The following is a 72089-nucleotide window of genomic DNA, read 5'->3' on the forward strand; positions in this document are numbered from 1 at the left end:
GGTAAGAAGTAATGGTGAAGCTGGATGCACAGTTAAAAAGCAAGAAGAAGAAGTGTTATTGGTCTCACAAATGAAACAAAAAGGTGAATCAACACAATTCTGATTATTGTACAGTTTCTGTAGCAAGATAAAACTATAAAATTCTGCATCAAAATGAAATTAAAATATTCTGGATATCTACAAAATAACATGGATACTAGGAATAAACTTGTTGCTGTGCACAATATGTGAAACATTGTTATATTCAATATTTTTTTGTATAACGTTTGAATTAAAATCAAAATGAATAAAATAAAAATATGAATTTCAATATATAGTCATATAGTTTTATTTTTATTTAACATGACACATTTCTACTCTTAAGCATAGAAAATCCCTTAAAAACTAATTTTGATCTAAGGTGCTAAACTGTGACTAGCCATTTTGTCACAGGAGGATGGGAGCCTTAACTCCTTCCTGTTGGAATTAGCTAGAAGAGTTCCAGCTATGGGGCATATTTGCTTCAGGCCTCACATCCAGCTACTCCCTCTTCTTCTTTCCTGTTTTAAGAAACTTTCGGTAACAAAATAGGTAACATTTTGTGATGACAAATGCAGCAGTTGCCACACATGCTAGCAGGAACCCAATCACATCCAGAGAGTGGTACTGGTACCAGGTGAGATCGTGGGCGGCTGGCCGAAGGTGCTTAGCTCCTTTGTGGCGCATGACAAACTCAATCCAGAAGACTGCTCGGTCAAGGGGCTTCATAGGCTGATCACGTTGAATGCTTGATAACCACATCACATTCTTTTTATATCTGAGGAAAAATCAAATAGACATCAGTTTATAGAATGAACTAGAAAAGATAAGTATGTAACAGTTTCATACAGATGGTAAAATTGAATGCTTCATAGAGTGGAAGAAATACAGATTATTTCCCTCAGAGTTGATTAGACATCACAGCTTATGTAATACAATTTATTAAATGCATAGGATTTCAAGCTATGAAAAAAGAGAAAATTGGAAAGAGAAGCATTTGTAATTTAAAGAATGAATGAATTAAATCCCAAAGGCCAGAAGAGAGAAAGGAAATACATATTTTGAGTGTTCAAAGTTCAAGCTATCCAGGAAGGAGTTGGTAATAGATTCTGGTGGATAGATTTTAAAATACTATTATAATCCAGAAATAGGAGACCTATCCATGATGAGATTCAGGGACATGTCCAGGCAGTGCTGGTCAGGAGTTAATGTTGACATCATATTAGTGGAGTAATATTTAGAAGTGTGGACGTGAAGTGCCTTGGTTTGAATCTTAACTCTGATTGCCTGCTTTTTTCATTGTCAAATGGAATGTTAGGAATAGCATCTTTTCTGATTATCTGGAGGAATAATACATTTATTCTTAGGGGTATTCTTGGGCTTCCCTCATAGCTCAGTTGGTAAAGAGTCTGCCCTGGTTCGATTCCTGGGTCAAGAAGATCCTCTGGAGAAAGGATAGGCTACCCACTCCAGTATTCTACCCACTCCAGTATTCTTGGGCTTCCCATGTGGCTCAGCTGGTAAAGAATCTGCCTGCAAAGTGGGAGACCTGGATTCGATCCCTGGGTTGAGAAGATCCCCTGAATAAGGGAAAGGCTATAGGGAGCCTGGAGTGTGAAATCAAATGGGCCTTAGGAAGCATTACTATGAACAAAGTTAGTGGAGGTAATAGAATTTCAGCTGAACTATTTCAAATCCTAAAAGATGATGCTGTTAAAGTGCTGCACTCAATATGTCAACAGATTTTGGAAACTCAGCAGTGGCCACAGGACAGAAAAAGTCAGTTTTCATTCCAATTCCAAAGAAGAGCAATGCCAAAGAATGTTCAAGCTACCATACAGGTGTGCTTATTTCATATATTAGCAAGGTTATAACCAAAATCTTTCAAGCTGGACTTCAGCAATGTGAACCAAAACTTCAGGATGTACAATCTGGGTTTAGAAAAGATAGAGGAAACAGAGATCAAATTGCCAACATTTGCTTGATCATGGAGAAAGCAAGTGAATTCCACCAAAACATCTAGTTCTACTTAATTGACTACGCTAAAGCCTTTGACTGTGTGGATCACAAGAAAATATGCAAAATTCTTAAAGAGATGGGAGTACCAGACTACCTTACCTATCTCCTAAGAAACCTGTATGCAGGTCAAGAAGAAATAGTTAGAACCAGACATGGAAAAATGGACTACTTCAAAATTGGGAAAGGAGTATCTCAAGGCTCTATATTGTCACCCTGCTTTCTTAACTTCTATGCTGAGAACATCACGTGAATTAACAGACTAGATGAATCACAAGCTGGAATCAAGATTGTCAGGAGAAACATCAACAACTTCATATATGCAGATGAGGTTACCACTCTAAGGGCAGAAAGAGAAGAGGAACTAAAGAGCCTCTTGATGAGGGTAAAAGAGGAGAATGAAAAAGCTGATTTAAAACTCAGCATTCAAGAAACTAAGATCCATCACTTCAAGTCAAATAGAAGGGGAGAAATTGAAAGCAGTGACTTTAAAAAAGCAGATTTTATTTCCTTGGGCTCCAAATTCACTGTGGATGGTGACTGCAACCACAGAATTAAAAGATGTTTGCTCCTTGGAAGAGAAGCTATGACAAACTTAGACAGCATTTTAAAAAGCAGAGATATCACTTTGCCAACAAAGGTCTGTGTAGTCAAAGCTATGGTTTTCCCAGTAGTCATGTACAAATGTGAGAGTTGGACCATAAAGAAGACTGAAGGCCAAAAAAATTTATGTTTTTGAATTGTGGTGCTTGAGGAGTGGTGCTTGAGAGTGGTGCTTGAGAGTCCCTTGGACTGCAAGGAGATCAAGCCAGCCAATCTTAAAGGACATCAACCCTGAATATTCACTGGAAGGACTGATGCTGAAGTTGAAGCTTCAATACTTTGATCACCTGATGTGAAGGGCAGACTCATTAAAGACCCTGATGCTGGGAAAGATTGAAGGCCTGTTCTGTAAAAAAGCACAGTGGAAACACTGTATTTTTGAGAAGAGGGCAGGGATTCAGAAATATTTTTGTAATACAATAGGGAAAGACTATACAGAAGTGCAAAGTGCAAGTGTTAGTTGTTCAGTCATGTCTGACTCTGTGTGACCCCACCAACTGTAGCCCACCAGGCTCCTCTGTCCATGGAATTCTCCAGGCAAGAATATTGGAGTGGGCTGCTATTTACTTCTTCAGGGGATCTTCCTGACTCAGGGATTGAACCCAGGTCTCATATAAACCTTGCATTGCAAGCAGATTCTTTACTTTCTGAGCTACCTGGAAAGTCCTAATGTAATGGGAATTTGAGACGAATTATGTCACTGTGATTTACTAAAATTAAACCATCTTAGAAGAATTTAAAACATTTGTGGATTTTACATGCTGAAAGAAAGTATGCAGATGAGTCCTCATAGCATTCATGGTTCCCTACTTTAGCTTTGTTCTCAATTCTTCCTCTTCATCCTTGTTACCTTTGAGGGATTCTTCACAATCTAATAAGTTCTTTCAAAATTTATCCACCATCCTTGAGCCTTTGACAAACCTTTTCCCTACAACCATGGAAAAAACTTAAGGTGACACAATAGGCTATTGTTGACTGTTTTCAAAACATTGAGCAAGTCTTACTCCTCTGTTTTTATGTGACAACCCCTTCCTGCCTCCCATGTCTTCCCAAGAGAACACCTCTAGAAATAGTATATAGTAATATGTATACACATGTACATATACATATATATATATATATACTCACGAAGGATTATTAATGACTTCATTCAATGCATTAAGCAAATCTCTTGTTGACATTGTTTCCAAGTCCAAACTGACAGCTGCTCCCTTGGCCTTCATATGAGCGATGTTATCAGGTTGATCAGCAAACAAAGGAATGCCCACCATAGGGATCCCATGGTAGATGGCCTCGTAAATGCCATTGGTTCCACCATGAGTTAAAAAGGCTTTGGTTTTTGGATGACCTAGGATTGAATGAATTTTAGTAAAATTATTAATTGAGTCTTAGAAATAAAATGAGTACTAGAAGGCACTGAAAGAAACAGTGTATTTTAGATAGATGATTATACACAGGAAACTTCATTTAAATTGCTATCGGAACTCTTAGCAAGAATCCACTAATTCTGCTGGAGAGGTTAAGTGAAGGCTTCTTAAAAGAAGAGCTTTGTCACTTGAACTTCATAAATTCAAGATTGGCAGGTAAACAAATTGAAAGAACATTCTGGGTAAAAGAAACCACATGAACACCAATCACATCAAAACAAACAAACAGGGAGGGCATGTCAGAAATATAGTCTATAAAGAAATTCTGAAGACATTTAGTTTGATAGAAAGGGTGTCAAGTGCAAAGGAAGGGTAATACTAGTGGTACTGGAATCCAAGGAAGGAAAATCTGTATTTTATCATAAAATGTGTAATTTTTCAAGAAAAATATTGTGATACAAATTAAGTTATTTGTTTAACAGGAACAGACTCACAGATTTAGAGAATGAATTCATTCTTATCAGGGATGGGGTGGGGAGGGCCAGACGGGGTTTTGGATTGACAGGTACACACTTCTATATTTAAAATAGGTAACCAAAAAGACTCTACTATAAAACAAGATTATATATAAGAGAACTACTGGTAATAAAAGATGAACTGTTATGTTTTCAGTTCAATTCAGTCCCTCAATTGTGTCCAACTCTGTGACCCCATGAATCACAGCAAGCCAGACCTCCCTGTCCATCACCAACTCCCGGAGTTCACTCAAACTCGTCCATCGAGTTGGTGATGTCATCCAGCCATCTTATCCTCTGTCGTTCCCTTCTCCTCCTGCTTCCAATCCCTCCCAACATCAGAGTCTTTTCCAATGAGTCAACTCTTCGCATGAGGTGACCAAGGTATTGGAGTTTCAGCTTCAGCATCAGTCCTTCCAACGAACACCCAGGACTGATCTCCTTTAGGATGGACTGGTTGGATCTCCTTGCAGTCCAAGGGATGCTCAAGAGTCTTCTCCAACACCACAGTTCAAAAGCATCAATTCTTTGGGGCTCAGCTTTCTTCACAGTCCAACTCTCATATCCATACATGACCACTGGAAAAACCATAGCCTTGACTAGACGGACTGTTGTTGACAAAGTAATATCTCTGCTTTTCGATGTGTTATCTAGGTTGGTCGTAACTTTCCTTCCAAGGAGTAAGCATCTTTTAATTTCATGGCTGCAATCACCATCTGCAGTGATTTCGGAGCCCAAAAAAATAGTCTGACACTGTTTCCACTGTTTCCCCATCTATTTCCCATGAAGTGATGGGACCAGATGCCATGATCTCGTTTTCTGCATGTTGAGCTTTAAGACAACTTTTTCACTCTCCTCTTTCACTTTCATCAAGAGGCTTTTTAGTCCTTCTTCACTTTCTGCCATAAGGGTGGTGTCATCTGCATATCTGAGGTTATTGATATTTCTCCCAGCAATCTTGTTTCCAGCTTGTGCTTCTTCCAGCCCAGCATTTCTCATGATGTACTCTGCATATAAGTTAAATAAGCAGGGTGACAATATACAGCCTTGACGTATGCCTTTTCCTATTTGGAACCAGTCTGTTGTTCCATGTCCAGTTCTAACTGTTGCTTCCTGACCTGCATATAGGTTTCTCAAGAGGCAGGTCAGTTGGTCTGGTATTCCCATCTCTTTCAGAATTTTCCACAGTTTATTGTGATCCACACAGTCAAAGGCTTTGGTATAGTCAATAAAGAAGAAATAGATGTTTTTTTATGGAACTCTCTTGCTTTTTCCATGATCCAGTGGATGTTGGCAATTTGATCTCTTGTTCCTCTGCCTTTTCTAAAACCAGCTTGAACATCAGGAAGTTCACGGTTCACGTATTGCTGAAGCCTGGCTTGGAGAATTTTAAGCATTACTTTACTAGCATGTGAGATGGTAGGTGTTGTGAGAGGGCTTCAGAGGGCAGACACACTGAAACCATAATCACAGAAAACTAGCCAATCTGATCACACAGAAAACAGCCTTGTCTAACTCAATGAAATTAAGCCATTCTGTGTGGGGCCACCCAAGACGGGAGGGTCATGGTGGAGAGGTCTGACAGAATGTGGTCCACTGGAAAAGGGAATGGCAAACCACTTCAGTATTCTTGCCTTGGGAACCCCATGAATGGTATGAAAAGGCAAAATGGTAGGATACTGAAAGGGGAACTCCCCAGGTCGGTAGGTGCCCAATATGCTACTGGAGATCAGTAGAGAAATAACTCCAGAAAGAATGAAGGGATGGAGCCAAAGCAAAAACAATACCCAGTTGTGGATGTGACTGGTGATAGAAGCAAGGTCCGATGCTATAAAGAGCAATATTGCAGAGGAACCTGGAATGTCAGGTCCATGAATCAAGGCAAATTGGAAGTGGTTAAACAGGAGATGGCAAGAGTGAATGTTGACATTCTAGGAATCAGCGAAATAAAATGGACTGGAATGGGTGAATTTAACTCAGATGACCATTATATCTACTACTGTGGGCAAGAATCCCTTAGAAGAAATGGAGTAGCCATCATGGTCAACAAAAGAGTCCAAAATGCAGTACTTTGATGCAATCTCAAAAATGACAGAATGGTCTCTGTTCGTTTCCAAGGCAAACCATTCAATATCACAGTAATCCAAGTCTATGCCCCAACCAGTAACACTGAAGAAGCTGAAGTTGAACGGTTCTATGAAGACCTACAAGACCTTTTAGAACTAACACCCCAAAAGATGTCCTTTTCATTATAGGGGACTGGAATGTAAAAGTAGCAAGTCAAGAAACACCTGGAGTAACAGGCAAATTTGGCTTTGGAGTACAGAATGAAGCAGGGCAAAGGCTAATAGATTTCTGCCAAGAGAATGCACTGGTCATAGCACACACCCTCTTCCAACAACACAAGAGAAGACTCTACACATGGACATCACCAGATGGTCAACATCGAAATCAGATTGATTATATTCTTTGCAGCCAAAGATGGAGAAGCTCTATACAGTCAGGAAAAACAAGAGTGGGAGCTGACTGTGGCTCAGATCATGAACTCCTTATTGCCAAATTCAGACTTAAATTGAAGAAAGTAGGGAAAACCACTAGACCATTCAGGTATGACCTAAATCAATTCCCTTGTGATTATGCAGTGGAAGTGAGAAATAGATTTAAGGGACTAGATCTGATAGAGTGCCTGATGAACTATGGATGAAGGTTTGTGACATTGTACAGGAGACAGGGATCAAGACCATCCCCATGGAAAAGTAAGCAAAATAGCAAAATGGCTGTCTGAGGTGGCCTTACAAATAGCTGTGAAAAGAAGAGAAGTGAAAAGCAAAGGAGAAAAGGAAAGATATAAGCATCTGAATGCAAGTTCCAAAGAATAGCCAGGAGAGATAAGAAAGCCATCCTCAGCGATCAGTGCAAAGAAATGAGGAAAACAACAGAATGGGAAAGACTAGGGATCTCTTCAAGAAAATTAGAGATACCAAGGGAGCATTTAATACAAAGATGGGCTCAATAAAGGTCAGAAATGGTATGGACCTAACAGAAGCAGAAGATATTAAGAAGAGATGGCAAGAATACACAGAAGAACTGCACAAAAAAGAGCTTCATGACCCAGATAATCACAATGGTGTGATCACTGACCTAGAACCAGACATCCTGGAATGTGAAGTCAAGTGGGCCTTAAAAAGCATCACTACGAAGAAAGCTAGTGGAGGTGATGGAATTCCAGTTGAGCTATTTCAAATCCTGAAAGATGATGTTGTGAAAGTGCTGCACTCAATATGCCAGCAAATTTGGAAAAGTCAGCAGTGGCCACAGGACTGGAAAAGGTCAGTTTTCATTCCAATCCCAAAGACAGGCAATGCCAAAGAATATTATGTTTTAGTAACATTTAAAATATCCTAATAGAGCAGACAAGTGTAAAGAAAGAGTTCAGAGACAGAACAACAGTCCACAAAGTTATTTACAAGTTCACTGTCAGAAGCAATTACAGTTAAAATAAAGGTTTTTCATTTGGGCCCTAAAAAATGTATTGTGTATAATGACATGAGAATTTTTTCATTTTCTTTTTTTTTTTTTTTCACCTAAGGCTGGAAATAACAATGAGGAAGTAACTTTTTCTTTTTGAGTTTTTCAATAATAAATACTCAACAAGTTTGTTTTGTGTTGAAGTACTATCAGTCTGCTCCACTGTTATTCTTGTTTTCAATACTTGTTCTATCAAGTCTCACCAAGAAGGTCGTTCTGGGGGATCCAGTCATACAGCCGAGTATTGGGTCCTAAGGTGTCTGGTTTTTTGCCACTGTATCTCCATAACACCTGTTAGAGTAAAGTAAATACCTTATTCCATAACTTAAATTTCACAGTTTTAGCATTAGAATTTTGTACAGGTTTAAAGATATCTAGATAAATGTCTTGTGTATGACAATAAGGAAATAAGGATCAGAGATTTTAAGTAAAAACTACTAATGCATTGGCCTGAACAGGAACACACACATTTTACATACTTAATTGTTATGTTAAATAAGTATGGCTGGCATTCAGATTTCACACATGATGCCACAGACAAATAAGATTTTCCTTGACAAATTTAACTAAGAAATTTTTAGGTGGTCTTGATTCTATGGTGAAAATATTAGTGGCAAATTACTAATAATCTACATGTTTATTTTGAGATAAGTTGGAGCTATCATAATAGTTTATTTTTCTTGCAGGATATATTTGTAATCAGATCTTTTACATTATTTAAGAGACCCATTAAATAGTTGACACTTTTAAATTACTATATGTACCTTTTGTGGAATCTGGGCAAGGGCTGATGCAATTGTATTGGCTCTTTCTTCTGTCATGTTAGTGATCATTGACCCCAAAGTAAACACCACGATACCATTTTCTCCAGAGCTCTGGACAAACTCTTCTATTTCCTATAAAAAATAATTAGCTCCATCACAAAAGAGCAACAACATAGCAAACATTACTTAAAGGATGCCTACAAACAGCTAAAGAGAGAAATCTAATTTTTCAAAGAATTATAAGAGTAGTGGCTTTATAAAAAGTGTAGTAAAATACACGTAAGATAAATTTGCCATCTTAATCACTCCTAAATGATTCAGTCAAGTCAAGTCAAGTGTTAGTCAAGTGTTAATCACTCAGTCATGTCTGACTGTGACCCCATGGGCTGTATCCCACCAGGTTCCTCTGTCCATGGAATTCTCCAGGCAAGAATATTGAAGTGGGTTGCCATTTCATTCTCCAGGGGCATCTTCCTGACCCAGGGATTGAACCCAGGTCTCCTTCATTGCAGGCAGATTCTTTATCAGATGAGCTACCAGGGAATCCCTTATGGTTCAGTAGTGTTAAGTATATTCATGTTGTGCAACCAGTCTCCAGAAGTCTTCATCTTGAAAGACTGGAAATCTGATCCCACTAAGAAACTCCATTTTCCTCTTTCTCCAGCCTCTGGCAAACTTCAGTCCTCTCTATGTTTCTACAAATTTTTTTAGTCTAGATACCTCATATAAGTTGAATTATTTAGTATTTGACTTTTTGGACTGTCTTATTTCATTTAAAGTTCACCCATGGTGTGCCATGTGTCATATTTCCTTTTAGTGGCTGAATAATGTTTTATTGTTTGTGAATACCACATTTTTTTTATGGATTTATCTGCTGATGGACACGAGTTGCTTCAGTCCTTTGGCTCTAGTGGATAGTGCTTTCATGCGCATGGTGTGCAAATATCTCATTGGGATCCTCATTTCAATTCTTTTTGGATATATGCCCAGAAGAGGAATTGCTGGATCGTTCGGTCATTTATTTTTTGAGGAAACTCCGTAATGTTTTAAGTAATGGGTTTTTTTTTTTTTTTTTTTTTTTCACCAGACCTAATTTTCGAGGTCCTTTGGAAGGAGATGTGTCATATGAGGTCAGTTATTTCTATTGTGTGTATTTGTGCACTTGTGTGTATGTACAAGTGAGAAATGAGATAGAGCCAGTACACAGTAGTGATGAGGTGTGCTTAGTCACTTCAGTTGTGTCTGACTCTTTGCAATTCTATGGACTGTAGCCCACCAGGCTCCTCTGTCCATGGGGATTCCCCAGGCCAGAATACTGGAGTGGTTTGCCATACCCTCCTCCAAAGGATATTCCCAACCCAGGGATTGAACTCAGGTCTCCAGCATTGCAGGTGGATTTTTTACCATCTTAGCCACCAGTGATGAGGAGATACTGTTAAACAATTGCTGTTTAGACTAAGACTACTGTTGGACTCAAACTCTTCATCTATAATGTTGTTAATTACTAACATAAATTCTTGGAAGAAAGCTACACTCCAGGATTTTTCTCACTCTTATTTTTTATTATAGTTCTACTAAATTGTCTTTTTCCAGGCAGAATTATTTTAGCATAGTCATTCATATTTCATTTCCATGGCTATTAGCACTGAAAAAAAATTATGATTAGATTCATTTTATGTCTGTCATTCTATACCTCTATAATCCTTGTTCCTTATCTTAAACTTTGTCACAATTTTCCTGACTCTCTCTATATATTACTTATCAGTGACAGTGAGGAGTCTGGTATTGTAGTTTGAAGTTTCTGTGAAACAGTCTGATGAGGACTATTTATAATCCAACAGTTTCATACTATGAGATCTTTTATAACCCAGATGTGTACTTGTGTACTCACATATTTGAATAACCTTATCGCTGGTTTTGTTTACATATGACATCCTTTGCCATGAACTCATTTTGTGTAATTGATGTCATAGTAGGATGTGCTATGTGCAACAGCTTTGAGGGACCATCATCATCATCACCTTACTGAGTTTCCCAATGAGCACCTTTCCCACAGTGCGAGAAGTGCCTCAGGGCTTTCTGCAGCAGAGATGTGGTCACTTTTTGAGTAGTCCACATCAAACTAAACACAGCTCCTGGAGAAGCTGTATTTACTTAGAATTGTTTCCTAATTATTTTGTCACTTTTTCCTTCATACTTTTCCAAGTAAAAAATCATTACTCTGTACACTAAAATAATTCCACATCATTCGGTGCACTTTATTATAAAAAAAAAAAAATGTAGAGGCAAAATTTTCCAGGATATTTGGTCAAAATCATATATTCATTTTTTAAATTTCTCTTTTCTGTTTCAAACTCATTATTCTTTTCTTTCTGGAAAACAATGACCCAACTCTTTCACCATAAAATATTTATTGTCTGAGTATAACTATTGTCATTAGACTTCTTTTAAAAAGTATTTTTTACAAAAAGAATAAGATTTTTTTCAAGCTTTAACCTTGCTGACTATATTGTGTAGTACATTCTTTGAAAGTATAATGTCATCCTGATATCAGTTTCAATATTAAGTTTACTGAACTTTCCTATGATTTAACATGGTCCATTCAGGTATTGTGTGTATTTCCAGGGACCTGTATTCAGGTCCTGTTACCTGTATTCATTGTTTTGTCTCATTCTCTTACTACCCAAAGCTGCTTATCTTTTCCATGGAAAATGGATCCCTATCATATTATTGGAGAAGTTCCTTTATTTAATGATCAATTACTGCTATGGACTGTTTATTCTCACTTTTTGACATCTTTATGAAAATAATATGACTTCATGGTGAAAAAGTATTAAAAATACAAAAAAATTATAAAAATAAAGATGTACTCACTTTCACTGTCAAGAAATAGTTTAAAATTCATATGCTCTCTTTAAAGACAAAAAAGATTTTTTACATTTTACATAAAACATATTAATGTGTATAATATATTGATTTGATGCATTTATATATTGTAATAGAATCATCATTTTCATGATATTTTGTGCCTCTATCATGCTGCATAATTATCATTTCTATGATTGGAATAATTAATTAAGATGTAGTCTCTTAGCAAATTTGATAATTATAATCTAATATTGTTGTCTATATTCACTGTTCTCTATCTTAGATCTTCAGGATTTATTTTTCTATGAGAGGCAAGTTTGCACTCTTGAAAGACATCTCTCCTATTCTCCTACCCCACAGATCCTGGAACCATTGTATTAATATTACTCTCTGTTTTTAAAAGTTTGAATTTTTTTAAATTTAAATTTATTTATTTTTAATTAGAGGCAAATTACTTTACAATATTGTATTGGTTTTGCCATACATCAACATGAATCTGCTACGGGTGTACACGTGTTCCCAATCCTGAACCCCCCTCCCACCTGCCTCCCCATACCATCCTTCTGGGTCATCCCAGTGCACCAGCCCCAAGCATCAAGATTCCACATATAAGGGATATCATATAGTATTTGGCTCTCTCTGTCTTTTCAAGAAATAAACAAAAATACCAAACTTTAGCTAGACTAACAAAAGAAAGAAAAAAACTCATATAAATAAAATTAGAAATGAAAGTGGAGACATTGCAGCTGTTATTACAACTACATAGGCTCTTAAGAAATTATTGTGTAGAATTATATACCAACAAATTACATTACCAAGAAGAATGAATAAATTTCTAGAAACACATAGTCTATCAAGACTGAATTAGGAAGAACTAGAAAATCTTGACAGCCATAATAGCTAAAGATATTCACTTAGTTTCAAAACCCTCCCAACGGAGAAAACCCCAGGACCTCAATAGCTTCACTGACAAATTAGATGAAATATTAAAAAAAAAAATTAATGCCAGTTCTTCAAAAACTCTTCCAAAAAATTAAAGAGAAGGAACACTTCTGAAACTCATTCTACAAGACCAGTATTACCTTTATACCAAATCAATAAGGATATGAATATAGATGTAAAAATTCTCATCCAAATATCTGCAAGTCAAATTCAAGAACACATCGAAAGGATTACATATGGTGACCAGATGAGATTTATTCCTGGGATGCAAAGGATGGCTCAATGTACCCAAATCAATTAATGTAATATATTCCATTAATAAAATGAAATTTAAAATAATTTGTCCATGCTAATTGATATAGAATAATATTTGACAAGATGCAACATTCTTTCCTGATAAAAACCCTCAACACTGTGACTATGGATGGAAGATATTTCAACATAAGTCATATATAACAAACTCAAAGTTAGCATCATGTTTAATAGTGAAAATTTGAAAGCTTTTCCTCTAATATCAGGAACAAGACAAGGATGCCCACTCTCACACTCATTACATATATTATAGTATTAGAAGTCCTAGCTAGAGTAACTAGGCAAGACAAAGAAATAAGACATCCAAGTCAGGAAGGAAGAATTAAAACCATTTCTTTTGCAAATAATATATATATATATATTTTTTTTTTGCAAATAATTTATTTGCAAATAATTTATATTTTGCAAATAATTTGCAAATAATATATATATATATATATATATATATATATATATATATATATATATTAATACAGAAAATCCCAGAGATTCAGCCAAAAATCTGAACTAATTGTCAACTTCAGTAAAGTTGTGGGATAGAAAATTAGCATAAGGAAATTAGGTGTATTAGAGTTCACATTATAAGGACTTCCCTGGAGGTCCAGTGATTAAGAATCCATCCACCAATGCAATGTACATGGATTTGATCCCTCATCTGGGAACTAAGACCCCATATGCCACAAGGCCTTTAAGTTCATGCACCAAAATGACTGAGCCTTCAAGCACAATGTACTTAAATACCACTGAATATTATATGCTTTTAGCAATTTTGTTAAATGTGATGTTTGAAACATATTTTAATTTGCATTTCCATGATTAACAGTGAGGTTGAAAAAATGTCAGTTGGATTTCTAATAATAATAATGAAACATCTGAAAAAAACCTATCCCATTCACAATTGGATCAAAAACTAGAAAATAACTAGAAATAAGTTTAACCAATGAGGTGAAAGATCTGTATAGTGATAACTATAAGACTTTGTAGAAAGAAATAGAATAAAGCACAAATAAATTGAAATTTATCTTGTGTTCATGATCTCAAGAGGTAATATTTTAAAAATATTGACACTACCCAAAGCCAAAGGCATCATACCTCACAATTTCAAATAGTACAAAACTATGATTTTTAAAATAATATGGCACAGGGATAAAAAAGACAAATAGATCAATGGAACAGAATACAGGTTCCAGAATTAAAACCCTGCATTTATAGGGAAAGCCTTGACAAAATTCAACATTCATTTATGATAAAAACACTCCAAAAAGCAGGCATAGAAGGAACATGCCTCAACATAATGAAAACCATATATTATAAACACACAGCAAACATTATCCTCAATGGTTAAAAATTTAAAGCATTTCCCCTAAAATAAGGAACAAGACAAGGGTGCCCAGTCTCACCACTACTATTCAACATAGTTTTGGAAGTCCTAGCCATAGCAATCAGAGAAGAAAAAGAAATGAATCCAGATTGAAAAAGAAGTAAAACTCTCACTGTTTACAGATGACATGATCCTCTACATAGAAAACCCTAAAGACTCCACCAGAAGATTACTAGAGCTAATTAATGAATATAGTAAAGTTGCAGGATATAAAATTAATATGCAGAAATCCCTTGCATTCCTATACACTAACAATGAGAGAACAGAAAGAAAATTAAGGAAACAATTCCATTCACCATTGCAATGAAAAGAATAAAATAGGAATAAATCTATCTAAAGAAACAAAAGACCTATATATAGGAGACTAAAAAACACTGATGAAAGAAGTCAAAGATGACAAAAATAGATGGAGAAATATACCATGTTCATGGATCAGAAGAATCAATATAGTGAAAATTAGTATACTATCTCAAAGCAGTTTATAGATTTAATGCAGTCCCTTTAAAGCTACCAAGAGTATTTTTCACAGAAATAGAACAAATAATTTCATAATTTGTATGCCCCAAATAGCCAAAGCAATCTTGAGAAAGAAGAATGGAACTGGAGGAATCAACCTGCCTGATTTCAAACTATACTACAAAGCTACAGTCATCAAGACAGTATGGTACTGGCACAAAGACAGAAATATAGACCAATGGAACAAAATAGAAAGCCCAGAGATAAATCCACATACCTATGGACACCATATCTTTGATAAAGGAGGCAAGAATATACAATGGAGAAAAGACAATCTCTTTAACAAGTGGTGCTCAGAAATGGGTCAACCACTTGTAAAAGAATGAAAGTAGAACATTTTCTAACACCATACACAAAAATAAATTCAAAATGGATTAAAGATCTAAACATAAGACTCGAAACTATAAAACTCCTAGAGGAAAACTTAGGCAAAACACTCTCTGACATAAATCACAGCAGGATCCTCTATGACCCACGTCCCAGAGTAATGGAAATAAAAGCAAAAATAAACAAATGGGACCTAATTAAACTTAAAAGCTTTTGCACAACAAAGGAAACTATAAGCAAGGTGAAAAGACAGCCTTCAGAATGGGAGAAAATTATAGCAAATAAAGCAACTGACAAAGAATTAACCTCAAAAATATACAAGCAGCTCCTACAGCTCAATTCCAGAAAAGGAAATGACCCAATCAATTAATGGGACAAAGAACTAAAGAGACATTTCTCCAAAGAAGACATACAGTTGGCTAACAAACACATGAAAAAATGCTCAACATTACTCATTATCAGAGAAATGCAAATCAAAACCACAGTGAGGTACCATCTCATGCTGGTCAGAATGGCTGCTATCAAAAAGTTTACAAACAATAAATGCTGGAGAGGGTGTGGAGAAAAGGGAACCCTCTTACTGTTGGTGGGAATGCATATTAGTACAGCTACTATAGAGAACAGTGTGGAGAGTCTTTAAAAAACTGGAAATAGAACTGCCATATGACCCAGCAATCCCACTGCTGGGCATACACATCAAAGAAACGAGAATTGAAAGAGACACATGTACCCCAATGTTCATCGCAGCACTGTTTACTATAGCTAGGACATGGAAGCAACCTAGATGTCCATCAGCAGGTGAATGGATAAGAAAGCTGTGGTACATATACACAATGGAATATTATTCAGCTATTGAAAAGAATGCATTTGAATCAGTTTTAATGAGGTGGATGAAACTGGAGCCTATTATACAGAGTGAAGTAAGTCAGAAAGAAAAACACCAGTACAGTATATTATCACATATATATGGAATTTAGAAAGATGGTAACTATGTGCGAGACAGCAAAAGAGACACAGATGACACAGCAAAAGAGAACAGACTTTTAGACTTTGTGGGAGAAGGTGAGGGTGGGATGATTTGAGAGAATAGCATTGATTCATGTATATTACCATATGTGAGATAGACCACCAGTCCAAGTTTGATGCATGAAACAGGGCACTCAAAGCTGGTGCACTGGGACAACCCTGAGGGATGGGATGGGGAGGTAGGTAGAAGGGGGATTCAGAATGGGGGACACATGTACATCCATGGCTGATTCATGTCAATGTATGGCAAAACCCACTACAATATTGTAAAGTAATTAGTCTCCAATTACAATAAATAAATTAATTAATTAATTAAAAAACCCCTGCATTTATAGTCAACTAATATTCAACAGAGGAGGTAAGAGCATTCAATGAGGAAACTGGATAAATACATGTGAAAAAGTGAAATGAGACCCCTTTATTACACCTGTCACAAAAATCAACTCCAAATGAATCAGACTTAAAATAAGGCCAAACACTATAACACTCCTAAAAGTAAACATAGAGAGAAAGCTCCTTGACATTGGTTTTGAAAATATTTTCTTTGGATATGACACCAAAATCATGACAAAAGAAAAAATCAACAAGTAGAACTACATGAAATTTCTAAGCTTCTCCACCGTAAAAGAAACAACCGACCAGATAAAAATATACATAAAGAATGGAAGAAAATTTTTACAAACCACATATTGAAGGGCTAATATCATATATATATATATATATATATTTATACATAATATGTATAAATATATATTATATACATGTGCTGTGCTTAGTTGCTTAGTTGTGTTTGATTCTTTGCGACCCCATGGACTGTAGCTGGCCATGCTCCTCTGTCCATGGAGATTTTCCAGGCAAGAATACTGTAGTGGGTTGCCATGTCCTCCTGCATGGGATCTTACCCACCCAGGGATTGAACCCTGGTCTCCCACATTATAGGCAGACTCTTTACCATCTGAGCCACCAGGTAAGCCCATATTATATAAACTTCTAGCAGGTGTGAGGTGATAGCTCATTGTAGTTTTGATTTGAATTTCCTTGATAATTAGTGATGTTGAGCATCTTTTCACATACTTAATGGCCATTTAGATGTCTTCTTTGGAAAACTATTTTCTTTTTTTCTCCATTCTTTAAATTTTTCTTTTATGTTGTATGATTTACATATATATATATATATATAGATATATACACATACATATAGATATATATAGATCTTCCTGACCCAGGGATCGAACCAGGATCTCCTGCATTGCAAGTAAATTCTTTACCATCTGAGCCATCAGGGAAACCATATATATACCTATGAGTTACATTTATATGTAACTCACCCAAACACAAGAAAAATTTAGTTAAATAATGGGGAAACAAATAAAATAGACAATTTTCCAAAGAAGACATCTAAATGGCCATTAGGTATATGAAAAAGTGCTCAACATCACTAATTATCAAGGAAATTCAAATCAAAACTACAATGAACTATCACCTCATACCTGTTAGAAGTTTACCACCACGAGGAGAAAACTGTTGGTGAGAACGTGGAAAAAAGTGAATGCTTGTACATTGTCTGTATAAATGTAAATTTATTAAGACACCATGGAAAACAAAATGAAAGGTTGTAAAAAAAAATTAAAAATAGGTCTACTATATGACCTGGACTGGATGCAAAAGTAGGAAGTCAAGAAACACCTGGAGTAACAGGCAAATTTGGCCTTGGAATATGGAATGAAGCAGGGCAAATGCTAATAGAGTTTTGCCAAGAGAAAACACTGGTCATAGCAAACACCCTCTTCCAACAACACAAAAGAAGACTCTACACATGGACATCACCAGATGGTCAACACCAAAATCAGATTGATTATATTCTTTGCAGCCAAAGACGGAGAAGCTCTATACAGTCAGGAAAACAAGACCGGGAGCTGACTGTGGCTCAGATCATGAACTCCTTATTACCAAATTCAGACTTAAATTGAAGAAAGTAGGGAAAACCACTAGACCATTCAGGTATGACCTAAATCAAATCCCTTGTGATTATGCAGTGGAAGTGAGAAATAGATTTAAGGGACTAGATCTGATAGATAGAGTGCTTGATGAACAAAGGACGGAGGTTCGTGACATTGTAGGAGACAGGGATCAAGACCATCCCCATGGAAAAGAAATGCAAAAAAGCAAAATGGCTGTCTGGGGAGGCCTTACAAATAGCTGTGAAAAGAAGAGAAGTGAAAAGCAAAGTAGAAAAGGAAAGATATAAGCATCTGAATGCAGAGTTCCAAAGAATAGCAAGAAGAGATAAGAAAGCCTTCCTTAGTGATCAATGTAAAGAAATTAGTGATCAGTGCAAAGAAATAGAGGAAAACAACAGAATGGGAAAGACTAGAGATCTCTTCAAGAAAATTAAAGATACCAAGGGAACATTTCATGCAAAGATGGGCTTGATAAAGGACAGAAATGGTATGGACCTAACAGAAGCAGAAGATATCAAGAAGAGGTGGCAAGAATACACAGAAGAACCGTACAAAAAAGATCTTCACGACCAAGATAATCACGATGGTATGATCACTCATGTAGAGCCAGACATCCTGGAATGTGAAGTCAAGTGGGCCTTAGAAAGCATCACTACAAACAAAGTTAGTGGAGGTGATGGAATTCCAGTTGAGCTATTTCAAATCCTGAAAGATGATGCTGTGAAAGTGCTGCACTCAATATGCCAGCAAATTTTGAAAAGTCAGCAGTGGCCACAGGACTGGAAAAGGTCAGTTTTTATTTCAATCCCAAAGAAAGGCAATGTGAAAGAATGCTCAAACTACCACACAATTGCACTCATCTCACACGCTAGTAAAGTCATGCTCAAAATTCTCCAAGCCAGGCTTGAGCAATACATGAACCATGAACTTCCAAATGTTCCAGCTGGTTTTAGAAAAGGCAGAGAAACCAGAGATCAAATTGCCAACTTCCGCTGGATCATTGAAAAAGCAAGAAAGTTCCAGAAAAACATCTATTTCTGTTTTATTGACTATGCGAAAGCCTTTGACTGTGTGGATCACAATAAACTGGAAAATTCTGAAAGAGATGGGAATACCAGACCACCTGACGTGCCTCTTGAGAAACCTGTATGCAGGTCAGGAAGCAACAGTTAGAACTGGACATGGAACAAGAGACTGGTTCCAAATAGGAATAGGAGTACGTCAAGGCTGTGCATTGTCACCCTGCTTATTTAACTTAAATGCAGAGTACATCATGAGAAACGCTGGACTGGAAGAAGCACAAGCTGGAATCAAGATTGCTGGGACAAATATCAATAACCTCAGCTATGCAGATGACACCACCCTTATGGCAGAAAGTGAAGAGGAACTCAAAAGCCTCTTGATGAAAATGAAAGAGGAGAGTGAAAAAGATGGCTTAAAGCTCAACATTCAGAAAACGAAGATCATGTCATCTGGTCCCATCACTTCATGGGAAGTATATGGGGAAACAGGGGAAACAGTGTCAGACTTTATTTTCGGGGGCTTCAAAATCACTGCAGATGGTCACTACAGCCATGAAGTTAACAGACACTTACTCCTTGGAAGAAAAGTTATGACCAACCTAGACAGCATATTGTAAAGCAGAGACATTACTTTGCCAACAAAGGTTCGTCTAGTCAAGGCTATGGTTTTTCCAGTAGTCATGTATGGATATGAGAGTTGGACTGTGAAGAAAGCTGAATGCTGAAGAATTGATGCTTCTGAACTATGGTGTTGGAGAAGACTCTTGAAGGTCCCTTAGACTGCAAGGAGATCCAACCAGTCCATTCTGAAGGAGATCAGCCCTGGGATTTCTTTGAAAGGAATGATGCTAAAGCTGAAACTCCAGTACTTTGGCCACCTCATGTGAAGAGTTGACTCATTGGAAAAGACTCTGATGCTGGGAGGGATTCGGAGTAGGAGGAAAAGGGGACGACAGAGGATGAGATGGCTGGATGGCATCACCTACTCGATGGACCTGAGTCTGGGTGAACTCCGGGAGTTGGTGATGGACAGGGATGCCTGGCGTGCTGTGATTCATGGGGTCGCAAAGAGTCAGACATGACTGAGTGACTGAACTGATCTGATATGATCTGGTAATTCCAATTTTTGGTGCATATTCTGAAAAGATGAAAACAGGATATCAAAGAGATATATATGCTCCCATGTTTGTGAAAGTCAGCTCAGTCATGTCTGATTGTTTGCCATCCCCTGGACTGTACAGTTCATGGAATTTTCCAGGTCAGAAAACTAGAATGGGTATCAATTCCCTTCTCCAGGAGATTTTCCAACCCAGGAATTGATCCGAGGTCCTCTGTATTGCAGGCGGATTCTTTAGCAGCTGAGCTACCAGGGAAGCCCAAGTTTATCATACCATTATTCACAGTAGCCAAGGGAAAGAAGCAAGTATCTGTCAACGAATGAATACACATAAAAGATGTATATTCAAAATACACATAAAAGATGTGTATTCAAAATACACATACACACACACAGAATGAAATGTTTTTCATCCATGAGAAAGAAGGAAATCCTGCCATTTTTGACAACATGGATGGACTTTTAGAGCTTTATGCTAAAACTTGTGTTTTCATTCGAATTTTATTCCATTCCTATAATTAAATACACATTGTGACATATATTTTGAAAGTTGCAATTTTAACTTATATTTTTATCCTACAAGAAAACCGTGATCTTATCATATCTATACTTTCCAACTAAACCTCATACTATAGCTGATTTAGTGTAATTCAGTATTGTTTGATAAAATGATTGATATGGTATGATGTGTATACTATAATTTATTTAATTATTGCTTAATTTTGGATATTTAAATTACATCTAGTGTTGCATTTTATGAATTACTGCCCAAAATATTGTTCTGTACATCTTTATTTTTCTCTGTATGGTCTCATGGATGTATACTATGAAATAAAAAGCTGTATGCATTTTAAAAATTCTTGATGCATTTTTCCAAATGTTTTAATTCTTTAAACAAGAAAGAAGGAACATATGTATAACCTACGGCTGATTCACGTTGATGTTTGGCAGAAACCAACACAATTCTGTAAAGCAATTATCCTTCAATTAAAAATTAAATAAATTTAAAATAAAAAGATCATACATCAGGTCAAGTGGGCTTTATAAAAAAGAATTACAGACATTTTCTGAAAATCTAATAATGAATGGAAAAGTTAGGAGTTTGATGGAATAGTTTCTTTATGTAATGAAATCTTCACAATCATTGACTTGAATTTAAATTTTGTTTTCAACCTAATAACAACAGCTGCTATTAGTTAGTTATCATTATCCTATTCTTCTCTTTTTCTTTTTTCTTATTCCCCTCCTCCTTCCCTCCCCTCCTACTAACACTATCACTACTATACTCTGTCATTATCTATATATTATATATCTATATATTATATATCACTATATAACAGTATCACTGCTACTACTATAACACTAACACTATTCCTGAAATTTGAATGGGAAAATCTTTAAAAAAAATTAGGATTAGATAGCACAGAACTTCACTAATCTCATCTCAGTCTTTGAATACTATGAAAGTTGCAAATTATTGGCAATTCACAGAGAGACTGAGTTTTATTTTCAAAAATAATATCAATTTAATTTTTTCACCAGCAAGGGGAAGACAAAAGGAACTCTTAAGAGATCACAAAGTAGTTAGCTACAGATTGCTTTCTTCCTATTTATGTCTTAAGTCAAGTTAAACGAGATCATATAAATTTAAAACAGATTAGATTCTTGCTTACCTTCATAAGGAATTCTTTGTAATTTTAAAGTATGGGAAGTTTCCAGATTCAAGAGATGCAAATTATTTGCTCTTTAGGGTCTGTGCAGAATTTATGGTTCTTCTACATGCAGTTTATATTTTTCCAGTGCTCATTCTCTTAGACAGCTATGATGTTGAAATGCACATTCCTAAAGGGATCTTTACTGAGCTTTTCTTTAGCGTAGGTGTAGACACAAAATAGTTGTCCTAATAAACTTAGTGATCTTTTTTAATCTGTAAATTGTAAAACCCTGGGACTGCAAATGAAGATTGGTTTAAATGTTGATGTTAAAGCTAGGAAGTGCTGAATTTAACTGTAAAAACTGTTAAGTCATACATTTATATTGTTGAAGAATGGTCTCTATTAGCTAGAGCTCTGGTGAAGAGCTGCAATCCTTTGAAAAGAATTTTAGCATTTCATCTTAGTTATCTGATAGCCAAACCTTAAAAAAATTCTTAACATTAAAAACTTTTAAATTAAATGTTTTAAATTATATTTTAACTTAAATTTTCTTAAATGCATTATTATTTAATTACTTTTATTTTTTAATTAAAAAACTTTACTTTTAAACAACTCCTTGGGATATATACTTTCTAGGACTTTCCTAGATTATATTGATATAGTCTTGATGTATTGGAAAACCAGTTTCCATTAGTTTAGAGATTAGATCCAAGTGGCTGGTACACACTGGGTTATTGACAGTATGGAATAGCAACAAAATGAAATTGATTACAGTAGTTAATATTTCTTTTGACTCACTGAATAAGTGCCAGAGGCATTTGTTTTATACTAACAAATATTTTCCCCCACAACAATATGAAGTTGATTCTATTATTATAAGAGTTAGTGTGGTCATATCTCTATGAATATCATAGTCTAGTTTTGCATTATTGTTGCCTGTAATTCACAACAAACTGCTAAATGGTGTCCCTTTCCACTCTTGCCCCTTTATAAGGCAACTCAGTGACTAAATCCTGTGTGTGATTTTTTTTGGTAATGTGATCATCTCTCTCCTTCTCTTTACTCTTTTAGTTTTCTTCCTAATGCTCCTACTAGATGCTTCAGTTCAGTTCAGCAACTCAGTCATGACCGACTCTTTGTGACCCCATGGACTGCAGCACGCCAGGCCTCCCTGTCCATCAGCAACTCCCGGAGTCCACTCAAATCCATGTCCATTGAGTCGGTGATGCCATCCAACCATCTCATCCTCTGCCGTCTGCTTCTCCTCCTGCCCTCAATCTTTCCCAGCAGCAGGGTCTTTTCCAATGAGTCAGCTCTCCGCATCAGGTGGCCAAAGTATTGGAGTTTCAGCTTCAACATCAGTCCTTCCAAAGAATATTCAGGACTGATTTCCTTCAGGATGGACTGGTTGGATCTCCCTGCTGTCCAAGGGACTCTCAAGAGTCTTCTCCAACACCATAGTTCAAAAGCATCAATTCTTCAGCACTCAGCTTTCTTTATAGTCCAACTCTCACATCCATACATGACCACTGGAAAAACCATAGCCTTGACTAGACAGACCTTTGTTGGCAAAGTAATGTCTCTGCTTTTCAATATGCTGTCTAGGTTGGTCATAACTTTTCTTCCAAGAAGTAAGCATCTTTTAATTTCATGGCTTCAGTCACCATCTGCAGTGATTTTGGAGCTCCCCCAAAATAAAGTCAGGCACTGTTTCCACTGTTTTCCCATCTATTTGCCATGAAGTGATGGGACCAGATGCCATGATCTTCATTTTCTGAATGTTGAACTTTAAGCCAACTTTTTCACTCTCCTCTTTTACTTTCATCAAGAGGCTCTTTAGTTCTTCACTTTCTGCCATAAGGGTGGTGTCATCTGCATATCTGAGGTTATTGATACTTGTCCCAGCAATCTTGATTCCAGCTTGTGCTTCATCCAGCCCAGCATTTCTCATGATGTACTCTGCATATAAGTTAAATAAGCAGGGTGACAATATAGAGCTTTGATGTACTCCTTTTCCTATCTGGAACCAGTCTGTTGTTTCTTGGTTAGTTCAGTTCAGTTCAGTCATTCAGTCGTGTCCGACTCTTTGCGACCCCATGAATTGCCTCTAACTCACCTCTCTGACATTATCATCTGTCTCTTTACTCAGTCTCTTCACATTTAAACTAAATTTGGACTTCTTTGGTACTGTTATTACCATACTATCAGCTTTCCTTTTGAGTCTTCCTCCACACCTGCCCTATGCCTTCTACTTATTCCCGAACATCCTTCAGATCTCAATGTTAATATCAGTGCTTCAGAGACACTTTCTATAATTCATGATGGCTGTTTCCTTATTATTGTCATCTTCCCTTATTATAACAATTTTCACACAATTTTTATTACTTATTGGTATTCTATGTTTCCAGTAGAGTGGCAGGTGGCAGAAACTATCTACACCATTTCTCTGCATATTAACACTTGCTTCTAGAATATGTTAGTCATTTTAAAAATTATTCTTTTTATTTTATAATTCTTCTAAATATCATTCTTTACTATGTGCTGAATAATGAAGGTCATATTTTTACTGCCATATTCTCAAATTCTCCCACTGTCCCACTTTATTCTGTATTGATACTGAAATTTAGATACTTGTGTTGCTATAGAAATAAATATATGAGTTTCTAATTGGCAAGTCACATTATCTAGCATCCCACATCTCTCTTATTGTAACTGAACATTATAAATAAAGAATGTAGGATTATTCTTATAAAAAATGCAATGTAAACAAAATAAAATAAACAGGAATAGGTAACCTTAGGCAGGGGTTTGGCAGGTTTGCAGTGAAGGCCTCCAACAAATTCAAAATTTGGTAGTAATGGGTGAGGAAATTGAAAATCCCAGTAGGTTCGAATGAGCCACATTTCAGCTTTTCCCATTGTCTCTGATAATGTAGTCTGTCTTCCTACAATGAAAAGCAAAAACAACAAGAGTTAGATGAAATGATAATATTGTCATGTGAATACATTAGCTAATTTTTTGAAAGGAGCTTGGAATGATATAGTCAAAGATATTTGAAAGTGTCTGTATTCTGGTAAAGCAAATAAACATGTATGTGTATAGTACATGACTTCCCTGGTGGCTCAGTGGTAAAGAATCCATCTGTCAATGGAATAGTCACGGGTTCAACCCCTGGGTTGGGAAAATACCCTGGAGAACGAAATGGCAACCCACTCAAGTATTCTTGCTTGGGGAATCCCATGGATGGAGGAGCCTGGCATGCTGCAGTCCATGGGGTTGCAAACAGTTGGACCCAACTTAATGACTAAACAACAACAGTGGCATATAATATCATATTGTATCATATCATATCATGTCACACTATATAATACAGCATAACATAATACAGAAGCTGAGGTATACAAATAGAAAACAAATTCTAAATGCTACCTAGATACTTGTGCTAGAGATATTTGTGTATTTCACTCCATCTGTCTTCTTTTATTGAGACATTTTGTGAGGTTTCTAGTGACTTTTTTACATTAAAAAAGGAAGTTCAGTCATATGGATATATAACTGCTTGGAAAGTATCTAAGTGCTTCAAATTTGTGGTTTATGACTTCCTGGAGTGTCTGGACAAGTAATGGGCAACAGGTTTATACCTTATTCTATAGTTTAATATTTTTATATATTTACTAGATAATTTTATATTTTCATTTTGTAGTTTCACTTATGAGACAAAGTTTTGTGACTTTATACAAATTCATTTTCCAAGGCACTAGGAAAGTTAGGACTTCACACTACCAATTAAAAACATGACTTACCTAGTACTTCACTGTAAAATTGATTCCATTTCTTCTCATTAAATGTCTGGAACCAAAAGTCAAAATAAAGTACATATATCATATTTTTTACCCTCTCCATGAATGTCATTTGATCACTTAATTCTGACATAATAACAGGTACATAGGATGGTGGAAATGAAAGGCCCCCACTATATTTTTCAATTGAAAAACCAGGAGAGAAACGGAGGCTGTACACTAAAGGTACTTTAAGTATCTCAGCTAGCAGTTCACCACAGGGTCCAATGGCATCTGCAAGAAGGACATCAAACCTTGATTCCTGTAGTTTTGTTATAAGTTTCTTGTTTGAAACAACTTCTTTACACATCTTCATGGACACATCAGAATATTTCCAAAATAAACTTTGCACTGCTGAAAAATATGACAAAAATGAATCTTTTTCCATATATGTCCACTTCTCAAGCAAATCCTTGAAGATATACTCAAAATCACCTTTAGTTAAAGATACAGGGAAATTCTCAAATTTGATACCAAACTCTTTTCTGGTATTAATCAAAATGGAAGCTGAAGATGTCATAACAGTCACCTCATGACCCCTTGAGACCAGTTCATCGAGAATTGTCTTTATATTTATCCAATGACTATATTCCACTGGCCACACCAGCACCTTTCCGCAATTTCCAGAGTTGAAGTAGCAAGTCAGCTGTAGCAGCATTAGAAATGAGAGCTGTTTCATAGACATCATATTCATACACAGAACTTTTCAAAAATGACTGCATCCTTTTGTCATCGTTCATGTTTATATCCAAGGAGAAATTGATCAGGATGTTAAATTATAACTCCTGTGCCTCTAGTAGTGACTTTATATGAGCAGTCAGCAGTTGTGGAAAGCAAGTGAAATGGTAAAGTGTAGAATAGTTCATGTTTATACAATGTGTTTAATATTGTTTTCTCAATGCTGTCACCCATCCAAAAAGCAAAGACTTTGCACATGCAGATCAATTATATTGTGTAAGAGAGAAGACGAGAGTAAAAACAAAAGCAAGTGAGAATTTCTCCTATCTGCAGTCTCCTTGACATGGGATTAGAGAGAAGGATACAGCAACAAGATGGAAACTTAGGAATTTCTGACACTTGTATCCCTTACAAAAACAAAAAAAGCAATAAATGAACACTTACAAACTAATGTAATTTACTTTGGGAAAGTTCTGGACTACAGTGAAGAAGTTTCAGAAGCTCTGCAGATTGCAAAACCTGAGGATGACTGTGCAGAAAAGCTTGGAAAGATTTTACCTTCATTACCCTATCCTCTAGTTCAGAGGAACTTGGAACCAGCAGAGATTCCTTCAAAGGGATTTCACCCCATGGGGAAAAGGACAGCAAGAGAATCCTAGTAAGTCTCACCATCATAGACTTGTGGAGATTTTAGCTACTGAGGACTTCCACAGTCTTCACCAGCACTGATTCCATTTGACAGAACTGCCCAGAGTCCTTCCTTTTGGATCTTTCCTGAGGCTGGAAATGTCACTGTGGTGAGACCTGACCTTGAGGCCCCATCACTTCTGTACCCTGCTTGCCATGGATGAGTTGTCATAGTGCTTTGACTTCTACGAGACTGGAACTGTTGATTTGTGCCCTGCCCCCTGGTACTAAGTTAGTGCTTTGTATGGCCATAACTAGGGCAATGCTGCTATTTCTTTGGACCTAACACTGTATTCCTAGTTGTGGCTTTGACTGGCCATTACCTAGGTTGAGCTGCTGCTATTTTACACACCATTTCTTGGTCCTAAGTCAGAATGGTTTTAGCCTATCATTGCTTGGGTTAAGTGCTGCTTAAAACTCAACATTAAAAAAACTAAGGTCATGGCATCTGGTCCCATAACTTCATGGCAAATGGGGAAAAATAGAAACAGTGGCAGATGTTTAATTTCTTGGGCTCAAAAATCACTGTGGATGGTGACTGTAGCCATGAAATTAAAAGACACTTGCTCCTTGGAAAAAAAATTATGACAGACCTAGACAGCATATTCCAAAACAGAGATATCACTTTGCCGACAAAAGTCCAGAAAGTCAAAGCTATGGTTTTTCCAGTCGTCATGTGCAGATGTGAGAGTTGGACCATAAAGAAGGCTGAGTGCCTTCAAATAGATGCTTTCAAATTATGGTGCTAGAAAAGACTCTTGAGATCCCTTGAATAGCAAGGAGATCAAACCAGTCAATCCTAAAGACAATCAACCCTGAATATTCATTGGAAGGACTGATGCTGAAGCTGAATCAATATTTTGGCCACCTGAGATGAAGAGCCGACTCATTAGAAAAGAGCCTGATTCTGGGAAAGATTGAGGGCAGGATGAGAAGAGGGTGACAGAGTATGAGATGGTTGGATGGCATCCTCAATTCAATAGACATAAGTTTGACCAAACTCTGGGAAATAGTGAAGGATAGAGAAACCTGGCATGTTGCTTGCTGTTCACTGGATTGCATAGTTATTGGACATGACTGAGTGAGTGAACAGCAAAAACAAACTGCTGCTACTCTGTTCTTCACCCTGGGTCCTAGTCAGGGTTCTGATCCACAATTACTATGGCGACACTGCTGGGGCTCTGCACCCCACACCGTGGATTTGACCTGTGGCTTTAACAGGCCATCACCAGGAACACGTTGCTGCTGCTCTGAGACTTTCACTAGGGCCAGAATTGGAATCTTGGCCCATCATCCCCAGGCTTTGCTGCTATAGAACCTTGGACCCCAAGGACCTAAGCCATTGTTGAACCCTGTCATCCCAGGGCCTATAACACCACTGACTCCCCCAAATATATTATCTATATGTCAAATGCTTAGGACTAGAGTTATATAATGGAGAAGGCAATGGCAACCCACTCCAGTACCCTTGCCTGGAAAATCCCATGGGCAGAGGAGCCTGGCAGGCTGCAGTCCATGGGGTTGCGAAGAGCCAGATATGACTGAGTGACTTCACTTTCACTTTTCACTTTCATGCATTGGAGAAGGAAATGGCAGCCCACTCCAGTGTTCTTGACTGGAGAATCCCAGGGATGGTGGAGCCTGGTGGGCTGCCGTTTTTGGGGTCGCACAGAGTCGGACACGACTGAAGGGACTTAGCAGCAGCAGCAGAGTTATATACATTTTTTATATGCTTGCGTTTTATGTTTATTAAGAGAAGGAAGGAGACGATATATGCATTTACACTGTCTTGTATCTTCATCAGCACATTTGCTTTAACGTGGAGATTAGAATTGCAATCTAGGTTTACTTTCTTCAGTTTGAAGAATTCCCTTCAGTTTTTCCTATAGGGCAGATTTCCCAGAAATGATTTTTTTTGGTAGGACAATGTGGGGGGAGAGATATATCTATCTTTTACTCTCCTTTTTGAGAGGTAGTTTGCTTGCCTGGAGAATCCCATGGACAGAGGAGCCTGGTGGGCTACAGTCCACGGGGTCGCAAAGAGTCGGACATGACTGAGTGAGCACCTTAACTTGCTTGATACAGAACTTTTGGTTGACAGTTTTGTCTTTCAGCACTTTGAGTATGTCATCCCACTACGAGAGAACATCCAATGTTTATTTTTTTATAATGATATCATTGGGGTCTATTTTACTTTCATTTTCTTTATCTTTCTAAAAATTTTTTTTGTCTTTAATATAAAGTTTAATTTGGATTGTTTTTTCTAACAGCTTTATCCAAAAGTAATCCAATAAAGAAACAGTTTTGGAAGACTAAAAAGATCTATTATGTTAAATGCAGCTATAAATTCTTTATAGATTATTAGTTGATTTTATTATTTATTTTTTTAAATTTTATTTTATTTTTAAACTTTACATAATTGTATTAGTTTTGCCAAACATCAAAATGAATCCATCACAGGTATACATGTGTTCCCCATCCTGAACCCTCCTCCCTCCTCCCTCCCCATACCATCCCTCTGGGTCGTCCCAGTGCACTAGCCCCAAGCATCCAGTATCGTGCATCGAACCTGGACTGGCATCTCGTTTCATACATGATATTTTACATGTTTCAATGCCATTCTCCCAAATCTTCCCACCCTCTCCCTCTCCCACAGAGTCCACAAGACTGCTCTATACATCAGTGTCTCTTTTGCTGTCTCATACACAGGGTTATTGTTATCATCTTTCTAAATTCCATATATATGCGTTAGTGTACTGTATTGGTGTTTTTCCTTCTGGCTTACTTCACTCTGTATGAAGCTATTTTTATTTATTCATTTTTGCCCTCACTGGGCCTCCTTTGTTTTTTTTGCTTCAGGCTTTCTCTAGTTGCGGCTAGTGGGGGTTCCTCTTCATTTTAGTGTGTATGCTTCTCATTGTGCCAACTTCTCTTATTGCAGACACAGGCTCTAGGGGTATGGGCTTCAGTAGTTGCAGTACTCAGGCTCAGTACTTGTGGCGTGTGGGCTCTAGTGTGCCACCAGGGAAGTCCTCCATCGTTTTTTTTTTTAAACTTTTTATTTTATATTGGAGTGTGACTGATTAACAATGTTGTAATAATTGCAGGTGGACGGCGAAGGGACAGAGCCATACATACGCATGTATCCATTCTCCCCCAGACTCCTCTCCATTCAGGCTGCCACATAACATTGAGCAGAGTTCCCTGTGCTCTACAGTAAGACCTTGTTGGTTATCCATTTTAGGTATAGGAATGTATACATGTTGATCCCAAACTCCCTATATCTTCCCTCTGTTCTTTCCCCCTGGCAACTATATGTTTGTTCTCTAATTCTGTGAGTCTGTTTTCTAAATAAGTTCATTTGTATAATTTCTTTTTAGATTCCACATATAAGGGATGTCATATGATATTTATCCTTCTTTGTCTGATTTCACTTTGTCATACTTCACTCAGAATGACAATCTCTAGTTCCATCTGTCCATATAGCTGCAAATGGCATTATTTCATTCTTTTTAATGGCTGAGTAATAGTCCATTGTATATATGTACCATATTTTCTTAAATTTTCTTCTATCAGTGGACATTTAGGTTGCTTCCACGTCTTGGCTATTGTAAACAGTGTGAGCATCATTGTTTCTGATGAGATATAAATAGTGTCTTATTGGTGTTCACAAGTATGGATAAATTTCTTTTAGTGCTTGAACATTTTCTGTCTTCAGTTTTCAACATTTCACTGGTGTCTGTGTATGGCTCTCTCTGTTTATCCTACTTGGAATTGGTTGAAAAATTGGGATAGGTAGATAATATATTCATCATATTTGGGATATTTTCAGGCATTATTTTTTAAAATACTGTTCTATGCACTCCCATTTTGTGTATGTTAACAAACACTTCATAGACATTTAAAAAATGGGAAAATGTGATCTGCATCAGGGAAAAAGCAGGCAATATGATCTGCCTATGAGAACCAATGACGGGCTCTAACACAGAAAAACTTCAAAGTAGTTTTGAAGAAATTTTGAATGGCACTCCTATTTTGTGTATGTTACTGTGCTTAATTATGTGCCACAGATTTCAATACTTCTGCTCCTTTTTCTTCATTCATTTTTCCCATTGTTCCTTGGATTTTATTATCTTATTGATTGATATTCAAGTTTGTAGGCTTTTTAAAAATCAACTTTTTCAAAGCTATTGTTGACATTCTCTAGTGAACTTTTTATTTCATATATTTTAATTTTCAACTTCATAATTTCCATTTTTTAATTTTGTAAATTATGAATTCTATCTTTTGTTTAAAGACTATCAGATGGAACATGGTCATTATAACTTTTTTACTTTTTAAGCGTGGTTTCCTTAAAGTAGATGAGTAGTTCCAATAATTAATCCATTTCTTCTAAGTTGACCAGTTTGTTGAAACATAACAATAGTCTCTTACAGTCATTTATATTTTTATTTTAGTTTCTATATAATTTATTCAAAGTCTTGTTTTTTTGAAATTTTCCCTTAAGTTATTGAATCCATTGACAATAGCTATTTTGAAAATTTTCCCTGTTAGAGCCAATTATCATTTCCCATCACAGGCAGATACTATTGCCTGTTCTTTTCCATATTAAGGTCATATTTTTCTATTTCTTTATATGTCTTGTGAAGTGTTTGTTAAAAAACTGTAACTTTTAGATAATAGAGAACTCTGAATACTAGTCCTCTACAGTTCCAGATACTGTTACTATTATTTTTTTAGTGACTGAATAGACTATTTCAGTGAAGTTTATTTTTCCAACAGTGTAAAGGCTCTGATATGCCTACATGGAGGGTGCAGCTTTGGCATAATAACATTCCCTGGGATAATAGTGGTTTTACTAGGGCACTCCTTCTGCCTCTTTTCTTACTGTGAGCCTTCACCATCTGACTCATTGGAAAAGACCCTGATGCTTGGAAAGTTTGAAGGCGGGAGGAGAAGGGGACAACAGAGGATGAGATGGTTGGTTGGCATCACTGACTTGATGGACATGAGTTTGAGCAAGCTCTGGGAGTTGGTGATGGACAGGGAAGCCTGGTGTGCTGTGGTTCATGGGGTTGCACTGTTGGGCATGACTGAGCAACTGAACTGACTGAGTCTTCACCATTTGTTGAAGGATTATGCTATAGTTTTTTTTTTTTTAAGTAATACTTGGTAGTATAAATAGCTCCAGCATCTGATTCCAAGGGTTCAGGGTGTTTGAAAGGGAAACTTTAGGAAGTCAGTATCTGAGGTATGTTCTGAACTCAGGAGTGCTCTTCTTAGCTGTGTTTTTCTCTAGTTTTCTCTAATAAATTTGCTTTCCAATGGTTTAGCTTGTATCTACCATGAAGCAGGTGTGGAGCAAGGCAAAGGCTTGCAGAGTTTTGTCTAGAGAATGCATTGGTCATAGCAAACACCCTCTTCCAACAACACAAGAGATGACTCTACACATGGACATCACCAGATGGTCAATCCTGAAATCAGATTGGTTATATTCTTTGCAGCCAATGATGGAGAAGCTCTATACAGTCAGCAAAAACAAGATTGGGAGCTGACTGTGGCTCATATCATGAGCTCCTTATTGCAGAATTAAGACTTAAATTGAAGAAACGGAAAATCACTAGGCCACCAGGTATGACCTAAGTCAAATCGTTTATGATTATACAGTGGAAGTAATAAATAGACTCAAGGGATTAGATCTGATAGAGTGCCTGAAGAACTACGGATGGAGTTTCATAACATTGTACAGGAGGCAGTGACTAAAACCATCCCAAAGAAAAAGGAATGCAAGGAGGCAAAATGGTTGTCTGAGTAGGCCTTAAAAATAGCTGAGTAAAAACAGAAGCAAAAGACAAAGGAGAAAGGAAAAGATGTACCCATCTGAAAGCAGAGCTCCAAAGAATAGCAAGGAGAGATAAGACAGCCTTCTTAAGTGAACAATGCAGATAAATAGAGGAAAACAATAGAATTGGAAAGACTAGAGATCTCTTCAACAAAATTAGAGCTACCAAGGGAACATTTCATGCAAAGATGGGCACAATAAAGGACAGAAATGGTAAGGACCTAACAGAAGCAGAAGAGATTAAGAAGATGTGGCAAGAGTACAGAAAAGGTCTTAATGATCCAGATAACCACAATGGTGTGGTCTTTCACCTAGAGTCAGACATTCCAAGTGTGAAGTCAAGCAGGCCTGACAAAGCATTATTATGAACAAAGCTAGGGCTATTTAAAATCCTTTGGAAGGAGGTTATCTTCATTACCAGACCTTCCTTGTAGCTCAGATGGTAAAGAATCTGCCTGCAATGCAGGAGACCTGGGTTTGATCCCTGGGTCAAGAAGATCCTCTGGAGAAGGGAATGGCATTCCACTCCAGGATTCTTGCCTGGAGAATCCCATGGATGGAGGAGCCTGACGGGCTACAGTTCATGGGGTCCCAAAGAGTCGGACACAATTGAGCGACTAACACACACACACATCTTGATTACCTTCACCATAGTTTGGCCTCAGGTCAAACAACAGGGAGGAAGCACAGCCCATCCAGAAAATTGGATTAAAGATTTACTGAACACAGCCCTGCCCATCCGAACAAGACCCAGTTTCCCCTCAGTCAATCTCTCCCATAAGGAAGCTTCCATAAGCCTCTTATCCTTCTCCAACAGAGGGCAGGGAGAATGAAACCCACAGTCACTGAAAACTAACCAAACTGCTCACATGAATCACAGCCTTGTCTAATTCAGTGAAACTATGAGCTGTGCTGTGTAGGGCCACCCAAGATGGACGGGTCATGGTGGAGAGTTCTGACAAAATATGGCCCATAGGAAAAGGGAATGGAAAACCACTTCAGTATTCTTGCCTTGAGAACCCCAGGAAACTATGAAAGCCAAAAAGGTAGGACACTGAAAGATGAACTCCCAAGGTCAGTAGGTGCCCAATATGCTACTGGAGATCAGTGGAGAAATAACTCCAGAAAGAATGAAGAGACAGATCCAAAGCAAAAACAACACCCAGTTGTGGATGTGACTGGTGATGGAAGTAAAGTCCAATGCTGTAAAGAGCAATATTGCATAGGAACCTGCAATGTCAGGTCCATGAATCAAGGCAAATTGGAAGTGGTCAAACAGGAGATGGAAAGAGTGAATGTTGACATTTTAGGAATTAGTGAACTAAAATGGACTGGAATGGGTGAATTTAACTCAGATGACCATTATATCTACTACTGTGGGCAAGAATCCCTTAGAAGAAATGGAGTAGCCATCACAGTCAACAAAAGAGTCTGAATTGCAGTACTTGGATGCAATCTCAAAAACGACAGTAAGATCTCTGTTCATTTCCAAGGCAAACCAATCAATACCATGATAATCCAAGTCTATGCCCCAACAGGTAATGCTAAAGAAGCTGAAATTGAATGGTTCTATGAAGACCTGCAAGACCTTCTAGAACTAACACCTGAAAAAGATGTCCTTTTTATCATAGAGGACTGGAATGCAAAAGTAGGAAGTCAAGAAACACCTGGAGTAACAGGGACATTTGGCCTTGGAGTACAGAATGAAGCAGGGCAAAGGCTAATAGAATTTTCCTGAGAGAACACACTGGTCATAGCAAACACCCTCTTCCAACAAAACAAGAGAAACTCAACATATGGGCATCACCAGATGATTAATACTGAAATCGGATTGATTATATTCTTTGCAGCTAAAGATGGAGAAACTTTATACTGTCGGCAAAAACAAGATCAGGATCTGACTATGGCTCAGACCATGAACTCCTTATTTCCAAATTCAGACTTAAATTGAAGACAGTAGGGAAAATCACTAGACCATTCAGGTATGACCTAAATCAAATCCCTTATGAATACACAGGGGAAGTGACAAATGGATTCAAGGGATTAGGTCTGATAGAATGCCTGAAGAACTATAGGTGGAGGTTCATGACATTGTGCAGGAGACAGGTATGAAGACCATCCTCAAGAAAAAGAAATGCAAAAAACAAAATAGTTGTCTGAGAAGACTTACAGATAGCTGAGAAAAGAAGAGAAGCAAAAGGCAAAGGAGTAAAGGAAATATATACACATTTGAATGCAGAATTCCAACGAATAGCAAGGAGAGATAAGAAAGCCTTCCTTGGTGATCAGTGCAAATAAATAGAGGAAAACAACAGAATGGGAAAGACTAGAGATCTCTAAAGAAAATTGGAGATACCAAGGGACATTTCATGCAAAGATGGGCTCGATAAAGGACAGAAATGGTATGGACCTAACAGAAGCAGAAGATATTAAGAAGAGGTGGCAAGAATACACGGAAGAACTGTAGAAAAAAGGTCTTCATGACCCAGATAATCATGATGGTGTGATCACTTACCTAGAGCCAGACATCCTGGAATGTGAAGTCAAGTGGGTCTTAGAAAGCATCACTACGAACAAAGCTAGTGGAGGTGATGGAGTTCCAGTTGAGCTATATCAAACCCTAAAAGCTGATGCTGTGAAAAAGCTGCACTTAATATGCCAGCAAATATGGAAAACTCAGCAGTGGCCACAGGACTGGAAAAGGTCAGTTTTCATTACAATCCCAAAGAAAGGCAATGCCAAAGAATGTTCAAGCTACCTCACAATTGTACTCTTCTCACATGCTAGTAAAATAATGCTCAAAATTTTCCAAGCCAGGCTTTAACAGTAGGTGAACCATGACCTTCCAGTTGTTCAAGCTGCAGTTAGAAAAAGCAGAGGAACCAGAGATCAAATAGCCAACATTGGTCGGATCATCGAAAAAGCAAGAGCTCCAGAAAAACATCTACTTATGCTTTATTTATACACCAAAGCTTTTGTCTGTGTGGATCACAACAAACTGGAAAATTCTGAAAAAGAAGGGAATACCAGACCACCTGACCTGCCTCCTGAGAAATCTGTATACAGGTCAAGAAGCAACAGTTAGAAGGATATAGATCAACAGACTGGTTTCAAATTGGGAAAGGATTACATCAAGGCTGTATATTGTCACCCTGCTTATTTAACTTATATGCAGAGTACGTTATGCGAAATACTGGGCTGGATGAACCAAAGCTGGAATCAAGATTGCCGGGAGAAGTATCAATAAACTCATATATGCAGATGACACCTCCCTTATGGCAAAAAGTGAAGAAGAACTAAAGAGCCTCTTGGTGAAAGTCAAAGAGGAGAGTGAAACAGTTGGCTTAAAACTCAGCATTCAGGAAACGAAGATCATGGCGTTCAGTCCCATCACTTCATGGCAAATAGATGGGGAAACAATGGAAACAGTGAGAGACTTTTTTTGAGGAGGCTCCAAAATCACTGCAGATGGTGACTGTAGCCATGAAATTAAAAGGCACTTGCTCCTTGGAAGAAAAGCTATGACCAACATAGACAGCATATTGAAAAGCAGGGACATTACTTTGCAACAAAAGTCTGTCTAGTCAAAACTATGGTTTTTCCAGTAGTCATGTATGGATGTGAGAGTTGGACTCTAAAGAAAGCTGAGCACTGAAGAATTGATGCTTTTGAAATGTGGTGTTGGAGAAGACTCTTGAGAGTCCCTTGGACTGCAAGGGGATCATGCCAGTCATCCTGAAGGAAATCAGTCCTGTATATTCTTTGGAAGGACTGATGCTGAAGTTGAAACTTCAATACTTTGGCCACCTGATGTGAAGAAAGGACTCATTAGAAAATACCCTGATCCTGAGAATGTTTGAAGGTAGGAGGAGAAGGGGATGACGGAGGATGAGATGGTTGGTTGGTATTACCGAGTTGACGGCCATGAGTTTGAGCAAGCCCTAGGAGTCGGTGATGCACAGGGAGGCCTGGCATGTTGCCGTCCCTGAGGTTGCAGAGTCAGACACAACTGAGTGACTGAACTGAACTGATTTCAAATCTTGAAATAGGACGCTCCCAAAGTGCTGTACTCAATATGTCAGTGAATTTGGAAAACTCAGCAGTGGCCACAGGACTGGAACAGGTCAATTTTCATTCCAATCCGAAAGAAGGGTAATGCAAAGGAATGTTTCAACTCTCATACAATTGCACTCATTTTACTTGCTAACAAGATAAGGCTCAAAATCCTTAAAGCTAGGCTTCGACAATGCATGAACTGAGAACTTCCAGATGTACATGGTAGATTTAGAAAAATCAGAGCAACCAGAGATAAAATTGCCAGCATTCATTGGATCATAGAAAGAGCAAGAGAATTCCAGAAAAAAAAATCTACTTCAACTTCTTTGGCTATACCAAGGCCTTTAACTGTGTGGATCACAAGAAACTGTGGAAAATTGTTTAAGAGAGGTAAAGACCAGACCATCTTACTTGCCTCCTGGTAATTCTTTATGCATATCAAGAAGCAATAGTTAGAACCAGACATGGAACCATGGACTGGTTCAAAATTGGGAAAGTACGTCAAGGCTTTACACTGTCACCCTGTTTTTATTTTTATTTTTTTTTAAACTTATATGCAGAGTACATCATGTGAAATGCCAGACTGGAAGAATCAGAAGCTGGAATCAAGATTGCCAGGGGAAATATTAGCAATCTCAGATATGCAGTTGTTACTATCCTAATGATAGAATGTGAAGAGGAACTAAAGAGGTTCTAGATGAAGGTGAGAGAGGAGAGTAAAAAAGTTGGCTTAGCACTCAGCATTCTGAAAACTAAGATCATGGCATTCAGTCCCATCACTTCATGGAAAACAGATGGGAAAAAATGGAAAGAGTGTCAAATTTTATTTTCTTTCTTTTTTTCAAAAATTTATTTAATTGGAGGCTAATTACATATTGTAGTGATTTTTACCATACATTGGTATGAATCAGCCATGGGTGTACATGTGTTCCCCATCCTGAACTCCCTACCACCTTCCTCCCCATCCCATCCCTCAGGGTTGTCCCAGTGCACCTGCTTTGAGTGCCCTGTTTCATACATCGAACTTGTGAAAGGTTGTTGTTGAATCACGCGAATACACGGGGATTCTTGGCCCCCGGAGGAGAAGAATTCAATCCGGGGCCAGAGACGAGGCTTGATCGCTCAGAGCTTTTGTGCAATAAAATTTTATTAAAGTATAAAGGAGATAGAAAAGGCTTCTGATATAGGCATCAGAAGGGGGCAGAAAGAGTACCCCCTTGCTAGTGTTAGCAATGAAATTATATACTCGCCAATGAATCCAAAGAATGTCTGGAGGTTGTAAAGACCTCACCAGACCTACTCCCATAATTTACATTTTAAGATAACAGAATTAGCCAGAAGGTTTAATCCAGAGACTGTCCTCAGGCAGGATACATTATTGTTATATAATCCTAAGGAATGTAGAGAAGGAAAAAAAGTTTGTCCTTTCTTCCTCCTTGAGAATTCCAGACCCCTCTCTCCTTTGGGACCCCTAGACTCCTTATCAACCTGCCTAGGAAATGACTCTCTCACTTGGACTGGTTATCTATTTCACATATGGTGATATACATGATTCAATGCTATTCTCTCAAATCATCCTACCCTTGCCTTTTCCTACAGAGTCCAAAAGTCTGTTCTTTACATCTGTGTCTCTTTTTATATCTCGCATATAGGGTCATCATTACCATCTTTCTAAATTCCATATATATGCGTTAGTATACTGTATTGGTGTTTTTCTTTCTGACTTACTCTGTATAATAGGCTCCAGTTTCATCCATCTCATTAGAATTGATTCAAATGCATTCTTTTTAATAGCTGAGTAATATTCCATTGTGTATATGTACCACAGCTTTCTTATCCATTCACCTGCCGATGGACATCTAGGTTGCTTCCATGTCCTGGCTATTGTAAACACTGCTGCGATGAACATTGGGGTACACGTGTCTCTTTCAATTCTGGTTTCCTCAGTGTGTATGCCCAGCAGTGGGATTGCTGGGTCGTATGGCAGTTCTACTTCCAGTTTTTTAAAGACTCTCCACAGTGTTCTCCATAGTGGCCATACTAGTTTGCATTCCCACCAACAGTGTAAGAGGGTTCCCTTTTTTCCACCCCCTCTCCAGCATTTATTGTTTGTAGACTTTTTGATAGCAGCCATTCTGACTGGCGTGAAATGGAACCTCACTATGGTTTTCATTTGCATTTCCTGGATAATGAGTGATGTTAAGCATCTTTTCATGTATTTGTTAGCCAACTATGTCTTCTTTGGATAAATGTCTGTTTAGTTCTTTGTCCCATTTATTGATTGGGTCATTTATTTTTCTGAAATTGAGCTGCAGGAGCTGCTTGTATATTTTTGAGGTTAATTCTTTGTCAGTTGCTTCATTTGCTATAATTTTCTCCCATTCTGAAGGCTTGCTTATAGTTTCCATCGTTGTTCAAAAGCTTTTAAGTTTAATTAGGTCCTATTTGTTTATTTTTGCTTTTATTTCCATTACTCTGGGAGGTGGGTCATAGAGGATCCTGCTGTGATTTATGTCAGAGAGTGTTTTGCCTATGTTTTCCTCTAGGAGTTTTATAGTTTCTGGTCTTACATTTAGCTCTTTAATCCATTTTTGTGTGTGGTGTTAGAAAGTGTTCTAGTTTCATTCTTTTACAAGTGGTTGACCAGTTTTCCCAGCACCACTTGTTAAAGTGATTGTCTTTAATCCATTGTATATTCTTGCCTCCTTTGTCAAAGATAAGGTGTCCATAGGTGCGTGGATTTATCTCTGGGCTTTCTATTTTGTTCCATTGATCTATATTTCTGTCTTTGTGCCAGTACCATACTGTCCTGATGACTGTGGCTTTGTAGCAGAGCCTGAGGTCAGGCAGGTTGATTCCTCCAGTTCCGTTCTTCTTTCTCAAGATTGCTTTGGCTATTCTAGATTATTTGTATTTCCAAACAAATTGTGAAATTATTTGTTCTAGTTTTCTGAAAAATACTGTTGGTAGCTTCATAGGGATTGCATTGAATCTATAGATTGCTTTAGGTAGTATACTAATTTTCACTATATTGATTCTTCTGATCCATGAAAGTGGTATATTTCTCCATCTATTTGTGTCACCTTTGATTTCTTTCATCAGTGTTTTGTAATTTTGATATATAGGTCTTTTGTTTTTTAGATAGATTTATTCATAAGTATTTTATTCTTTTCATTGCAATGGTGAATGGAATTGGTTCCTTCATTTCTCTTTCTGTTTTCTCATTGTTGGTGTATAAGAATGCAAGGGATTTCTGCATGTTAATTTTATATCCTGCAAGTTTACTATATTCAGTGATTAGCTGTAGTAATTTTCTGGGGGAGTCTTTAGGGTTTTCTATGTAGAGGATCATGTCATCTGCAAACACTGAGAGTTTTACTTCTTCTTTTCCAATCTGGATTCCTTTTATTTATTTTTCTTCTCTGACTGCTGTGGATAAAACTTCCAAAACTGTGTTAAATTGTTGTGGTGAGAGTGGGCACCCTTGTCTTGTTCCTGACTTTAGAGGAAACGTTTTCAATTTTTCACCATTGAGGTTAATGTTTGCTGTTGGGTTTATCATATTTGGCTTTTATTATGTTGAGGTATGTTCTTTCTATGCCTGCTTTCTGGAGTTTTTTTTTTTTAAATCATAAATGGATGTTGAATTTTGTCAAAAGCTTTCTCTGCATCTATTGAGATAATCATACGGTTTTTATCTTTCAATTTGTTAACGTGGTGTATCACATTGATTGATTTGCAGATATTGAAGAATACTTGCATCCCTGGGATAAAGCCCATTTGGTCATGATGTATGATCTTTTTAATATGCTGTTGGATTCTGTTTGCTAGATTTTTGTTAAGGGTTTTTGAATCTATGTTCATCAGTGATATTGGCCTGTAGTTTTCTTTTTTTGTGGCATCTTTGTCTGGTTTTGGTATTAGGGTGATGGTGGCCCCATAGAATGAGTTTGGAAGTATATGTTTCTCTGCAATTTTCTGGAAGAGTTTGAGTAGGATAGGTGTTATCTCTTCTCTAAATTTTTGGTAGAATTCAGCTGTGAAGCCATCTGGCCGTGGGTTTTTGTTTGCTGGAAGATTTCTGATTACTGTTTCGATTTCTGATTACAGTTTCGATTTCCATGCTTGTGAGGGGTCTGTTAAAATTTTCTATTTCATCCTGGTTTAGTTTTGGAAAGTTATATGTTTCTAAGAATTTGTCCATTTCTTCCAAGTTGTCCTTTTTATTGGCACATAGTTGCTGATAGTAGTCTCTTATCCTTTGTATTTCTGTGTTGTCTGTTGTGAGTTCTCCATTTTCATTTCTAATTTTGTTGATTTGATTCTTCTCCCTTTTTTTCTTGATGAGTCTGGATAATGGTTTGTCTATTTTATTTATCTTCTCAAAGAACTAGCTTTTAGCTTTGTTGATTTTTGCTATGGTCCCCTTCATTTCTTTTTCATTTATTTCTGCCCTCATTTTTATGATTTCTTTCCTTCTACTAACCCTGGGGTTCTTCATTTCTTCTTTTTCTAGTTGCTTTAGGTGTATAGTTAGGGTATTTATTTGATTTTTCTCTTGTTTCTTGAGGTAACCTTGTATTGCTATGAATCTTCCCCTTAAGACTGCTTTTACTGAATCCCACAGGTTTTGGGTTGTTGTGTTTTCATTTTCATTCGTTTCTATGCATATTTTGCTTTCTTTTTTGATTTCTTCTGTGATTTGTTGGTTATTTAGAAGCATGTTCTTTTGCTCCATATGTTTGTATTTTTAATAGTTTTTTTTTTTTTTTCCTATAGTTAATTTCTAATCTTACTGCATTGTGATCAGAAAAGATGCTTGGAATGATTTCAATTTTTTTGAATTTACCAAGGCTAGATTTATGGCCCAGGATGTGACCTATCCTGGAGAGGGTTCCGTGTGCACTTGAAAAAAAGGTGAAATTCATTGTTTTGGGGTCAAATGTCCTATCAGTTCAGTCACTCAGTCGTGTCCAAATCTTTGTGAGCCCATGAATAACAGCACACAGGGCCTCCCTGTCCATCACCAACTCCCAGAGTTCACTCAAACTCATGTCCATCGAGTTGGTGATGCCATCCAGCCATCTCATCCTCTGTCATCCCTTTCTCCTCCTTCCCCCAATCCCTCCCAGCATCAGAGTCTTTTCCAATGAGTCAACTCTTCGCATGAAGTGGCCAAAGTATTGGAGTTTCAGCTTCAGCATCAGTCCCTCCAATGAACACCCAGGACTGATCTCCTTTAGGATGGACTAGTTGGATCTCCTTGCAGTCCAAAGGACTCTCAAGAGTCTTCTCCAACACCACAATTCAAAAGTATCAATTCTTCAGCACTCAGTCTTCTTTATAGTTCAACTCTCACATACATGCATGACCACTGGAAAAACCATAACCCTGAGTAGACAGACCTTTGTTGGCAAAGTAATGTCTCTGTTTTTTAATATGCTGTCTAATTTGGTCATAATTTTCCTTCCAAGGAGTAAGCATCTTTTAATTTCATGGCTGCAGTCACCATCTGAAGTGATTTTGGAGACCCCCAAAATAAAGTCTGACACTGTTTCCACTGTTTCCCCATCTATTTCCCACGAAGTGATGGGACCAGATGCCATGATCTTCGTTTTCTGAATGTTGAGCTTTAAGCCAACTTTTTCACTCTCCACTTTCACTTTTATCAAGAGGCTTTTTATAGATATCAATTATATATAACTAGTCCATTGTATCATTTACAGTTTGTGTTTCCTTGTTAATTTTCTGTTTAGTTGATCTATCCATAGGTGTGAGTGGGGTATTAAAGTCTCCCACTATTATTGTGTTATTGTTAATTTCCCCTTTCATACTTGTTAGTATTTGCCTTACATATTGCAGTGCTCCTACAGTGGGTGCATATATATTTATAATTTTTATATCTTCTTCTTGTATTGATTCTTTGATCATTATGTCATGTCCTTCTTTGTCTCTTTTCACAGCCTTTATTTCAAAGTCTATTTTATCTGATATGAGTATTGCTACTCCTGCTTTCTTTTGTCTCCGTTTGCCTGAAATATCTTTTTCCAGCCCTTCACTTTCAGTCTGCATGTGTCCCTTGTTTTGAGGTGGGTCTCTTGTGGACAACATATATAGGGTTCTTGTTTTTGTATCCATTCAGCCAGTCTTTGCCTTTTGGTTGGGGCATTCAACCTATTTACATTTAAGGTAATTATTGATAAGTATGGAGAAGGCAATGGCACCCCACTCCAGTACTCTTGCCTGGAAAATCCCATGGATGGAGGAGCCTGGTAGGCTGTAGTCCATGGGGTCGCTAAGAGTCAGACATGACTAAGCGACTTCAGTTTCACTGTTCACTTTCCTGCATTGGAGAAGGAAATGGCAACCCATTCCAGTGTTCTTGCCTGGAGAATCCCAGGGACGGGGCAGCCTGGTGGGCTGCCGTCTATGGGGTTGCACGGAGTCGGACACGACTGAAGTGACTTAGCAGTAGCAGCAGCATGATCCTGTTGCCATTTACTTTGTTGTTTTGGGTTAGAGTTAATACACTTTTTCTGTGTTTCCTGTATAGAGAATATCCTTTAGCATTTGTTGAAGAGCTGATTTGGTGGTGCTGAATTGTCTCAGATTTTATTTGTCTGTAAAGCTTTTGATTTCTCATTCATATTTGAATGAGATCCTTGCTGGGTACAGTAATCTGGGTTGTAGGTTTTCCTCTTTCATCACTCTAAGTATGTTCTGCCATTCCCTTCTGGCCTGAAGAGTTTCTACTGAAAGATCAGCTGGATCCTTATGGGAATACCTTTGTGTGTTATTTATTGTTTTTACATTGCTACTTTTAATATTTTTTCTTTGTGTTTGATCTTCATTGATTTGATTAATATGTGTTTTGGGGTGTTTCACCTTCGGTTTATCCTGTTTGGGACTCCCTGGGCTTCTTGGACTTGGGTGGCTATTTCCTTCCCCATTTTAGGAAAGTTTTCAACTATTATCTCCTCCAGTGTTTCCTCATGGCCTTTCTTTTGGTCTTCTTCTTCTGGAACTCCTATGATTCGAATGTTGGGGCATTTGACATTGTCCCAGAGGTCTCTGAGGTTGTCCTCATTTCTTTTAATTATTTTTTCTTTTTCCCTCTGTGCTTCATTTATTTCCACCACTCTATCTTCCATCTCACTTATCCTATCTGTGGCAGAGCCTCAGTTATTCTACTATTGGTTCCCTCCAGAGTGTTTTTGATCTCATTTATTGCATTATTCATTATTCATTGACACTATTTATTTCTTATAGGTCCTTGTAAAACATTTCTTGCATCTTTTCAATCTTTGTCTCCAGACTATTTATCTGTAAGTCCATTTTGTTTTCAAGATTTTGGATCATTTTTCCTATCATTATTCTGAATTCTTTTTCAGATAGACTCCTTATATCCTCCTCTTTTGTTTGGTTTGGTGGGCATTTATCATGTTCCTTTATCTGCTGAATATTTCTATGCCTTTTCATCAGATTGCTGTGTTTGGGGTGGCCTTTGGGGTGGCTGGAAGTTTGTGGTTCCTCTTTATTGTTGAGGTTCCTCCCTGTGGGTGGGCTTTGGATGAGTGGCTTGTCAAGATTTCCTGGTTAGGGAACCTTGCATCAGTGTTCTGGTGGGTGGAGCTGGATCTCCTGTCTCTAAAGTGCAATGAAGTGTCCAGTAGTGAGTTTTGAGGTGTCTGTGGGTTTGGTGTGACTTTTGACCACCTGTATTTTAATGCTCAGGTTATGTTCCTGAATTGTTGGGGAATTAGCTTGGCATGTCTTGTTCTGAAACTTGTTGGCTTTTGGGTGGAGCTTGGCTTCAGTGTAGGTATGGAGACTTCTGGATGAGCTCTTGTCGATTAATGTTCCCTGGAGTCAGAAGTTTTCTAGAGGTCTCAAGTTTTGGATTTAAGCCTCCTGCCTCTGGCTTTCAGTCTTATTCTTACAGTGGTCTCAAGGCTTCTCCAGCTCTCCTTTCAAAGAGAATGGGCTGCCTTTCTGGGTGTCTGGTGTCCTCCGCCAGTGTTAAGAAGTTGTTTTGTGGAATTTGCTCAGCATTCAGATGATCTTTCAATGAATTTGTTGGGGAGAAAGTGGTCTCCCTGTCCTATTCCTCTGCCATCTTCAGATCACTTCCAGATTTTATTTTCTTGGACTCCAAAATCACTGCAGATGGTGACTGCTGCTGCTGCTAAGTCACTTCAGTCGTGTCCGACTCTGTGTGACCCCATAGATGGCAGCTCACCAGGCTCCCCTGTCCCTTGGATTCTCCAGGTAAGAACACTGGAGTGGGTTGCCATTTCCTTCTCCAATTTAGGAAAGTGAAAGTGAAGTTGCTCAGTCGTGTCTGACTCTTAGCGACCCCATGGACTACAGCCCACCAGGCTCCTCCGTTCATGGGACTTTCCAGGCAAGATTACTGGAGTGGGGTGTGATTGTCTTCTCCGCAGATGGTGACTATAGCCATGAAATTAAAAGATGCTTGTTCTTTGCAAGGAAAGCTGTGACAAACGTAGACAGAGTATTAAAAAGCAGAGTCATCACTTTGCTGACAAAGGTCCATCTAGTCAAAGCTATTGTTTATCCAGTGGTTATGTACAGATATGCGATTTGAACCATAAAGAAGCTGAGGGACAAAGAATTGATGCTTTCAAACTGTGGTTTTGGAGAAGACTATTGAGAATTCCGTGGAGACCAAGGAGATCCAACCAGTCAATCCTAAAGGAAATCAGTCCTGAATATTCATTGGAAGGACTGGCACTGAAGCTGAAGCTCCAATACTTTGGCAACCTGATTTGAAAGAGTCAACTTATTGGAAAAGACCCTGATGCTGGGAAAGATTGAGGCTAGGCAGAGAAGGGGGCAACAGAGGACAAGATGGTTGGATGGCATCACTGACTCAACGGACTTATGTTTGAGCAACCCTGGAGATAGTGAAGGACAGGGAAGCCTACTGTGCTGCAGCACATGGGGTTGCATAGTCAGACATGACTTCGTGACTGAATAACAACAAATTATCGTGGGTATTATTAAGGGAGAACAGTAATTCAATATAATCAAGGCTTTGTATGGGAAATGTCTTTACTCCTTTTAACCAAAGATTTTACTCTTTATTTTTAGGTAGCAAGTCAGTTAGTGCCATTCAGAATTTCTGAAAGAAACAAAAGTTACATGAAAAAATGTTTTGTGTTTCTTGAGGTGTTTGAACTCTAAACTCCTATACAGAACAAAGAAGCCGCTTAAACACTTTGTTAAGAGATTTGACCAACTTCAGCCTCACTTTAACCTGTACTGGATTGTAGATTGTGTCTGTAAAGATAACCCCAACCATTATGCTGAGTTTTGTTCAAGAAAATGTGATCCCACAAACCACAAAATGTACATTGTCTAATGCACCTTAGCAAACCATTTTTAGTACTTTTCTCACTTACCCTTGTAGTGCTAGTGGTAAAGAACCCATCTGCCAATGCAGGAGACATAAAGAGATGCAGGTTCCATCTCTGGGTCAAGAAGATCCCCATTTAGAAGGAAATGCAACCCCTACAGTATTCTTGCCTGGAAAATCCCACAGACAGAGAGGCCTGGCAGGTTACAGCCCATGGGGTCGCAAAATGTTGGATATGACTGAAGCGACTTAGCATATAAGGCACCACTTACCCTTTTTGTAATTTTCCATTTCTACATAGCACCTCATCTCTTTTTTTTCCTTTTCTCACTTCCCCATAGTCTCTTTGTTCCTTATCTGTTCATCCTTTAAAGACCTCAGTCACTGTGTCTAATTTGAAGCAGAATCTCAGTTTATAGTGGAATCTCTCTCTCTCCCCTACTTTAGCAGTCTGAATAAAATTTGTCTTGTTGTTCTTCAATGTGTCTAGCTCTGTTTTTCTTTGACAAGGACATCTATCATATAGTTTTGAATTTTTAATGCAGAAGATGTTTCTGAAAATATGTAGTGAAAACAGTCTGCTCAATCTTTTTAAATCAACAGACTGAGATCCTAGCCAGTCTAATTTTTTCATAGTTATGAAATTATATGTAAATCGATATGAAAAGCAGAATTGATCACTGAAAGATTTATAAAGTTAGAATTATAAATTGAATATAATCCACTTATATCTTCAGTTACCACTTTTCTTTGTTTTCATGAACAGAACTGACTATTTCAAGAGGAATACTTAAGTATTTATCAAAAATTGCACAGAATTATTTCCATCCATGGAGTTGAATGGATTAACAAACACAATATGTATAAGAAAGAACACAATCTTGGGGGTAAATCAGGAAAACACATTTCTTGTTAAATGTGAAGGAAAATCTTGGCACAACTTGATCCATAGTAGTTGAATTAAATGGAATAATCTTCCCTATCATGCCTACTAGCCTGAGGTCTCAAAATCTACTTCTTCTTTTTCTTCTTTCCTGTCTTAATAAACTTTTGATAGCAAAGCAAGCAATATTTTATGACAAAGAAAATAGCAGTTGCCACACAGGCTGGCCGGAACCCAATCACATCCAGAGAATGGTACTGGTACAAGGTGAGGTCATGGGTGGCTGGTCACAGGTGCTTAGCTCCTTTGTGGTGCATGACAAACTCGAACCAGAAGACTGCTCAGTCCAGGGACTTCATAGGCTGAGTGGTTGATAATCACATAGCATTCTCTTTATACCCGAATGGAAAACAATGTGATATCAATTTATATATTAAATTAGAAAAGATAAATATGTGAAAGTTCCGTGCAGATAGAAGAAATATGTGCCTCTTAGAGAGGAAGAATGATAGATTATTTTCTTCAGACACTTTATCTTATGGGATAAAATTTGTTAAATGAAAAGAATTTCAAGCTATGAAGAAAAGAGAGAACATGGGAGAGGAGAAGTATTTATAACCCAAAGAATGGGATGAGTGAAGGCTCACAGATGGCAAGAAGAATATAGAAAAGAAATGAGAAAGGAAAAGAAATACATGATCTGAGTGTTCAAAGCTTGAGTTATCCAGTAAGGTTTTGTTAACAGACCTAAGAGACAAGTTTTACAATACAATCATAATCAAGAAATAGGAGGCAAATTCATGATGAGGTTCAGAGATGCATCCACTCAGAGCTGATCAGGAGTTGGTACTGACCAGGAATTGATTCTGACCTTATTTTAGGTAGTAGTAGTAGTAGTTTTAGTCACTCAGTCATGACTGACTCTTTGTGACCCCATGGACTATAGCCTTCCAGGTTCCTCTGTCCATGGAATTCTCCAGGCAAGAATACTGGAGTGGGTTGCCATTCCTTTCTCCAGGGGAACTTCCTGACCCAGTATCGAACGAGAGTCTTCTGCATCGGAGGCAGATTCTTTACCATTTGTGCTAAGTTTGGGTTTAGCTTATTTCAGTGAAGTAGAGGTCGAAAGTGTGGAAGTGGATTGTCTTGGTTTGAAGATACTTATCTTGTTGCCTACATTTTAATTCTTTCTGTTCCTTACTTTTTCCTTTTTAAATGGAGTGCTTAGGAATAGTTTCTTATCTGAATCTTTGGAGGATTAATAAATTGATTCTTAGAGGTATTCCTAGAATATAGTAGCCTTTTAGAAAATGTTTGCTAGTTTTATTGTTTTTACTGTCAATCACTTTAGAATCTGGAGAAGGCTCAACATTTCACTTTCAGCCTTTGCAGTTACATTTGTTTCTACTGTTGAAATGATGATGGACTAGCAGACAAGGAAGAAGGGGTAAAAAAGAAATATGGCTCAGGAACTCTGGATCAAAAAATGCTACAACATGACACTGTAGTGAAAACTATTGAGTTAATTTCTCTCCATATTCTGTAGAAAACACAGAGAGAGCACTAGATTTTTGGGAAGAGGGCAGTAAACCAGAAACATTTTTGTTTTACCGTAGGAAAAGACTTGGGGCTACCTGGTGGCTCAGCAGTAAAGAATCCGTCTGCAATGCAGGAGATGGTGGGGTCACCAGTTCGATCTCTGGATTGGGAATATCTCCTGGAGGAGGGCATGCAACTCACTCCAGTATTCTGACCTGGAGAATCCCATGGATGGAGGAGCCTTGTGGGTTATAGTCCATGGGGTCGCAAAGAGTTGACACTCCCTGCATGCACACAGGGAATAACTATAATGAGAAGTTACTTAGTATATGCAAAAGACTTAGTACAGAGTGTAAAGTTTCATAAACATTCAGTATATATCAGGTAATAATGTATTTTCATTTTTGGACACCACCTTTACAGTATTAAAGATTAAGAAATGTAAAAGATACCTAGAGAGATGTACTTCTAATAAAAACCACCATATGAAAGCTGTATCTCTTAAAAAAAGAATAAAATGTGTTTCTTATGGTACTCATTTAGTCTAATATTTATGCTGAAATACAAATTAAATAGCACTGATTTTAAGAGAGAAATGTTGATTGTGCTATTATTACCAATATATTCTCAAAATGTTTTTTTTTTTTCAAAGTCATTATGAAACAAATGGGGGAAAATATATATCACAGTTATGATATTAATACTAAGAGTATTGCTGAAATTAATGTGTATCTTTAAATGATTTGGTAACCCAATATTCCTGGTTTCAAAATATCTGATTTTTCTACAGGAATATCCCAATGTATCTCTTCAAGTCAATTGCTTTTTGACTTTACATTCTTCCAAATAAGACAAAACAAGCACAATGAAAAGAATCAGAATATATTTTCACTTATAAATAGTATCTACATAGTTGTAGTTGGGTAAATAGAAAAGTTCTAGCTTTTTGCCACTTATTAGAGATGGGGTCAAAATCATAGTACATAATACTTGGGATGTCTTAGATGTAAAGGGAATTTGAAGTTGACCAAATCATGGTGGCTTACTGAGAATAAACAATCTTAGAAGAGTTGAAAACATTTGAGGAGCTCATTTGCTAAAAGAAATCTATGACTGTGCAGGTGAGTACTCTTATAATATTAATTGTTCCTGCTCTAATCTTGTTCTCAATATTTCCTGTTACCTTTGTTAATCCTCCTGTTACCATTGCAGTGATTCATCACATTCTAATGATTAGCTCTTTCAAAATTTCTCCACTATCCTTAAAACTCTGACAAACCTTTTCCCTAAAAGCACCAGAAAAACTTTTGTGACCCTAACAATAAGTTACTGATTACTGTTTCAAAGTATTGAGCAAATCTTACTCCTCATTGTGTTTATATGAAGACTCACTGCTGGCTTCCTGGTATTCCTATGAAAACTTCTCTAGAAATAGTATCTAATAAAGAAAAAATTATATTCACAAAGGATTATCAGTGGCTTGCTTCAATGCATTAAGAAAATCTGATCTTGACATTGTTTCCAAGCCTAATCTAACAGCTGTTCCCTTGACCTTCATTTGAAGGATGTTATCAGGTTGGTCAACAAACATAAGCAGTCTCACCATAGAGATCCCATGGTACATTGGGTAATAAATGCCATTTGTTCTACCATATAAAGGCTTTGGTTTTTCAATGTCTTAGGATTGAATGAATTTCAGTAAAATTATTAATTATAATAGTGAGAAAATGAGATATGAACATTATAAAGTAACTGAAATAAGCAATGTCTTTTAGATAACAGATGATTATACATATGATAGCCTGTTTAAATTGCTTCACAACACAAAGCAAGAAACCCCTAAGTCTGCCAAAGAGGTAAGTGAAGACTTCATGGAAGAAGTGCTTTGTCAAATAACTTCACAAATGAATTCATGATTGACAGGTGAACACCTTAAAAGAACATTCTGGGTAAAAGAAATCACATATGCATAAAAAGGGAACATTCAGAAATACAGTTCTTAAAGAAATAGTGAAATCATTTAGTCTTATAGGAATGGTGTCAAGGCCACGGGAAAGGTAATGGTAGTGGCAGTAGAACCAGAGAAAGGAAAAATATTTTCTCATGAAATGTGTAATTGCCTTGAAAAAATGATTGAGGATTTTTTTTTCTGAAAAAAAATGAGAGTCATTAGTAATAAAAAAGGAGCTGTTTTTATTTTTATTTATTTTAAAAAATACCCCTACACAGTAATGGACAAAATTCTCCAAGCCAGGCTTCAGCAATACATGAACCATGAACTTCCATATGTTCAAGCTGGTTTTAGAAAAGGCAGAGGAACCAGAGATCAAATTGCCAACATCCACTGGATCATTGAAAAAGCAAGAGAGTTCCAGAAAAACATCTATTTCTGCACTATTGACTATGCTGAAGCCTTTGACTATGTGGATCACAGCAAACTGTGGAAAATTCTGAAAGAGATGGGAATACCAGACCACCTGACCTGCCTCTTGAGAAACCTGTATGCAGATCAAGAAGCAACAGTTAGAACTGGACATGGAACAACAGACTGGTTCCAAATAGGAAAAGGAATATGTCAAGGCTGTATATTGTCACCCTGCTTATTTAACTTATATGCAGAGTACATCATGAGAAACACTGGCCTGGAAGAAACACAAGCTGGAATAAAGATTGCTGGGAGAAATATCAATAACCTCGGCAATGCAGATGACACCACCCTTATGGCAGAAAGTGAAGAAGAACTAAAGGTCGTCTTGATGAAAGTGAAAGAGGAGAGTGAAAAAGTTGGCTTAAAACTCAACATTCAGAAAACTAGGATCATGACATCTGGTCCTATCTCTTCATGGGAAATAGATGGGGAAACAGTGGAAACAGTGTCAGACTTTATTTTTTTGGTCTCCAAATCACTGCAGATGGTGACTGCAGCCATGAAATTAAAAGACGTTCACTCCTTGGAAGGAAAGTTATGACCAAACCAGACAGCATATTAAAGAGCAGAGACGTTACTTTGCCAACAAAGGTCTCTAGTCAAGGCTATGGTTTTTTCATTAGTCATGTATGGATGTGAGAGTTGGACTCTAAAGAAAGCTGAGCACTGAAGAATTGATGCTTTTGAATTGTGGTGTTGGAGAAGACTCTTGAGAGTCCCTTGGACTGAAAGGAGATTCAACCAGTCCATCCTAAAGGAGACCAATCCTGAGTGTTCATTGGAAGAACTGATGTTGAAGCTGAAATGCCAATACTTTGGCCACCTGATGCGAAGAGCTGACTCATGTGAAAAGACCCTGATGTTGGGAAAGGTTGAGGGCAGGCAGAGAAGGGGATGACAGAGGATTAGATGGTTGGATAGCATCACTGACTCAGTGGACATGAGTTTGGATAAACTCCAGGTGTTGGTCATGGACAAGGAAGCCTGGCATGTTGCGGTCCATGGGGTGACAAAGTCAAACACAACTGAGCAGCTGAACTGAACACAGGAGAAAAAAGAGATATAAGGAAAGAATTCAGATATAGAACAATAATTCATGAAGCTACTGAATATTTCACTGTGAGAAGTAATTACAGGCAAAGTAAAGATATTTTTTTATTTTGAACATAAGGGACATGACCAGTTATAATACAGTGCCAACTGTCACATTTTCTCCTTTCCCCTTCTAGGGTTGGGAGTGAAAATACAGAGCTAAAGTTTTCTCTTTGAGTGTTTCAATAATAAACAGTTGATAAGTTTGTTTCCTAATGAAGTACTATCACTCTGCTCAGCTGTTATTCATGTTTATAGCATTTGTTCTGCCAATTTTTACCAAGATGGTCGTTCTGGAGGATTCAGCTACACAGCCAAATATTGGGTCCTAAGGTGTCTGGCTTCTTGCCATTGTATCTCTGTAGAACCTGTTGGGGTAAAGGAAATACCTTATTCAGTGAGTTTAAAGTTATAGCATTAGAATTCTGAAGAGATTAAAAGACAACTAGTTGAATGTCTTCCACATGGTGTGTCAGGAAACAAGTACAAGAGCTCTTAAGTCATGACAACTACTAATGCACTGACATTAGTAGAAGTACCCATATTTTACATACTTATTACTATGTTCAGTCAGGTATGGAATATAATCATGAATTTCTACACATGATGGCATAGACAAAAGAAATTTTCAATGCCAAATTTAGATATTTAAAAAAATTGCTAGATGGTCTTTATTCTAATATAAAAAGACTGGGAAATTTCTAATAATCTATATACTTTATTGCTTTATTTTATTTTCTTCTAAATTTCTTAATTTTTATATTTAATTTTCTTAGTTTTCTTAATTTCTTAAATTTTATGTCTTCTACCCTCAACCCTCATAGTTTTACACACATTATTGACAAAGTTTCAGAATTCATAAGTTTTATAATGCTTAGATGTTCATTATATATATATATATTTCCTTGGTGGCTCAGACAGTAAAGTGTCTGCTTACAATGAGGGAGACCCAGGTTCAATCCCTGGGTTGGAAAGATCTTCTGGAGAAGGAAATGGCAAACCACTCCAGTACTCTTGCCTGGAAAATCCTCATGGATGGAGGAATCTGGTAGGCTACAGTCCATGGGGTCGCAAACAGTTGGACACGACTGAGTGACTTCACTTTAATACACTGTCATTTTCAAATATGATACTCACTGACATGCTACAGAAAAGAGTTAACTTATATTCACTTGTTAATATATCTTTTCATAGATATATTTTACTCTTTTGATATACAAGGAAAATGCATGTGTAATTAGCCATTCAAGAGAAATAACTTTCTGTTCATTTATAATTTAGCAATAATAAGTTAATGCTACTTAGAAAGCATACCTTCTTAGATTACAGATTGTAAGCATTACTTCCAAAAAAATAAAAACTAGCAAGTTTTGTCATGAACCCAGAGTATTACCACATTTATTAGGTTTGGAAATAGTTTAAATTTAGAAAAGAAGAGCTTGTTGGTAATTTATACATATGAATAAGGTTATTGAAAATATCCAACCTCATGATAATAAAATTTATTCAGCTGACCTTGAATGCTTTAACAACAAACACAAAGCATTGAAAGTAGCAATCATTTAGTTTCTATGCTGCTGCTGCTGCTGTTGCTAAGTCGCTTCAGTCGTGTCTGACTCTGTATGATCCCATAGACAGCAGCCCACCAGGCTCCCCCGTCCCTGGGATTCTCCAGGCAAGAACACTGGAGTGGGTTGCCATATCCTTTTCCAATGCATGAAAGTGAAAAGTGAAAGTGAAGTTTCTTACTTTCTACAAAGTAAGGTACCAGTTTTGGAATTCCCAATCAATTCTCATACACTGGATTATAATTTATTGTTTTTAACCTCTATTTGCTATGTGAATATAAAGTAAGTTTAGTTTCTCAGCAAAATAAAAAGAGCATAGGTTATTAGGAGAAGACTGCAATATCAGATGTCAAACTAAAAGAGTAGTTCACAAATATCCAAAGACCCCCGGGGTATTTTATACATTAGAAAATAAGGTATCACTCTATTTTATGGAGAAAGTGGCTGCTAAATATTTTCCATGCCAGTCTTCCTTGTGCCTCATGCCTTCTTATAATCCTTTCTTCCTTCTCAATCAGGAGGGACAATGTGACAGGTTAGAAGCAGAGTCCATTAAGGGCCAGACCTTACAATGCACAGGGTTAACTAAACGGCAAAGACCCATCTTCTCACTTTCTCTTTGATGTTCCCGCTTCAGACTTTGGCAGGGTTCAGTCAACCAGGGAGGCCGATATTTCTCTTTTTCTAAGTCTTTGCGCTGGTTGGGTATCTGGAGGCAACTTGGGGAGCCCTGGCCATCCTTTCTCTGTTCAGGACCCTGAGAAGCACACTGATAGGGCTATTCTAAAATTTGGGGGAAATGAAAGGGGCCAGGGCAAATACAATCTGCATAATGCATTCCAGACTTTTATCACTATTGCATAATATCATTGTGTTACTGCACGTACTGTTAAAATTTAACTCTTGAGAACATCTGTGTGTGTACTGTCCTCAGGAGTCCTTCATTCAAGAGGAACAAATGACAAAGCAGAATTTGGTGATTTACCTTTCAGTCCACAATCCCATTATATTTCACACAGTATCTCTTAAATATTTTTCTTTATAATAATGTTAATCCACAGTGTTGTTAATAAAAGACACTGTACTACTGTAGCACTTGCCATGTATATTTTGGCTTTTATAAATATCTGAGATAAGTTGGAGCTGTCATAGTAGTTTACCTTCTTGCAGAAATTGTCTGTAATCTGACTTTTTACATTATTGAAACAAGTTATTAAATAGTTTTTAACTATTAAGCTACTTTGCCTACCTTATGTGGAATCTGGGCAAGAGCTGATGCAATCATATTGGCTCTTTCTTCTTTTATGTTAGTGACCATTGACCCCAAAGAAAATACCATAATACCTTTTTCTCCAGAGCTCTTGGCAAACTCTTCCATATCCTGGGAGGAAAGAATTTGCTTCATCACAAAGGATCAATAGCATAGCAACCAATATTGGAATGATTGCTGCAAACAATTAAAGAGAGAAAAATCAGATATGGTCTGGAATTATTAGAGTTGTAGATTTTTTTTTAAACTTTACAATATTGTATTGGTTTTGCCATACGTCAACATGCATCCACCATGGGTGTACATGTGTTCCCCATCCTGAACCCCCATCCCACCTCCCTCCCCATACCATCCCTCTGGGTCATCCAAGTGCAACAGCCCCAAGCATCCTGTATCCTGCATCAAACCTGGACTGGCGATTCGTTTCTTATATAATATTATACATGTTTTAATGCCATTCTCCCAAATCATCCCCCCGCCCCCCACCACAGAGTCCAAAAGACTGTTCTATACATCTGTGTCTCTTTTGCTGTCTCGCATACAGGGTTGTCATTACCATCTTTCTAAATTTCATATATATGCGTTAGTATACTGTATTGGTGTTTTTCTTTCTGGCTTACTTCACTCTGTATAATAGGCTCCAGTTTCATCCACCTCATTAGAACTGATTCAAATGTATTGTTTTTAATGGCTGAGTAATACTCCGTTGTGTATATGTACCACAGCTTTCTTATCCATTCATCTGCGGATGGACATCTAGGTTGCTTCCATGTCCTAGCTATTATAAACAGTGCTGTGATGAACACTGGGGTACACGTGTCTCTTTCGATTCTGCTTTCCTCGGTGTATATGCCCAGCAGTGGGATTGCTGGGTCGTATGGCAGTTCTATTTCCAGTTTTTTAAGGATTATCTCAATAGATGCAGAGAAAGCCTTTGATAAAATTCAACATCCATTTATGATAAAAACTCTCCAGAAATCAGGAATAGAAGGAACATACCTCAACATAATAAAAGCTATATATGACAAACCCACAGCAAACATTATCCTCAATGGTGAAAAATTGAAAGCATTTCCCCTAAAGAGTTGTAGATTTTTAAAAGATATTACCATCTTAACCATTCCTAAATGTGTGGTTCAGTAGTGTTAAGTGTATTCAGATTGTGCAACCAATAACCAGAACTTTATCACCTGGCAAAACTGAAAATCTATGTCATTAAGAAATGCTCTGGCAACCATCACTCTGCTTTGTGTTTCTACAAATTTGACTAAGCCATATACTTTTGAATTTTAGAGTACTTTTCCTTCTGGACTGGCTTATGGCACTCAGAGGAAGGTGCATCCAAGATGTGTAGTGTTTCAGAATTTCCTTATAAAGGTTGAATAATCGCTTATTGCTTTATTGGTTGAGGGACACTCGGGTTGCTTCAGCCTCTTGGCTCTTGTGAACAGTGCTTTCATGAACATGATGTACAAATATCTCGTTGGCATCCTAATTTGAATTCTTGTGAATACATTCCCAGAAGAGTAATTGCTGGACTATATGTAAATTCTATTTTTAAGCTTTTTAGGAAACTCCATAGTGTTTTCAATAATGACTATTTTTTAACAGACTTAATGCCTGAGATTCTTGAGGTCTTGGTATAAGGTAAATGTCTTCTAGTGTTATGTGTATTTGTGCACTTGTGTGTATGAGTTAGGAAAGAAAGGAGACAGAGGCAATACTCAGTGGTGAAGAGGAACGGTGTTGGACTTAGACTCTTCATCAATATTGTCATTGGTTACTACATAGATTATTGGAAGAAGACCACATAGCAACATAGCAACTCATATTTAATTGTTTATTAGTATAGTCCTGCTAAATCATTTCTTTAACTTATTCCAGGGAGATGTTCTGAATACTTTTTAAAAATAAGTCATTAGTATTTCACTTCCTTATTAACACTAAGAAAAATTATAATTTGAATGATTTATTATTTTCTCATCTCTATACTTTACATTATCTTCAGCTCAGTTCAGTCACACAGTCATGTCCGACTCTTTGTGACCCCATGTACTGCAACACATCAGGCCTCCCTGTGCATCATCAACACCGGGAGTTTACCCAAACTCATGTCCATAGAGTCGCTGATGCCATCCAACCATCTCATCCACCGTCGTCCCCTTCTCCACCTGCCTTCAATCTTTCCAGGCACTAGGATCTTTTCAGGAGTCAGCTCTTCGCATCAGGTGGCCAAAGAATTCGAGTTTCAGCTTCAACATCAGTCCTTCCAATGAAAACCCAGGACTGATCTCCTTTAGGACGGAGTGGTTGGATCTCATTATAGTCCAAGGGACTCTCAAGAGTCTTCTCCAACACCACAGTTCAAAAGCATCAATTCTTCAGCATTCAGCTTTCTTTATAGTCCAACTCTTACATCCATACATGACTACTGGAAAAACCATAACTTGACTAGGTGGACCCTTGTTGACAAAGTAATATCTCTGCTTTTTAATATGCTGGCTAGGTTGGTCATAACTTTCCTTCCAAGGAGTAAGCGTCTTTTAATTTCATGGCTGCAGTCACCATCTCCAGTGACTTTGGAGCCCCCCCAAAATAAAGTTTGGCATTGTTTCCCCATCTATTTGTCATGAAGTGATGGGACCAGATGCCATGATCTCAGTTGTCTGAATGTTGAGCTTTAAGCCAACTTTTTCACTCTCCTCTTTCACCTTCATCAAGAGGATCTTTCGTTCTTCTTCACTTTCTGCCATAAGGGTGGTGTTATCTGCATATCTGAGGTTATTGATATTTCTCCCAGCAATCTTGATTCCAGCTTGTGCTTCTTCCAGTCCAGCTTTTCTCATGATGTACTCTGCATATAAGTTAAATAAGCAGGGTGACAACATACAGCCTTGACATACTCCTTTTCCTATTTGGAACCAGCCTGTTGTTCCATGTCCAGTTCTAACTGTTGCTTCCTGACCTGTATGTAGGTTTCTCAAAAGGTAGGTCAGGTGGTCTGGTATTCCCATCTCTTGAAGAATTTTCTACAGTTTGTTTTGATCCACACAGTCAAAGGATTTGGCATAGTCAATAAAGCAGAAATAGATGTTTTTCTGGAACTCTGTTATTTATTTGATGATCCAGCAAATGTTGGAAATTTGGTCTCTGGTTCCTCTGCTTTTTCTAAATCTAGTTTGAACATCTGGAGTTTCACAGTTCACGTATTGCTGAAGCCTGGCTTGAAGAATTTTGAGAATTACTTTGCTAGTGTGTGAGATGAGTGTAATTATGTGGAAGTCTGAGCATTCTTTGGCATTGCCTTTCTTTGGGATTGGAATGAAAACTGACCTTTTCCAGCCTGTGACCACTGCTGAGTTTTCCAAATTTGCTGGCATATTGAGTGCAGCACTTTCATGGCATCATTTATTTTGGGATTTGAAATAGCTCAACTGGAATTCCATCACCTCCACTAGTTTTGTTCATAGTGATACTTCCTAAGGCCCACTTGACTTCATATTCCAGGATGTCTGACTCTAGGTGAGTGATCACACCATCGTGATTATCTGGGTCATGAATATCTTTTAGGTACAGTTCTTCTGTGTATTCTTGCCACCTCTTCTTAATAACTTCTGCTTCTGTTAAGTCCATACTATTTCTGTCCTTTATTGAGCCTATCTTTGCATGAAATGTTCCCTTGGTATCTATAATTTTTTTGAAGAGAGCTCTAGTGTTTCCCAGTCTAATGTTTTCCTCTATTTCTCTGCACTGATCATTGAGGAAGGCTTTCTTATGTCTCCTTGCTATTCTTTGGAACTCTGCATTCAAGCGTGTATATCTTTCCTTTTCTCCTTTGCTTTTGGCTTCTCTTTTTTCACAGCTTTTTGTAAGGCCTCCTCAAATAGCCATGAGAATATGATCCTATCTCTTCCTTTCTTAACTCTTTAACTTTCTCCCAATTCTTCTACTAGATCTTTCAAATTCCTTATGATGATCTCTCTTCAACTCATCTCTTCAACATCATCTGCCTCTTACTCAGCCACTTCCCATTTAGACTAAGCTTGAACTTCTTGGAAACTGTCATTACTATTCTACCTACTTTTCTTTCATGTTTTCCTCCACCCCTACCCTATCCCTTTTACTTATCCCTGAACATCCTTAAGATTTCACCTGACTTGTCAGTGCTTCAGAGATAATTTCCATAATTCCTACTGGATATTTCAATAGCATGTGTGAAAGTGAAAGTGTTAGTCAATCAGTCGTGTCCCAGTCTTTGTGACCTCATGGACTTCAGCCTGCTAGGCTCCTTAGTCCATGGGATTCTGAGGCAAGAATACTGGAGTGGGTTGCCATTCCATTCTCTAAGAATTTTCCCGACCTGAGAATTGAACCCAGGTCTCCTGCATTGCAAGCAGATTCTTCACCATCTGAGCCACCAGGGTAGGAATTTCCATATTATGATACTGAGAATGAAGTTTTTATGACTTTCTTGTATTCTGAGTTTCCAGGTAGAGTGCCAAGTGGCACAAGCTGGCTTAACACCATTTCTCTATATTAGCACTTACTTCTGGAATATGCTAATCATTGTACAATTATTCTTTTAATGAATGTCATATATTTTATTATGTGTTGAATAATGAAGACTTTCATTTTTTTCATATATTCTCAAAGTTTCCCAGGTATCCCATTTGATTCTGTAATGATAATTAAATTCAGATACTTGAGTTGGTATAGGAATTTCTTTGAGTTTCTAATTGGTAGTTTTATCAAGCTTTACACATCCAACTCACTCTCATCAAGCATTCTAAATTAAGAATGCAGAATTATTTCTATTGAAAATGCAAAGTAAACAAAGCAAAATGGGAATACCTTAGACAGAGATTTGGCAGGTTTGCAGAGGAGGCCTCCATCAAATTCAAAATTTGGTAGCACTGGGAGAGGAAATTCTAAATCCCAGTAGGCTCGAATGAGCCATATTTCACCTTCCAATCATTGTCTCATATGTTGTAGTGGGTCTTCCTGAAAGGAGAACAAAAACAAACAAACAAAAAATCTGAGAGGAAGTGACAATATTGTCAAATGCATATATTAGGTAATTTTTGGAAAAGAGCTTGGAGTGTTTTAGCCAAAGATGTTTGGAAGTGTTTTTTGATAAAGGAAACATATATGTGCATGTACAATATACAATATGCACGTGCCTGGCAAGTTGCTTCTGTTGTGTCTGATTCTTTATGACCCTGTGGACCATAGCCAGCCAGGCTCCTCTAGGATTCTCCAGGCAAGAATCCTGGAGTGGATAGCTATCGTTTCCACCAGAGGATCTTCTGGACACAGGGGAGACAGTGGGTGGTGGTGGTGGCGGGGACTTTTGGGGGTAGGATGGGCAAAGGACTATCTGTTTTTTGCCCTCAGTTTTTAAAGACAGCTTTGTTTGACATAGAATTTTTGGCTGATGGTTTTGTCTTTCAACACTTTGAATATATCATCTCACTGCCATGGAGCATCCACTGTTTCTGATGAGATATAAGTAGTATCTTATTGGAGTTTACTGGTATGGCTGTATTATCTTCTATTAGTGCTTGAAGATTTTCTATCTTTAGCTTTCAACATTTCACTAGTGTCTGTGTATGACTCTCCCATATTTATCCTACCTGGAATTGATTGAAACCCTGGGATATGTAGACTGATATCATTCATCATATTTCGGATGTTTTCTGCCATTATTTTTTGAAGATTTTGCTTTGCCTATCTTTCTTACAGCACTCCTATTTTGTGTATGTTAGTGTATTGGATTATGTCCCACAATTTGCTGCCCTTGTGTTCATTTCTCTTTATTCTTTTTTATCTCTGTTCTTTTGATTGTATTATCTTATTGATCTATATTGAATTTGCTGGCTTTTTCATCTGTGGCTTCAACTTGACTACTGACTCCTTCTAGTGAATTTTTTCCAGTATTGTAATTTTCAACTCTAAAATTTTCATTTGATACTTTTGAAAACATGATTTCTATCCCCTACGTTGTATCTCTTACTTTCTTGGGCTCCAAAATCACTGTAGGTAGTGACTGCAGCCATGAAATTAAAAGATGATTGCTCCTTGGAAGAAAGGCTATGACAAGCCTAGACAGCACATTCAAAAGCAGAGACATTGCTTTGTTGACAAAGGTCCATATAGTCAAAGCTATGGTTTTTCCAGTAGTCATGTATGGATATGAGAGTTGGATGGTAAGGAAGGCTGAGTATCCAAGAATTGATGCTTTTCAACTGTGAGAAGGCTCTTTAGAGTCATTTGGACAGCAAGGAGATCAAACCAGGTAATCCTAAAGGGAAATCAACCCTGAATATTCATTGGAAGGACTGATGCTGAAGCTGAAGCTCTGATACTTTGGCTACCTGAGGTGAAAAGCTGACTCATTGGAAAAGACCTTGATGCTGAAAAAGATTGAGGGCAGGAGGAGTAGTTGGTGATAGAAGATGAGATGGTTGAATGGCATCACCACCTTGATGGACATGAGTTTGAGCAAGCTCTGGGAGATAGTGAAGAACAGGAAGCCTGGCATGCTGCAGTTCATGGGGTCACAAAGAGTCAGACATGACTGAATGGCTGAGAAACAACAATCTCTGACTTATAGATTCAATTGGATGGGACATTAATTTATACTTCTCTTTACATCTTAAGAATGGTTTACTGAAGGTGGGTTGCATGCTTTTAGGAATTCAGAGCCCTCCATTTTGGTGTAATATAAGGATTCACAATGGCCTCATGGTCATTTGCTTGTGTGCCTCTTATGTTGCTTCAGTCATGTCTGACTCTTTGTGACCCAATGGACTCTAGCCTGCCAGGCTCCTCTGTCCATTGGATTCTCCAGGCAAGAATACTGGAGAGGGTTTGATGCCCTTACTCCAGGGGATCTTCCCAATTTAGGGACTGAATGCACATCTCTCATGTCTTCTGAATTAGCTGTTGGGTTCTTTACCACTAGTGCTACCTTGGAAGCCTGTGACTGTTTATATATGTATACACACACACACACACACACACACACACACACACACACACATCAATGTATATATTTAGTTTATAATTTCTTTTATTTGAGTGTTTTGCATTTCTCATAGTTTCCTTTGGGTCATTGAATACAATTTACAATAGCTAATTTGAAGTTTTTCCCTGTTTGAACAATTAGTCTCTCTCCTAGTCAGTTTGTACTGCGTTTTTTCCCCCACATGGAGGTCACATTTCCATTTTTATATATATGTATGGCGAAATTTTTGTTAAACTGTAACATTTATATAATAAGAGTATAGCAAGTCTGAATATTGATCCTCTGCAGGTCCATGTATTTTTACTGCTATTTGTTCAGTAACTGAATGGACTATTTTAGTGAAGTCTTTTTCCTCTACTATGTTAAAGCTATGATATGACTACTTGGAGAGTGCAGTCTTGGGCATACTCACATTCCCTGGGCTGACAGCAGTTATAGTGGGACACTCCTTTTGACTGTCTCTTTTTTTAACTGTTAGCCCTCACCAGTTGTTGGGTGATTGTGCTATAGTTTTGGATAATATCTTGGAAGTATAAATTGCTCCAGCATCTGACCCCAAAAAGTTCAGATTTTTTTGCAGGGATGCTTTGGAAGTCAGTGTCTGATGTGTGTTCTGACCTCAGAAAGTCTCTTCTCAGCTGTGTCTGCCATTGGTTTTCTAGGGTTTCTGGTAACTTCCCAGTGGTTTAGCTTGTATCTGTCATGAAGCAACCAGCTTCTTCTTAGCTTCTTAGCAACAAATTTGTTCATAGCTTGTGGGCACTCATAGGTGTGAACTTCCCACTAAGTGCAAGTTGCACAGTCATGTTGACTCTTTGTGACCCCATGGACTGTAGTCCCTGGAATTCTCCAGGCCAGAACACTGGAGTGGGTAAGCCTTTCCCTTCTCCAGGGGATCTTCCCAACCCAGGGATCAAAGCAAAGTCTCCCTTATTGCAGGCGGACTCTTTACCAGCTGAGTTACAATGGAAGCCCAAAAATACTGGAGTGGGTGGCCTATCCCTTCTCCAAGGGATATTCCTTACCCAGGAGTCAAGGTGGGGTTTTCCTGAATTGCATGTAGATTCTTTGCCAACTGAGCTATCAGGGAAGCCCCGACCTTCCCACAATCTGATTCAAATAAAATGAATGCATTGAGACTAGGTTGGGGCTCTGTGTTTTATGCTTCGAATCTCCCTCTGATCAAACTCTCTGAACCTTGGCTTCCAGAGCTGGGGATATGGACAGTGGCACACTGCTCTCTCTGTTACATCCTTCTTTTAGGTGTAAATAATAGTGTCTATTTTTAGTTTGCCTCTTTCATCATGGAAGCTGCATTCTATGAATGAGCTGAGGAAATGACTATCTGCAATTCACTATACTCAATATGTTGTACCTAAATAGAATCTTTACCCTTTGAGTGTGGCTGAGTGGAAGAAGGCAATGGCAAGCCACTCCAGTACTCTTGCCTGGAAAATCCCATGGACAGAGGAGCTTGGTAGGCTGCAGTCCATGGGGTCGCTAAGAGTGGGACACGACTGAGAGACTTCACTTTCACTTTTCACTTCCATGCATTAGAGAAGGAACCGGCAACCCACTCCAGTGTTCTTGCCTGGAGAATCCCAGGAATGGGGCAGCCTGGTGGGCTGCCTGCCGTCTATGGGGTCGCACAGATTCGGACACGACTGAAGCGACCTAGCAGCAGCAGCAGCAGCAGAGTGGAAGAAGGGAGAACCTCGTTGACCACTCTTGCCTGGAACTTAGCCTCTGTAACACACAGCTGAGATATGTGTGTGTGTGTGTGTGTGTGTGGAATTCAAGTGGCTTGACCCTTCTAAGGAGATACTATAGCACTCAAAAGGAATTGTAGGAGTGCGAGCTTTGTGTTCTTTCTGAACCTACTTAGAGTGGAATCTATTTTTCTGACTAAGGATAGTGAGAGAGGGAAAAATTTGAGGTTTAAATAGCACAGGATTTTGGTGGTTTTACTGTTGTAATTTTTTCTGGAATAAATGTGTCTTTACTGTATGTCTTCAGGAAAATTTCTAGACACTTTAAATAGCTGTTTAAAACACAATTTCCATTAGTTATTCTTGTTTCAGGTAAGAGCTGGCCCATGGAATATGTCATGCTGCCATTTAAGAAGAGGGAGGTTCAAGGTGTTGTGAAATTTCTCTACATTCTGCTTCTTTAATATATTCAACAGAATGAGGATGTCAATTTGCTAGGGCTGAGGAATGAGTGAGTGGGAAGTAACTACATAGCTGCTTTTGGGAGATGAAAAGACTCCAGATCTAGCTAGAGGTGATAGTTGCACATCGTGTAATTCATTAACTGAATTATACAATTTATAATGGTTAAAAAGGTGAATTTTGTGTTATATAAATTTAGCTTCACTGGTAGAATAACAAATGGGTGCCACCAGGATTTGGCTCAGAGGCCATGGTTTAATAGCCCCTGGTTTGTAATGTAAACCTATCTATTATCTCTCTATGTATCTTTAAGTGTAGTTTTATAATTTTGTCTGAGTTTTAGGTGCATAGCATCATGATTCAGGATTTTTTGTAGATTATACTCATCATCATTTATTACAAGATATTGGGTATAATTCTCTGTGCTAGTCAATAGATTTTTATTGCTTATTTTATGTTTAATAGTTTATATTTGTAGCACTGTACTCCTAATTTGTTCTTCCCCTTCTGCAGTTTGGTAATCATAAATTTATTGTCTATGTCTGTGAATCTGATTCTGTTTTATATATAGATACATTTGTATTACTTTTTAGATTTCACATATAAGTGATATAGTATTTTTATGAATGACATATTTCACTATGAATTTTATTTTCTAGGTTCATCCATGTTGCTACAAATGGCAAAATTTTATTCTTTCTAAGGGTGAGTAATATTCCTTTGTATATACATCCCACATCTTAAGACAATTATCTGTTGTTGGGCACTTAGTTGGCTTCCATGTTTTGGCTATTGTAAATAGTGCTGCTATGAATATTGCAATTCATGTAGTAATTTTTCAGTGACTTAAATCCACACTGTCTGTGTTCAGAGTGCAACCTCTTAACCATTATGGTATGGTGACTCCCTTTTCTGGGTTACAGTTACTTTCAAAATGTAACATTAACAGTTTCCCATTATTAAGATATATCATCACTATGATATTATAATAAAAGCATGATTATTGTTTAGGTTATGTATTAGTGCAAAAAACTGTCCTTAGAAGAGAAATATTTATTTTATTTTTATCTCTCATAGTTCTGAGTGTTGGTGGGGCTCATTCAGGTGATTCTTGTAATAGGTTTCTCTGGGACTATAAGCATGAGGACCTCTGGTGATTGCTTTTAAAAGACTCAAATTGCTGGAGGGCTGGAACTACTGGGACTTCTTAGGCATTCGTATGTATCTTTCCACAAGTGGTCACTTCTCATGGAAACTTTGAGTGTGTTACAGACCTCCATGGTGAGTAGGCAGACAGAGAGATGAAATGGAGATAGTGAGATAGATAGATAGATAGACAGATAGAGACATAGACAGGCTGAATGACCAAGACAGAGAGGCAGAGAGAGATCTGTGTTGTGTTCTGTAACTGAGCCTTGGAGGTTAGTCTGAAACATTTGTGAGACAGCATCTAGATTTACTAAAGTTCAAGAGAGAGGGAATTACTTGATGGGAGAGCTGGCAGAGTATTTGTAGTCATGACTCAAAAACACTATTATAAGTATAGATGTAATCCAGCAGAGGTCCCTTAACTATTGTAAAATTCATATAATACTGCTGTTAAACCACAGTAAAATCAGTAGACTATGTGAGTTAAGATTTCAAAAACTATTGGAATTATAAATATAAGGTGTTCTAAAAAAAAAAAAGAAAGAGTCATTGTTTGACATATTGGATAGTATGCCAAATTTCCAGTAGCTTTTTTTAAAAGAATTTATTTTACTTTTGGCCCCAGCATGTGGGATGGGGATCTTTATTCCCAGCCCAGGGATTGAACATGTGCTTCCTGCAGTGGAAGCTGGAGTCTTAACCACTGGACCACCAGTGTAAGTACATGCTCAGTCACTCAGTTGTGTCCAAGCAGGTTTGTCTGTTAATGGGATTTCCCAGGCAAGAATATTGGAGTGGATTGTCATTTTTCCTCCAGGAGATCTCCCGGACCAAGGGATCAAACCTAGGTCTCCTGCATCAGTAGGCAAATTCTTTACCACTGAGCCACCTGGGGAGCCCATTAGACTAACAGGGAAGTCCTCAGTTCAAGGATTCTGAGTGAAACTAATACACTGATAACATGATATGAAAATCTTATGATTTAATATCTTAATAACTGAATATTTTGAATCTATATGTTTATTTCACTAATTATTTAATATCACAAAATAAATAAATGAAAAGATTATTGTGAAAGGTCAAGTAATGAAGAAGTATATAGAATAAAAAGTTAAATTGTTTTCATTGGAAATTCAGTTCAGTTCAGTTCAGTTCAGTCGCTCAGTCGTGTCTGACTCTTTGTGACCCCATGAACTGCAGCATGCCAGGCCTCCCTGTTCATGACCAACTCCCAGAGTCCATCCAAACCCATGTCCATTGAGTCAGTGACGCCATCCAACCATCACATCCTCTGTCATTCCCTTCTCCACCTGCCCTCATATTTCCCAGAATCAGGGTCTTTTCCAATGAGTCAGCTCTTTGTATCAGGTGGCCAAAGAACTGGAGTTTCAGCTTCAACATCAGTCCTTCCAGTGAACACCCATGACTGATTTCCTTTAGGATGGACTGGTTGAACTTCTTGCAGTCCAAGGCTCAAGAGTCTTCTCCAACACCATAGTTCAAAAGCATCAATTCTTCTGTGCTTTGCTTTCTTTATAGTCCAATTCTTACAACCATACATGAACACTGGAAAAACCATAGCCTTACTACATGGACCTTTGTTTTCAAAGTAATGTCTCTGCTTTTTAATATGGTGTCTAGGTTGGTCATAACTTTCCCTCCAAGGAGTAAGTGTCTTTTAATTTCATGGCTGCAGTGACCATCTGCAGTGACTTTGGAGCCCAGAAAAATAAAGTCAGCCACTGTTTCCACTGTTTCCCCATCTATTTGCCATGAAGTGATGGGACTGGATGCAGTGATCTCAGTTTTCTGAATGTTGAGCATTAAGCCAACTTTTTCACTCTTTTCTTTGACTTTCATCAAGAGGCTCTTTAGTTCTTCTTCACTTTCTGCCATAAGGGTGGTGTCATCTGCATATCTAAGGTTATTGATATTTCTCCCGGCAATCTTGATTCCAGCTTGTGCTTCTTCCAGCCCAGCATTTCTCATGATGTACTCTGCATATAAGTTAAATAAGCAGGGTGACAATATACAGCCTTGACATATTCCTTTTTCTACTTAGAACCAGTCTGTTGTTCCATGTCTAGTTCTAACTGTTGCTTCCTGACCTGCATATAGGTTTCTCAAGAGGCAGGTCAGGTGGTCTGGTATTCCCATCTCTTGAAGAATTTCCCATAGTTTATTGTGATCCACACAGTCAAAGGCTTTGGCATAGTCAATAAAGCAGAAATAGATGTTTTTCTGGAACTCTCTTGCTTTTTTGATGATACAGTGGATGTTAGCAATTTGATCTTGGTTCCTCTGCCTTTTCTAAAACTGCCTTGAACACGTGGAAGTTATTGGAAATTCAGTGTATTCTAAAGATCATTTCCTCTGTGGTGTACAAATTTACATATATTTACATAAAATATGTTTAAATTTATTTCCAAAGAATGCTTCTTTGGAAGTCATTGGAAGTCATGCTTCTTTTTTTTTTTAGAATTTCTGGAACTTTATATTTGTTTAGTAATGTGAAATAGAGAATATTTAACAATATTGCCCATAATTTAACTGTTCCAGAGAAGGCAATGGCACCGGACTCCAGTACTCTTTCCTGGAAAATCCCATAGTGGGAGAAGCCTGGTAGGCTGCAGTCCATGGGGTTGCTAAGAGTCGCACATGACTGAGCTACTGCACTTTCAGTTTTCACTTTCATGAATTGGAGAAGGAAATGGCAACCCACTCCAGTGTTCTTGCCTGGAGAATCCCAGGAACGGGGGAGCCTGGTGGGTTGTCATCTATGGGGTCACACAGAGTTGGACACGACTGAAGTGACTTAGCAGTAACTGTTTTCTTTCATGGCTGTATAACTCATACCTATGTTGTAGATAAGTGTGTTCACAAATTGATAGCCATTTAAGTGCTAGTGGGAATATTCAGTATGTAATTATGAACATGTGCAAGTATTTCTGCATGACACATAACTAGATGATGAGTTGCTATATAAAACAGTGTGCATAAATTTTATTTAAATGGTATTTCCATATTCTGTTCAGTTCAGTTCAGCCACTCAGTCATGTCCGACTCTTTGCGACCCCATGAATCGCAGCATGCCAGGCCTCCCTGTCCATCACCAACTCCCGGAGTTCACTCAAATGCACCTCCATTGAGTTGGTGATGCCATCCAGCCATCTCATCCTCTGTCATCCCCTTCTCCTTCTGCCCCCAATCCCTCCCAGCATCAGAGTCTTTTCCAATGAGTCAACTCCACATGACGTGGCCAAAGTACTGGAGTTTCAACTTTAGCATCATTCCTTCCAAAGAACACCCAGGACTGATCTCCTTCAGAATGGACTGGTTGGATCTCCTTGCAGTCCAAGGGACTCTCAAGAGTCTTCTCCAACATCACAGTTCAAAACCATCAATTCTTCAGTGCTCAGCTTTCTTCACAGTCCAACTCTCACATCCATACATGACCACTGGAAAAACCATAGCCTTGACTAGATGGACTTTTGTTGGCAATACTTCCTCAAAGTTAGTCCTACCAGATTATTTATTCTACAAATTATTTGTAGCAATATTACTTGTTGACAATTTCAATTTCCCAAATTTTCCATACCACCTTTTATCTGTCATTGACCATTTTGCTTCTGTGAATTTCCTGTTCATACTTTTCATTTAGTTTCATACTGGAGTGCTAGACTTTTCATTGGAGATTTGTAGTCCTTCTTATTGCACAGTGACTACCAACCCTTTGTCTATTACAAGTGCCCCTGTATAGATTTGAAGAAAATTTTGTAAGCCTATATGCTTGATTTAAAAACATTTTCTACTATGGAAACATATAGTTCTACCTTCTTACTTCCTGTTAGTTCTACTTTTCTTTAAATGTATTTCAGTCATCTAGGTGGTTTCTATGGAAAATTCTATGGTAAATTTTCCTGCTGAATTTTCCTATAATTCCCCAAACATCAATGTTTCATTTTTTAAATAAATTATCCCTAAGGCTGATGAATGTTTTGTTATATGTTGTGGATGGTGGGCCCCTTGACCAATAAGATGAGATTCATTCCCTCACCTGGACATTTTGATTATAAACTGCTTTTCTGATGTACAGTTTTCATCAGTACCTTCAGATTGTTTTCATTTGATTCACCAATATTTTCACAAAATTTATGTGATGTTTGTATTGTGCTCATTGTTTCTGATTATCTCAGTCATAGTGGACCTAGGTTTAAAGAAAATAATGTCTATAATATTTTCTGTCATGATAAGGGATTGAACATTTACATGTAAGTGTTATGGGAGGGACGACACAATAGCTTCCTGAGGAAAGAGACAAAAGAATGATAAATGCTGATCTAAAGTGTGGTTATGATATAATATAATATGAAAGTGAAAGTTGCTCAGTCATATCCAGCTCTTTGGGACCCCATGGACTGTAGCTTACCTGGCTCCTCTGCCCATGGAATTCTCTAGACCAGAGTACTGGAGTGGGTAGCTATTCCCTTCTCCAGGGGATCTTCCCAACCTGGTATTAAATCCAGGTCTCCCACTTTGCAGGCAGATTCTTTACCTTCTGAGCCACCAGGGAAGCCCAAGAATACTGGAGTGGGTAGCCTATCCCTTCTCCAGGGGCATCTTCCCAACCCAGGAATCAAACTGGGGGCTCCTGCATTGCAGGCAGTTTCTTTACCAGCTGAGCTATCAGGGAAGCCCATATTATAATATAATAGTAAATAATTCAGTCTGTGTTCAACAAACCCATTGAATTTTTCATCATATCTGCAAGTAGCTAAGTGGTGCTGTGTCCTGAATTGTAAAAATATACATAGATTTAGATATATATGTAAATATAGATAAGATCATAGATATATTCAGGTAGCTTTGGCGAGAAAGAAAATTGAAAAGTCTCTTTTGAATTTAGAGTTCAACCTGAATATAGAGTTCAGGTTATAATTTTCTTAACATACAGTTGAGAACTTATATCCATTAGCAAAGGCTGATTATGGGAGTGAAAATAATAGGTGAATAAAAGGTGGATGACAAAAAGAGAATTAGGTCATGAAATTAAAGGTTTTTGCAAATATCTCAATTTTATAAAAGGAAGCATGTAGCAGTTGCTATACTTCTAATTCCACAAACACTCCAAAGGCAAATGAGATTAACTGGACGAAGGCTAGTGTCTTGCCATGGCTTTAGGTAAGAAGTGATGTTGAGGCTGAATGCACAGTAAAAATGAAGAACTATTAGTGGTCTCACAAATAAAATTAAAGGGTGAATTTTTCAAAAGAATTCCAATTATTGAACAATTTCTATAGCAAGGAAAAGCTATAAAATTCTATACAAAAATCAAGGTAAAATTCTGAATATCTACAAAATAATATGGATACTATGAATAGACTTTTATTGTTCTTGTTTCTACACGCAATATGTGAAAACCAGTTAAATTCAATCATATCTTTTTAGTATACTTTTGCATTAAAACAATAAATTTCAATACATACCTACATAGTTTTATGGAGAGTTCTATGAGGAGTTCTATGAGGCAGAACTGCTAGAGCAGCAGTACCCAACCTTTTAGGCCCCAGGAACCAGTTTCATGGAAGACAATTTTTCCATGGACTGGGGTAGGAAGGAATGGGTTTGGGACGATTCAAGCACATCATATTTATTGCTCACTTTATTTCTATTATTGCATCAGCTCCACCTCAGATCATCAGCCATTAGATCTCAGGGGTTGGGGACCCCTGCGCTGAGGTCTGATACAGCTAGTCTCTTTTCTCCTTCTTTCCTAATTTAGCAAACTTCAAGCAACAAAATAGACAACACTTTGTGATGACAAATATGGCAGTTGCCACACAGGCCAGTAGGAACCCAATGACATCCAGAGAGTGGTACTGGAACCAGGTGAGGTCATGGATAGCTGGCCGCAAGTGCTTGGCTCCTTTGTGGCGCATGACAAACTCGATCCAGAAGACTGCTCTGTCCAAGGGCTTCATAGGCTGATCATGTTGAATGGCTGATAATCTCATCACATTCTCTTTGTAGCTGAAGGAAAATCAAACAGTTATCATTTATGGAATGAGCTATAATAGATAAATATGTGAAATTTTCTTGCAGATGGTAACAGAGTGCAACACAGAGTGGAAGAAAAACATAATTTTCTCTGAGGTGATTATTGAGGTATTAGCTTATGGGCTAGGATTTCTTAAATGCATAATGTTTCAAGCTGCAAAGAAAAGAAAGAAAATGGGGGAGAACAAGATTGTGTATTCTAAAGAATGGGATGAGCTGTCCCAAAGGGAAAGAAAAGAAAAGAAATTCATAATATGTTTGTCCAAAGTTTGAATCATCTCATAAAGAATTGTTAATGGACCTGATAGATGTATTTCAAATGTTATAATCTAGATATAGCAGGTAAATCAGTGATGAGGTTTGGAGACATGTTCAGACAATGCTGATCTTACATTAGTGAAGTGGTGGTTGAAAATGTGGAAGTAGATTGACTCAGTTTGATTCCTGTCTCTTACTTTGTTGGCTGCTTTTTTATTCTTTCTGTTC

General features: G+C 37.7%; 2 protein-coding genes across 4 annotated transcripts in view; both read right to left on the reverse strand.

Annotated features, from left to right (window-relative positions):
• Nucleotides 1-312: 312 nt before the first annotated feature.
• On the reverse strand, nucleotides 313-26530 carry LOC109560523 (UDP-glucuronosyltransferase 2B4-like). 2 transcript variants are annotated; one of them, XM_019962844.2, is made up of 6 exons: nucleotides 25742-26526; nucleotides 24734-24882; nucleotides 8812-8943; nucleotides 8251-8338; nucleotides 3766-3985; nucleotides 313-796 (listed from the first exon to the last, which is right to left on the reverse strand). In XM_019962844.2, the coding sequence occupies exons 1-6, from the start codon at nucleotides 26469-26471 to the stop codon at nucleotides 520-522; spliced, it is 1596 nt and encodes a 531-aa protein (XP_019818403.2). In that variant the 5' UTR covers nucleotides 26472-26526; the 3' UTR covers nucleotides 313-519. The 2 variants fall into 2 exon arrangements, with proteins under 2 accessions (XP_019818403.2, XP_070647646.1); XM_070791545.1 differs by lacking the exon at nucleotides 3766-3985 and having other exon boundaries at nucleotides 640-796; nucleotides 25742-26530.
• A 44379-nt stretch (nucleotides 26531-70909) lies between these two features.
• The window catches only part of LOC109560522 (UDP-glucuronosyltransferase 2B4-like), a 21120-nt gene continuing 19940 nt past the window's right edge, over nucleotides 70910-72089 (reverse strand). For both annotated transcript variants that reach the window (XM_019962843.2, XM_019962842.2), the window contains one exon: nucleotides 70910-71576. In XM_019962843.2, the coding sequence (XP_019818402.2) occupies nucleotides 71297-71576 (280 nt within the window). In that variant the 3' untranslated portion in view covers nucleotides 70910-71296. The remainder of the gene's footprint in view (nucleotides 71577-72089) is intronic.

The sequence above is a fragment of the Bos indicus genome, chromosome 6, assembly GCF_029378745.1.
Source record: "Bos indicus isolate NIAB-ARS_2022 breed Sahiwal x Tharparkar chromosome 6, NIAB-ARS_B.indTharparkar_mat_pri_1.0, whole genome shotgun sequence".
Taxonomy (NCBI): domain Eukaryota; kingdom Metazoa; phylum Chordata; class Mammalia; order Artiodactyla; family Bovidae; genus Bos; species Bos indicus.

Bases quoted from the DNA above. Each gene is read 5' to 3' on its own strand.
- LOC109560523 (XM_019962844.2), bottom strand. From the start codon at position 26,471: ATGAATATGATGTCTATGAAACAGCTCTCATTTCTAATGCTGCTACAG. The intron at 8,944-24,733 runs GTTACCTATTCC...TATTTTTTATAG, and splicing joins CTGCCAAACCCCTGCCTAAG to GAAATAGAAGAGTTTGTCCA. The intron at 3,986-8,250 runs GTGAGACTTGAT...ATTCAATCCTAG, and splicing joins CCCCCAGAACGACCTTCTTG to GTCATCCAAAAACCAAAGCC.